This window comes from Candoia aspera, chromosome 6 (assembly GCF_035149785.1).
Source record: "Candoia aspera isolate rCanAsp1 chromosome 6, rCanAsp1.hap2, whole genome shotgun sequence".
Lineage (NCBI taxonomy): Eukaryota > Metazoa > Chordata > Lepidosauria > Squamata > Boidae > Candoia > Candoia aspera.
Genome location: NC_086158.1, coordinates 73721031 through 73793119, shown reverse-complemented (window position 1 = coordinate 73793119; position 72089 = coordinate 73721031). Strand labels below are relative to the sequence as shown.

Sequence of the window (72089 nt, the reverse complement as noted above, 5' to 3'; positions counted from 1 at the left end):
TGCTACAGATATATTTCTTTTTCTCCTCTCAGGATAATTCCCATTACAGGAATTAAAAGTACTTGGGAAAAATTACTTACAAGCCATCACTGAGGAAGGGGATTGGAATAAGATTTGGATTTCCATGCCTGCATTCTCATCCTCTGTCCAAATTCTCATCCTCTGTCCAAAATAATTTATAGGTGGTACATGAGTTTAGTGAAACTGGGATAAAAAACTAAAAATAAATCTATACTTCGTTGGAATAACTGAAATGAGAAAGGCATATATTTCCATTTACAGTAGATATGTCCAAGGATTAAAATTTTCTGGAGTTTAGTATTTGCAGAGATGGGTAAAATAATCAGGAAATCAATATGGAATCACAATTAGACTTTTTGAGAATATTCGCTTGAAGATAACAAGAAAATAAAATCTAAAGGGATGGTGATTTACATGCTGATAGCAGAAAGAAACGTGGTAGCAAAAAAAAAATGGGGGGTGGACAGGGAATTTATCCTCAGACATAGCACTTAAATGAGCTTGGTATATCTCAATGGCAGAAAAATTAACACATTTGTTACACCTTTGGACAGGACAATCCAAACTGTATTTTTTTTTTTTTTGAGATATGGCAAAATTTGGTACTTTTCATCAGTCAAAAAACTGTGAAAAAGTACTGCCTTCTAGTTATACTCAGATATTGCAAGATTTGTGCTATTTATAAAAAGTTCTGAAGTTGGTAGATCAGAGATATTTTAAGTTAGACACTAAAATTGATGAAGTCATAATGTAGTAACATCTTTATATGCAGCGAAACCATTTCATATTACCTTAGCTTTTAGAGGGTTTTTTGTTTGTTTTTAAAGAAGTTTGAATCCTCTTCACTGAAGGTGAATTTCTCTCCATCTTTGTAAGAAAAGATCTGACTCCTGACCAGATCAGTATTCCTCCTGGGCTGCATCTTATAGAATCAGGTTGAACAGACTGATATGATCGGAACCAACAGCTAGATATGACATACAGACCCTAAAAAAATACTCGAGTTAAATCTGCAGATGACCGTATCTTCCTTTTAGCTAAATAAATTCTGAATCTGTTTTTTATGCTCTTTCTTTTTCAATGAGTAGAAAGTACAGATTGTTGTTTATTCGTTTAGTCGCTTCCGACTCTTCGTGACTTCATGGACCAGCCCACGCCAGAGCTTCCTGTCGGTTGTCAACACCCCCAGCTCCCCCAGGGACGAGTCCGTCACCTCTAGAATATCATCCATCCATCTTGCCCTTGGTCGGCCCCTCTTCCTTTTGCCTTCCACTCTCCCTAGCATCAGCATCTTCTCCAGGGTGTCCTGTCTTCTCATTATGTGGCCAAAGTATTTCAGTTTTGCCTTTAATATCATTCCCTCAAGTGAGCAGTCTGGCTTTATTTCCTGGAGGATGGACTGGTTTGATCTTCTTGCAGTCCAAGGCACTCTCAGAACTTTCCTCCAACACCACAGTTCAAAAGCATCGATCTTCCTTCGCTCAGCCTTCCTTATGGTCCAGCTCTCGCAGCCATATGTTACTACGGGGAACACCATTGCTTTAACTATGCGGACCTTTGTTGTCAGTGTGATGTCTCTGCTCTTAACTATTTTATCGAGATTTGTCATTGCTCTTCTTCCAAGGATTAAGTACAGAAAGTACAGATAGTAACACTATAAAAAGGAGCTGTAGGTTTGAACAATGGATAGGGAATAGCTTGACATAGTAGCTATTAATAAATTCTGGAAACAGAGAGATTCTGAGTTTGCAGCATTAACAGTCTGGTTACCAATAATTTGCCTGTTTTGGTATGTCCTTTAATTTTAAAATCTGGACAAAGATCCTGAACAGTCCCAAAACATGAATCTTCTTGCTTCAATCAAGTTCCCCTCAATATTATAGCACCTAATGCAACAGGGTTATTGATAATGAATGGCAGAATTCCTGATAGGACTATCTTTGTTCTTGAATATGTTTGCAGGTCTATGAAAATAAGCCATCCTTTTCCTTTCCAAAGGCCACCTGTTTTTTCAGGGCCTCTTCCTTTGAGCTATGTCAACTGTGGAACAACTTATGGGCATGGAGCCCAGAATCAAAAGTGGATAAGCCCCCCCCCTCTTTTTCCCTCTCTCATTCATTTCCTTTTCCTGATTATCTCTTCCCCTTTTGTCTCCCAGCACAGGCTGCCTGGGAAGTGATAGGTAGCTTTTATCAGGTCTAAATTAATCACGTGTAGAAGGCTTTTGAAATTAAGTCAAGGGCCTTTGGCTACTCATTCTGCTGTAAAAGGCAATAAGAGAAGGCAGTGAATAATTAATGTCTAGATTAATATTATATTGGTATGTCTTTTTGTACATGGCAGCCCATGATGAGAAAGACTGGGGTCCTATCTGTATGTATCAATTTTTGGCATGCTTTTAAACAACAGATATACCGAGTTTCTATATGCAGGGGAAAATGGGTCTCTCACAAGGTCGCTCTTGTTTTGTGTATCACAGACAAGAAGTCTTTGCTCAGATATTAGCAGAGCTAAAATTCTTTTTCCAAGTTTTTCTTGGACTCCCTAGACAAGGAAGGTCCTCTGTAAAATAGACCCAAGATGAATGAAAGCTTTCTCCTCCAAATTCAGTCTGGATTTTGACTTGCAGAAACCTTAAAACAGGGATTTATTAGGGACCTAATCTATTTACTCCAGCTTAGTTCTGTGTGTTTTCTTTCTGCCTCTTCAATTTCTCTAGGGTCGTGGCTGGTACAGCATATAACTTAGCTTGAGTTTAGCTCAGATAAATGACACTTCTCTTAAGCCTGAGAGTGACAAAAAAGCCATTCTTGTTTGACAAGTTGACAAGGGTCCTGGAATGCTTATTGGCTTGCAAAGGAGCCATGACTCAGACCATATTTTATACAACCTGTCTGCGGTGTTTCAGCTTCTTGGTTATTTGTGGTTACAATTGCCATAATTTTGAATGTCATAATTTTAAGAGAACAGCTAGGGACAATTTTTACTCCCTGTTAAGCACTGCATTTCCTTTTGTTTCCTTTTTGTTACCCAACCCCAACCCTCTTCAAAACAATAAGCTTATATGTTAAATGACAACTCGGACGTTCTGATTTAGATTAAAATTTGCCCAGTGAATAGCAGAGTAGGATCTGGATAGCATTCAGGGCCGAGATGCTGAATCCATACCCTTGATTTATAACACAAAAAGGGATCTACTTCTGAGTATACAAGTACAGAACTGTGCTGGAGAATCCTACTGCATGTTGCCTATGGCTTTCAGCCGTATATAGCTGATCAAATAAGACGGTCCAATAATTTGATTGGTTTTTATTTATTTAGACATAGATTTATATGCCATCTCCTAAAATTTGGGAGTAACTTCTAAAGCATGGTTTTAAACCTCAGGTTTTAAATTGTATATATTTAGTACAGTTACAATTACAACCTAAAAGAGATGTAATTTAAAATCAATTTCTGTGGAATGTTCAAAAGGTCTTACGCTGACTCCTTGTAAATATACCAGATCTGCTTTTTAAACATGGATTTAGTCCTATGCTACAGAGAAAGCCAATTTAAACTGGGAAAAAGAGCTGACTTCTGCCAGCTATGTGTTGCTAGTTCTGGTACTGCTAGGTACATTACAGGTTTTCTCCTGCTCCTTCTAACAAGGGGTTTCATAGGGCCATACTGTTTATTACTTTGAGTGAAGGAATGCCATTTTGCCTGCTCCATTCCGGTTCTGGTGGCACCAGGTGCTGCTGGCCATAAGGTCGCAACTGGATGCCTTGGTCACTTGCTGCCAGCACTAGCATTCCACGCAGATCTGGCTGAGAAGAGAGTTTACTTATTATCTCCTGCTTCACCCTGCGCCCCTCCGCTGTACCTGTTACTTGTCAGCTAGGCTATTTTTGAAAATGGGTTTAGCGCTTTTTGGAAGAGTGCTAGACCCATGTTCAGAAATAGCCTAGCTGACAGGTGATAGGCACTGAGGAGAGATTGTAATAAACTAGAGTATCAAGGGTGCTATCACCCACTTTACCCGGTGTATCCCTTAACCCCTTGCAATCTGTTAGGAAAGTTGACATGTAACAAAACCTGCCATTCTAATTCCCCAATCACACCCCATCTCATGTTAGGAAGAGTATTGGCGAACGTGAAAGAGCAAACGTGAAAGTTTGCTCTTAATTTTTTGACATTCGAGTTGACCTAGAACAAATTTGGATATTTTTTTCTTAAGGAGTACAGTTCCTTTTTGCTTTTTGTGTTACTAAATTAGCTTCTTCCCATCCTGTCCCTGGGAGACAGCTGTCCTCTTCTACATTTATTAACTCTTCAATCATGCCTGCATGAACAACACTCCCAAGATGACAAAAATATAAAGCTCACTGGGGTCTAAGCAGAAAATGTGACTTAATAACACCCAGCAGCGTTATTCTATGCATATGTTTAGAACACTCTGTTGGATAGTTTTAACAATAATCTGTTACAGAGTTCAAGTTTTCAAGCATTAATACTGAGTATTATTATTCTAACTTTCTGAAAAAGAACATAATACAAAGCAAGCAGCATGGAGCATGTTAGAGTAACATTTTAGCTACTGCCATATGGGATCAGCTGTTATACACATAGGCATGGGGTCGCTTTTGAGGTTCTTGCAGTTTTAAGTTATTGGTCTTTATACTATTGAGGACCAATTGGATTTGTGTAGCCTTCTCTTTAATTAGCATCCCTCCCACAGCCACCATTTGTGGGCAGAAGGAACTGGCACAGATTATTTTGTGACAAATATACTGAGTTCCTGGCACTAAGAAAAAAAGGAACAGTTTGCCAGGACTTATGGACCCCATGTTCCTAGATTCTGAACAGAATGCTGTTTCCCCCCAAATGTAGATGTTGAATCATTATAAAAATTCTTGCGGAATCTGAGAGAAATGACATTATCCAAGTCTTTGCATTAGAATATACCAAGGTCAACCAAATCAAGAAAGATGGCTAAGAGAAGTCATTGCTTCTAAAAAATCAAATTAAATTGACCATTTTATATAAACTTCTAGTGTTTAATATGCTCAGTTAAATGTATGAAATAGATGAGGACTGTATAAATAAACGATTAAACTGTATTTACTTTTTTTAAATCTCAAGTCTAATTCAGTTTCACTTAGAATCAAATTCATGTTTGTCCTGGCCCTACCCAATTTTTGAACTATAGTGCAAGTCCTGTTTTGAAGGATATAGACATTCTTTTTTGGGGGGGGGAGCTATTTCTGTTGGTCAATTCCATTCCAGAGGTGTAGCCAGAGACGTCAAATGAGAAGGATTTTTTATGATTAAAAAGGAAAATTAAAAACTTCATTTACCTCCTATTTAATGCAAGATGCAATTACAGAAATTTGCCCACCTTCTAAAGCTTATGTTGATTTCCATAAAGCATTTCTACATAAATCCCAATATTGCACAAATTAGAAGGTTATGTTTACAATGCAATTTTTCTACGTGCAAGACAGAAGTTTATACTGAGAAGCTGATAATTATAGGGTTCTTTGCCTTCCCACTCTGGTGTACTAATTCAATAAGCACTAATCCATGGAGATAAAAACTAAGAGCAAAATCAGTATTTATGAGCCAACCATAATCTGTTCTAATCATATACCTATGTAAGATGAAATAATAGTCATTAATACAGAGTATCAGTTGATACTAGCTTATTTGTCAAAAGGCTGATCCATGAGAAATATGTAGCATAATGCCCAATAGATAGTTACTTTGTAGATGGCATTATAAGACACCATTCAAAAATATTTGCGTAATCTCAAAGCCCAGTAACAATTTTTGGTTTGAAAAGTTTATAGTTTATAAACCAGCACTATCTCCCTCCCATTGACCTAAGGAACAGAATTTTTTTTATTCTAACTGGGCTCTTAATAGAGGCTCCCCAGATAGGACAGATTGGATGTGCTGCTTTGTACATGAATTCATGACTTGGACTGAAAGTTGAGCACGGCGGAGAGTAAATTCAGTGCTGCAAGACGCTGAGGCAGAAAGATCAGAAAAGCTTCAGCACAGCATGGCTAGCTTACTACAGTCTGGAAGAAGTGAAATAATCATATAAACATCTAAAGATTCCATTGCCCCTACATTGCAGAAAGTAAGTCTACACTTAAATAACTTAGATTCTAAAGTACTAACTATAACTATAAGCCAAGCCACTTATGAGCTATGGTGAAATGATGGAGTCAAAGAGTGGACTGGGAGAGACAGGCTTTCTGTGCTGGAATAACACCAAACCTGAGAAAGAACCTTGTTTGAAGCATAATTTTTTTCTTTGAAGTATAGCATTGGAGCATGAATTGGTCTTGGAGACTGGTTTTACAACTTATTTCTTCAAGAACTTTATATATAATTTCCTGGTGGCCTACATCTCACTGTAATTCTTAGCTGCAACAGCTCCATTTCACCATGTAATTTGGGTTGTAAGTAAATGAGAAAAAGGAAAGAAAGAGAAAGAAAGAAAGAAAGAAAGAAAGAAAGAAAGAAAGAAAGAAAGAAAGGGAGGGAGGGAGGGAGGGAGGGAGGGAGGGAGGGAGGGAGGCCCATCAGAAAAACAATAGTTTTGAGGCTTAAGGATTATCATAATTATTCTAGCATCTCTGTAAGCCTTCAACCCAACTAATCAATTCCAAATGAGCCCAGATAAGGTGACTGGTCAAATGTGTTGATTTTAATGGCCATCATACCTGTTATTATTGACATTAGCTACAGTCCTGTGGTAAAAAGATCATATCAATGATCTTGAAAATGCTGAGTTGTCTCAGTTGTAGTTGGTTCACCTTGATACATGTGAAGGAAAGGAAGGGCCCCACCACACATACCCCTTATTAAGGGTTTTTTCCCCCCTTTGGAAAATGGCATTACAACCAAACCTATCCAGGGAAGGCCAGTAGTAAATTCCATGTGTCTTTGTGGAGCAATTTACTCAACGCTTATAATACTAACTTTTAATTATTTAAAACTGAAGGCAGCTTTTCAAACGTCATTCCAAGTTTCTTTTCCTTGGAAGAGGTTTTGTGAATTCAAAAAAAAAAACGAGGAAATTCCAGAATATATCTTTAAAGTACGTTGCCTGCAATAACTTCCTTGAAATTGACATTTTAGTGGGTAGAGAGTGCCATATCAGATAAATATACCTTCTAGGGGTATGTGTGTGTTACCGGGGCCATTATTATGGGGAAAATATAGAAATTGAAGTACTGTTACATGAAAAAAATGATTTGAGGTTTGGATGGATAGGTTGAAAATTACATTGTTAAAAAAAAATCAAATTTCTTGTCTGCTAAATAAGTAGAGCCCTTTAGAAAACTGCCATGAATTTCCTGAGATAGAGATGGGGATAACCAACAGTTTTCATTGCAATGTTTTAATTCTGCATGAATATATAGCTAGCTTGTGCCAGCTTTTATGAACTGATCATACAGGTTGAAAATTACAAGACAGATGGGTAGAATAAGCTCCAAACAGGAAAAAAATGGTGGCAAGAAAAAGTTGAGCAGACCCTTCCCTGATGCTTTCATGTACGAGTCTGTTCCATTCATTAAAAAAATCTTGTTAGGCAATGAGAGTGATGGTGATGGTGCTGATGGTGATGGTGATGACTCTCTTGCCTATTTTATTTAAAGTCTAATGGAAGCACTGGGTGAAGTATTGATGATACCTAGCTGTACATCCTTCAGCAAAGGATCGTTACCTTGTCATGGTGCTGGAGCTTGAGCACCTCAATGATGCCATGAGCTAAACCATGAAGGGCCACCCAAGACGGGAAGGTCATGACAGAGAGGTCAGACTAAATGCGATCCCTGGGGAAGATAAGGCAACCCACCCCAGTATTCTTGCCGTGAAAACTAAATGGATCAGTACAACCAGAGATATGTCGGTATACCATCGGAAGATGAGACCCCCAGGTCGGAAGATGGTCAAAATGCTACTGGGGAGGAACAGAGGATGAGTTCAACTAGCCCCAGAAATGATGACGCAGCTAGCTCAAAGCCGAAAGGACGGCTAGCGGCCGACGGTGCTGGTGGTGAATGGCGAATCCGAAGTTCTAAGGATCAACACACCATTGGAACCTGGAATGTAAGATCTATGAGCCAGGGCAAATTGGATGTGGTTATTGGTGAGATGTCAAGATTAAAGATAGACATTTTGGGCGTCAGTGAACTGAAATGGACTGGAATGGGCCACTTCACATCAAATGACCACCAGATCTACTACTGTGGACAAGAGGACCACAGAAGAAATGGAGTAGCCTTCATAATTAATAGTCAAGTGGCTAAAGCAGTGCTTGGATACAATCCAAAAAACGATCGAATGATCTCAATTCGAATTCAGGGCAAGCCATCTAACATCACAGTGATCCAAATATACGCCCCAACCACAAATGCTGAAGAAGCTGAAGTAGAGCGGTTCTACGAGGATCTGCAGCACCTACTGGACAACACGCCTAAAAGAGATGTTATTTTCATCACGGGAGACTGGAATGCTAAGGTGGGCAGTCAAATGACCCCTGGAATTACAGGTAAGCATGGCCTGGGAGAACAAAACGAAGCAGGACATAGGCTGATAGAATTTTGCCAAGACAACTCACTCTGCATAACAAACACTCTCTTCCAACAACCTAAGAGAGCGCTTTATACATGGACTTCCCCAGATGGACAACACCGAAATCAGATTGACTACATCCTTTGCAGCCAAAGGTGGCGGACATCTGTACAGTCGGTAAAAACAAGACCTGGAGCTGACTGTAGTTCAGATCACGAACTTCTTCTTGCACAATTTAGGATCAGACTAAAGAGATTAGGGAAGACCCACAGATCAGCTAGATATGAGCTCACTAATATTCCTAAGGAATATGCAGTGGAGGTGAAGAATCGATTTAAGGGACTGGACTTAGTAGATAGGGTCCCAGAAGAACTCTGGACAGAAGTCCGCAACATTGTCCAAGAGGCGGCAACAAAATACATCCCAAAGAAAGAGAAAACCAAGAAGGCAAAATGGCTGTCTGCTGAGACACTAGAAGTAGCTCAAGAAAGAAGGAAAGCAAAAGGCAACAGTGATAGGGGGAGATATGCCCAATTAAATGCAAAATTCCAGAGGTTAGCCAGAAGAGATAAGGAATTATTTTTAAACAAGCAATGGGCGGAAGTGGAAGAAGACAATAGAATAGGAAGGACAAGAGACCTCTTCCAGAAAATTAGAAACATTGGAGGTAAATTCCAGGCCAAAATGGGTATGATCAAAAACAAAGATGGCAAGGACCTAACAGAAGAAGAAGAGATCAAGAAAAGGTGGCAAGAATATACAGAAGACCTGTATAGGAAGGATAAGAATATTGGGGATAGCTTTGACGGTGTGGTCAGTGAGCTAGAGCCAGACATCCTGAAGAGTGAGGTTGAATGGGCCTTAAGAAGCATTGCTAATAACAAGGCAGTAGGAGACGACGGCATCCCAGCTGAACTGTTCAAAATCTTGCAAGATGATGCTGTCAAGGTAATGCATGCTATATGCCAACAAATTTGGAAAACACAAGAATGGCCATCAGATTGGAAAAAATCAACTTATATCCCCATACCAAAAAAGGGAAACACTAAAGAATGTTCAAACTATCAAACAGTGGCACTCATTTCACATGCCAGTAAGGTAATGCTCGAGATCCTGCAAGGTAGACTTCAGCAACTCATGGAGCGAGAATTGCCAGATATACAAGCTGGGTTTAGAAAAGGCAGAGGAACTAGGGACCAAATTGCCAATATCCGCTGGATAATGGAAAAAGCCAGGGAGTTTCAGAAAAACATCTATTTTTGTTTTATTGACTATTCTAAAGCCTTTGACTGTGTGGACCATAACAAATTGTGGCAAGTTCTTAGTGGTATGGGGATACCAAGTCATCATGTATGCCTCCTGAAGAATCTGTATAACGACCAAGTTGCAACAGTAAGAACAGATCATGGAACAACGGACTGGTTTAAGATTGGGAAAGGAGTATGGCAGGGCTGTATACTCTCACCCTACCTATTCAACTTGTACGCAGAACACATCATGCGACACGCTGGGCTTGAGGAATCCAAGGCTGGAGTTAAAATCGCTGGAAGAAACATTAACAATCTCAGATATGCAGATGATACCACTTTAATGGCTGAAAGCGAAGAGGAACTGAGGAGCCTTATGATGAAGGTGAAAGAAGGAAGTGCAAAATCTGGCTTGCAGCTAAACCTCAAAAAAAACAAGATTATGGCAACCAGCTTGATTGATAACTGGCAAATTGAGGGAGAAAATGTAGAAGCAGTGAAAGACTTTGTATTTCTAGGTGCAAAGATTACTGCAGATGCTGACTGCAGTCAGGAAATCAGAAGACGCTTAATCCTTGGGAGAAGAACAATGAGAAATCTCGATAAAATAGTCAAGAGCAGAGCTCACAATGACAACAAATGTCCGCATAGTTAAAGCAATGGTGTTCCCCGTAGTAACATATGGCTGCGAGAGCTGGACCATAAGGAAGGCTGAGAGAAGGAAGATCGATGCTTTTGAACTGTGGTGTTGGAGGAAAATTCTGAGAGTGCCTTGGACTGCAAGAAGATCAAACCAGTCCATCCTCCAGGAAATCAAGCCAGACTGCTCACTTGAGGGAATGATATTAAAGGCAAAACCGAAATTCTTTGGCCACATAATGAGAAGACAGGACACCCTGGAGAAGATGCTGATGCTAGGGAGAGTGGAGGGCAAAAGGAAGAGGGGCCGACCGAGGGCAAGATGGATGGATGATATTCTAGAGGTGACGGATTCGTCCCTGGGGGAGCTGGGGGTGTTGACGACCGACAGGAAGCTCTGGCGTGGGCTGGTCCATGAAGTCACAAAGATTTGGAAGCGACTAAACGAATAAACAACAACAGCTGTACATCAAGCCCACGCCATCCAGGAAATGCCATGGAAGTCCTGATCTGGTGTCTGAAGGCTGTGAAGATCTGGATGGAGAGAAACAGGCTGAGACTTAATCCCACAGAGTGGTTGTGGGTCTAGAGACCAATTGAATCTGGGACAATACCAAATTTAGTTCTGTATGGAGCTATGCTCCCTTAGAAAACCTGGTGCACATTCTAGTGCTCCTGGATGATCAGCTCCTGCTGGAGCAGCAGGTGGAAGCCAAACTAGAAGGGTCCTTGCCCAGCTCTGCAGCCATTCCTGGAACAGAAGGCCCTAGCAACAGTCATTCATGCCCTCAACACATCTAGGAAGTGGCAACTAATGCAAAATGCAACAGCCCACATATTAATGGGAACCACCTGGTCTTGCCATGTAACACCAGTACGTCAGGAGATGCATTGGTTGCTGGTATATGTTTCTGGGTGCAATTCAAGGTGCTGACTGTAATCTTTGAAGTCCTTTGTGGTTTGGTTACTTATGAGGCCGCTTACTCCAAATGGAATCTGCCCACCCAAGGAATGCCTGAAGAAAGAGCTTGCTGAGAGTCCCCACTACCCACGAGATGCAGCAAGAGGGAACTCAATGGTGTGAGCGTTCTTTGCAGGAGCCCCTGCCAGACGGAAGATGCTTTCACTTCTGACATGTAAAAAGCTCTTGAAAACTTGCGTAATAACAAGAGTTCCCTAGGACATGTAAGGTTATGATGCTTTATGAAACAAAGTTTGATGATGAATGGATATGGCTTAAAGTATTATGATATGATATGGTGATAGTATTTATATTTAAATATCATGATTATATTGTGATGATGTTGCCAGCTGCTTAGAATCAAAATTGATTGAAGCAGCCAACAAGCATGGAAAGCAAGCAAGCCAAGATGTTATGTTGTCTTAGGCAAAGCAACCAATGAAATCACACCCTCTAAGTCACAGTAAGTAATACCGAAAGCTGATTAAGTCTGCATCTGAGGCACAGGATTCCACAAGCACTTTCATTACTTTCACTCTGCCTAAGGGTAAGACCTCATTCAATGAATGAATAGGTAAAAGAAATGGCAGAAATTGTCCCAAAGTCTCAGCAGGAAGAATGTGTCACTGCCTGCCCTTCCCTCTGTTTATGCTTCTGCATAACAAATGAAAGTGTGTGCAGTTATGCCTTTTAATGCTTCATTCTCTGAAGAATCATGGGCCAGGTAGTCATGGATTCTACTTGTACCACTGAAGTATAGGAAGTCTTTAGGGTCACCTGGGAAAGGAGCCTTCAGAGCAAGGCATTCAGATCTGATGGGTCTTCTGATGGGTGATTTGATGTTTGCCACAGCAAGACCCAGCACCCAGTTGGCAGGTGCTAATATCCCTGTGCATGCAGGGTATGGTCAAAAAGCTCATGATGGCAGCCACAATGGTGCAATCAAAGCTCCACCCAAATTCCACAGTGCAATGTACTTAAAACAGGTGAAGTTTCAATAGCTCTATGAGGTCCCATCTTGACTTCTTTGACCACACACTGTGGACACCTCTGCCCTTTGTTGCCTTCACATGTAGCCTTTTAGAAGAGGAGGTCTGAGTATCTTATCAATTACTTATGACAGCAAACTAATGAATGAGGTTCACTATAACTGTGACATCAGGAGATCAGTTAATATCTATTGGTCATGATGGCCATATGGAACATCCAGATTTAGTAGCAGTAGGCCATTTCTGAAGAACAAAAGACATGTTTATTTCATGCCCCAGTTGTGGGCTTCCTGGAAACACCTGACAGGAAACAAAAGTTGAACCAAGATGGGCCTCTGACCTGAACTAGCAGATTTTTTTTAAAAAAACTGGAAGTATAAAACAGTATGAGATAAAACTTAATTGCCTTGGATTAAAATTGTGAAGCCAGACACTTCTCTTTCTGCCTTTGGATTTGAATTTTTTTTTTAATCTGTTCAATCATGTCCAATTCTTGGAGATTGCCTGGACAAGTCCCTGCAGTTTTCTTGGCAAGGTTTTTCATAAGTGGCTTGCCACTGCCTCCTTCCTAGGGCTGAAAGAGAGAGGGACTGGCCCAAGGTCACCCAGCTGGCTTCGTACCTAAGATGGGACTAGAACTCATGGTCTCCCCGTTTCTAGCCTGATGCCTTAACCACTACACCAAACTGGCTCTCTTTGAATAGTTAGCACCTCACTTAAAATATGGTGCAGACATTTTTGCATATCTTCAGTTAATCGTGTTTCAAAGGTTCACTTGCTGGTTTGCTCTAGAAATATACTGAAATTCAATTAACCATAATGGCCTAACCTTTGTAATGATTGCCAGCTAAATGTATTTTTACCTTATGCTTTCCTGCCCTCTTGTGGCAAAGAATATTTTAAAAACTTTAAATCTTAAAAGAATGAACATGAAATATTCAGTATTGCATTTCACTTTATAAATGTACAACATAAGACTATAAGCATATAGTGGTTACATAGAAGGATAAAGCTCCCTTCTAAAGAATTATTATTTATTGGTAAGCATTACTTTAAGCATTAATGCTATAGCCCAATAAATACTCAGCTGTCATTGAACAGATTCATATTTCTTTCCTTATAGTTTTGCTTCAGTTGTAAAGATACTGCATAGGACTATATGTTATGTGTGTTGTGTAAAGGAAAATGCAGCCCTAATACTTAAATATTTATGTATCTGTATGTATTTATGTATATTATGTATTTATGTATATTTATGTATATTTATGTATTTATGTAGTCTTCTGTATTGCATTGAGAGTAAGAGTGTAAATCTAAAGCTAGTAAGATGTAAACATAAAGATATACAGTTTGAAAAAGCCATTTGGGCATCCAGATATACCTGCCCAGAGCAGGAAGCCACGATTCCAGAGGTGTCAAGAGGGCGGGATGGTCAAAAAAGTCAAGATGGTGGCCACAACCATGTGACTGAAGTCCCTCTCTTTACGTGCCTTTACATGCTTTGCACATCTAAAAAAGTTGGGGCTTAGACCAGCTAAGTATGGTCTTTACTTCTGGTAATTCCTTATTTCCAAGGTGCATACAGTTTGATCTGTTTATGATTTGCTTTAGAATCTTCTATTTTTTTTTTTACCTGTTAGTATCTTGGTTTCCTCACTGAACAGCCAATATTTGGCTGGTTGGTACTCATAACCCATCCCAGTCCCAGAGGACCCTAAGCAGCATACGACGTCAACCGAAAAAAAACCAAGACATAATAATAAATATGCAAACCAAAATTTTGTTTGCTTGTTTGTTTAAATTTATTGGCCACCCAACTCCAGTGGACTATGGGCAGTGTACAAAACTAGAGAAAACATAAAAACAGCTAAAATGAAAAAAAGCCAAGATAACAAGATAGGCATTCATAGTCAGTTGGGACTCAAAGTGTATTGAAATGACACAGTTTTAACCACAATTGCAGCAAGAGGGGAGCTGTCTGTACATCTGGGGGGAGAGGCTATTACAAAGAATATACCGGGGTTTTTTTCCTTTTATTTTGAATATATCCAACATATCTAGCCCTTTCTGTTATTCTTAGCCTACTTCACTTACCTTAGCCCATTCTTACCTTTCTTATCTCCTGACACCACCCTTACAGTGCTGGACTACCTGTCTATACTCTTTGTGATCTGGCTCTCTCCATATCCTGAAAATAATTTTAAAAAATAATTTTAAAAAAAACATACAAACAGTTGTCACATATATGGAGATGTTGTGGACAGCAAGTCCAGCCACTATACTACATGAAAAAGACACAACTGTTACTCATAGCCTGTGTGACATTAAATTATCTTATTTGCAATTCATATTAGGGCAATACCTTAATTAGGCAAATTTTAGGTCATAAACAATGATCTTTCAATTTCTCCATAACATCTAATCAGATAAGATGATAAAGAAAAAGATGACAGGATGTATAAAGTGAGTGGTATTCAAATAATAGAGCCTGCATAAATAAAAATTGTAGGTTGTTGTTGTTGTTATTATTATTATTGCAGCTTTCCTCCTGCCAAACCTCCTGAGTAATTCATGTAAGGATTTACATGAATTCCAAATAGCCACTGTACTTTTTATTTTCAACAGTGAAGGATGAACCACTGCTTGTTTCTTCATCTTATTAGCCTTGGGAGAATTTCAAGTGGAGCTGGTACCATCCTACCACCCAACAGAGCCCAATTTAAAAGTTTGTGGTCCTCCTGTCTCAAACTCCTGCCCTGATGCCACCGCTGCCGCCACCTAGCCTTGATCAGTTTCCTCTGTAGATGGGCTTATGCTTCTGTTTGTGACATTTGTTCTAGCAATGAGCATAACATTAGCTATGCTCATGGAGCCAGCATTACATACCTTATGCAAAAGGTTAAAGAAACAACAAACTCAAGGCTGAAAAAACATGGGGGAATTCCCTCCCCAAGGCAAAACAGTTCCGCAATATTCTACTTGAAAAATATCACTTTCAAACCCTTCCCCCTTCTCTCCAGATGGCCCACCCTTAAGGTTTAGGATTCTAAACTTATATGAGTGAATAGAACAAATAAATGAACAGAATGCCAACTGAGAGGGAAAAAACAAATATTTGGGAGGGATGAATAAAATGGAGAACAAACACATGCACAGACAGAGAAACAGAGAGAGTGCAGTGTATTAGAATTGTATTTTGGAGCAGAAACCCCACTTGGAATTAGCAGGGTGTCCAAATGCAGCAGACCAGCTCAGTAAGTGAAACAATATTCATTACCATCTCTAAGCCACCCTCTATGAAACCATTAAGATGACCCAATTGCACCACTTATGTGCACACATGTATGATAGGAAAATAAAATCTAATTCTGGATAAATTACATCCTGGTCTATGCTGACAAAATGTAGAAGTTTGAAAATTCATTGGAGCTGATATTGGAAGCAAGGGTGCATCCCAAAGCAGAAGAAAAAGGACCTGGGATCCTCACTGGGCTCATCATACAAACTGGGGGGGCTGGGGGCAAGGAAAAGAAAGCTGGAGATTGGGCAAATGCTGTGTCTGGAATGCTGTTAAAAGCAACGGCCACAATCCACTTTGGATCTTACATGTGTGCCAACAGCTGTCAAACAAGCAAAGATCCCTGCATATAGATAGGCCATCAGAGGTAGAGGACTTGGCAACAGTAACTCATGCCCTTATCACCATCCACCTAGACTACTGCAGTGCACTCTACTTGGGGCTGTTCTTAAAGAATATTCACTGCAAGTGGCCCAAAATGCACCAGCCTGCATACTTCGGGGTTCCCAACATTGGGAGCATAAAACCACATTCTATAGACCCTGTGTTGGTTGCCAACTGATTTCTGGGTCCAATTTAAGGTGCATTTGATCTGTAAAGTCCTTCATGCTTAGTACCTAGATACCTGAAGGGCTAATTTCTCCAGTCAGTTTCAGCCTGACTGATTAGATCTATCAGAGAGAAACTGCAATAAATCCCACACATTTGGGAGGTTCAGGCAGGCTGGGGCAAGGAGGCACTGCTCTTCTGTCACAGCGCTGATGCTGTGGAACAACCTCCTTGTGGCGATCAGACTAGCTCCCTCTTTCCTGGTCTTTCAAAAGCTCTTGAAGCCCAAACCGTTTCAGAGAGTCTTCTTCCAATTTGATTTGAAGTTGCCAGCTCTTTTTTATTCTTTTTGTTTGTATTGCTGTAGTATTTATTTATTTATTGGGTATGTTTTGTAATGTTTTGTATTGTATTTTTTTCTGTGTAAACTGCCAAGAGTTGTTTTGATTGTGGCAGCATAGAAATATGTTGAGAGACCACCTCTTCCCAATTACATCAGCCTGCCCCACCCGGTTGTGCAGAGAGGGAATGCTGCAGACCCCGTCTGTGAGAGAAGTCCATCTGGCAGGGTCCAGGAGGTGGGCCTTCTCTGCAGTAGCTCCCGCCCTTTGGAACATGCTGCCCCCGGAGGTGAGGCTGGCCCCATCACTCCTGGCCTTCAGGAGGAGTCTGAAGACCTGGCTCTGCTGCCTCGCTTGGGGCAGGGAGGGGAATAGATTTACGTGGGGATGGCTGCTATAGACCACTCCTCCCACACATGGACTGTTTTACATTCTCCTGCCACTTGGACTTTTTACTTTTTACTCTTATTTATATTTTATTTATTTATTGGAATAATTTTACATTTGTATATTCTATTTTATTGTGCGGTTGTTGTTTTAATTGATTATTGTAAACCGCCCAGAGTCCCCCAATGGGAGGAGATGGGCGGGGACAAATTAAATAAAGAAAGAAACAAAGAAACAAACATACATACAATTCCTGACTTGGTGCATGAACAGTAACAGAGAGGGAATGTGAGAAGGTTATTTGCAGTGGTATTCCATGGTGGTTAACATCTTTTCTGTGCCATTTTAAAGGAATTTCCATGTCTTAAAAAATGTATCTTCAGTAGCCATATCCAGTTGTGGGTCATGGGAACATGTCTTTCAGACATGCAATCAAATACTCTTCAGAGACAAATGCCAACTCCACAGTAGAAGTGGGGGGAATCCATCTTTGGTGTAATACATGTATCAGACATTTCTAGCTTAAAAGAATCACTTTCACACCAGATTGCTCAACCCTAATATTAGGTTTAGAATTCTAAACTTAAATGAGTTCAAGAGGATTTAACTTAGCTCTCATTCACACAGCCACATATCCCTGCTTTCATCCCATGCTGGTGCTGGCAGTAAACCATGATGACTTTAATCAGGCTGCTCCCAAGGCTTGTCCTTGCTGCACCAGAGTCCAAGGCCTGTAATTGGCTATCAAATTCTGTGCCATTATTTGTAGTCAAGGAAATAGATTTTGAATATAGCTACTGCTTATATTCTGTAATTATTTGCCTGTTTTGAGAGACACCGGCAGTATCCGATGATTTCATCAGAATGATCAAATATGTACAGGGGTGTTGCAAGGAGAGCTCCCTTCCTTACAAACTTGCACGCTGCATCACAACACATGTACGGAAGGGGTGGAGCTTGCACGGTGGGGTTGCAAATCTTGACTTGTCATTTGCTCCCGCTGCAGAGGCCCGTGTGTTCAACCAGTCCTGCCTAGGCAACTAAGGCTTAGGTACATAATGTGTATAGTTGGGTGTGTCTTAACCCCAAATATGCAATGATGTCATAGGCACAGATGCGTTAATCTGTGGCAGTAAAAACAACAGACTATTGCCATATCCTCTAGACTAAAACGTTTTATTATTTAAAAGATATGTTGAGACAATAGTTATATCTTAGGCAAAGATTTGCATATAAAGTCTCAACATGAATTTGGGTTAGGTCAAGGGAAGATTTACATGTTCTGAACGTTTCCAACTGGCTTAAGTTTTCTCAGTATGAATCCGGTTGTTTTTCCTGATGATACCCGATACCAGCTGCCACTATTTTCTGTATGATACTTAGGATTTTCTTAGCTACAACTCTGTTTAGACCAATGACAACACCTTAATCTTTGTTCAGCAGAAACCTGGACTGGACGGGCTTACTCCCATTTACTTTTATAACCGCAGCCTTAAACTACAATTGTATCTTCTTGCAGTTTCCCAGGAAGAGTCCCGCTGTTGCTTTCTGCCCCCCGCCCCCACTTTGCTGGTACATACAATACAGAACGCATCAACCCTTAGGCGCCTAGCCCTCGGTATCTCACTGCGCAGGCGCGGTGCTCAATCAACACGCCCGCCCCCGGGGTGCGTGCGCAGCTTAGCTGTTCTGCCACCCCGCCTGTCGCTGTTTTGGCCGCCGCTGACGTAGCGCCTTCCTCCCCCCGCCGCCGCCGCTTCGACGGTCTCCGCCGCCTCACCGGGAGGCTCCGCCGCCGACCGTGGCAGGCGCTCGGCTGTGAGCAGGCGGGCCCCAGGAGGGCCTTCGGCATGGCCGGGCGGCGCGGCGCGGGTGGCGGCGGGGCGTTGGCGGTGGGTCCCTTGGGGGAAGCGCTGCAGCAGTCGCCGTCGTCGTGCTGCGGTGGGGGAGCCGCGTCCGAGCCCGCCCGCGAGCTCTTCGAGGCTTGCCGGAATGGCGACGTGGAGCGCGTGAAGCGGCTGGTGAGGCCCGAGAACGTCAACGGCAGGGACACGGCCGGCAGGAAGTCCAGCCCCCTCCATTTCGCCGCAGGTAGCGAGCCCTGTTGCCCTCGCGCGCGCCCCCTCCCTCTCCCCCTCGGGCTGCTGCCTTTTCGGGGCGCCTGGCTGACCCTTTGGTAATCCTCCCCAAAGCAGGTGTGGTGGTGGTACGTCTCCACCCCTGGCTTTCTGGGCTGAATGGGGCTGGTACAGGGAGGGCGCGGCGTGGCGACCCGGCGGAGCTGGAGAAGAGCCGCCCGGGGATGGCTGGCTGGGGGTTATCGATAAGAGAACGGGGGCCAGGGGCTGCCGTCGGAAAATAATGGGAGCGGAAACTGGCCATTAACGTGACTAATCTGCATTGAAATGGATGCGGAGGGTACCTGAGCTGCAAGGGAGGCGCAGAATGGATCTGGGAAGGGGAGGGCTGAAGAAACAAAAAAAAATGAAACAAAATGAAGGGCGGGGGGGGGCGGTTACCCTTGTAATAGGGGACTGGAATGACAAGGCCTTGAGGAAGAAAGCCTCCCTGAAATGAAGTCCTCCCGAAGTAAAAAGGTTCTAGAAGGAATAAGGAGAGAGAGAGAGAGACTGACTCTTGGAAGAGAAGGACAGTCATGGAATTGGAATGGTTGCCTTTGTGACTACAATGAGATCTTCCATACCCCCCCTCCCCCCTCCCTGCCATGCACCTGGAGTGGAAAGATAGGTGGAGGACTGCAATTATGAGGCCTCGTCCTCCCGCCCGAGGAAGGACATGCATGGAAAGATAATGATGCACACACACACACACCATAAGATAAAAATGGGCTTGTTTGGCTTCTTGCATGTCTCCCCACCCCCCCAAATATCTATTTGCATTTCACAGTCAGTGGAAAACCGAGGCAGAAATGCAGGTCATCTGGATATTGTTGATATCACAGATCAACGCTCTAAATAACGTTCTACAGTTGTTTCAAACAAATATTAAAAGCAAAGGAGAAAAAGATAGGGTTTGAAGGCTTCTCTGGAACCTAAATATTCTTACTACAATTTTTTCAGCTGCCTCTAGAGTGAGATATGAGATACTAGCAACCCGAAAGGGTACTGTGGTTGGTGGTATGATACCAAAAGCACATTTAGAAGGACTAATAAGGCTACAATCAAGGGCATCCAAAAGCTATTTCTGTTCTTAAAATGTAGCCTGAAGGTACAATTGCTACTGGCTGGTAATTGTCCTTGATGATAGAGTAAAATTTTTCTTCCTGTTCGTTCATTTCTAAAGGTAAATGTGGATTTTTCTCTCTGTAGTTTTGTTGGAAATGTTACAGTTCCTTGTTTGAAGAATTATGCCCATCATCGGCCTTTATTTTGTTTTGCGATTCCATACCAGGTCCAAGACTCCTTTTTTGTTTCAGGTTTTGGTCGACGGGATGTAGTAGAATACTTGCTTCAGAGTGGTGCTAATGTACATGCACGAGATGATGGGGGCCTCATTCCACTTCATAATGCTTGCTCGTTTGGGCATGCTGAAGTTGTCAATCTCCTCCTGCGCCATGGTGCAGATCCTAATGCAAGAGATAATTGGAACTATACTCCTCTTCATGAAGCTGCCATCAAGGGCAAAATTGATGTCTGCATAGGTAACCCTTCAAAAGTCTTTTTCCAGTGATTTTTACATAAAATTATTCAAAAATCTTAACAGAAAGCAGACTTTCAAACTATCCAAGTCAAACTGACATTCTTGATTTAAAGTACTTTTAGATATAATCAGGTATTTTTGAAAGTCTTCAGCTGTTAAAACTGTTGAGTTTTGTGGGTGTTACAAAAGAAGCCTGTCATTCTTTTGTAACTTCCTGTTTGTGGGAAGCTGGCTGAGGAATTAGTAATATGATCAGCATTAAGAATGGTTTAGGAGTTTATCCTTTAGTGTGTGCTGGAAATATCATTAACAGCCTAACATAACCGACCTTATTCCTTGATACATAAGTATTTTGCAGCAAACTAACCATTATATTGATTGGATTTTGTCCTGATATAATTTTGATTTTGCAGTCCTAGGCTCAGCAGGGAATTTACTTAGAGTCTGCATAAATTTCTTGCCAGAGGGAAAGGGCTGATAGGGATGCAAGATGAACATTTTCTATTCCAGCTAATATTTGGTGTTTAACAGTGGGGGATGGAGGGAGAGAGAGAGAGAAGCAAAGGAGAAGAAATGTTTCCATTAGGGATAATGTTGAAAATGTATAAGGTAGTTATTCTCTGGTGTTTTCCAGGCTTGTTCTGCTCCATTATTATATTTTTCCTTGGTTCCTCCTTAGTCCTGATACACAGAAATGTGAAAATATTCCTAGACAACTTTCAAAACAAACATTAACTTTTATCACTGAATTCTTAAAATGAATTACTTATAATTAGTTGCTGGACTGATGTGAGTGTTCACTTTTATCATTTTAGAATATTAAAGCCTTGAAATATTTTCATGTCACGGTTTTGAATCATCAAAATGTAATAAAAATATATAGGAATTTATACCTCCAGTTTTGTAAAGTAGGAGTTTCACATATTTCAAAGATACGCTATTACTGTTTATCTAATTAATAATTAATATTCTCAATCTGAACATAAAAGAATTAAGCTTATGATTTAATTAAGTGTGTAGAAGGAAAAATTACTTTGCTACAGCTTTTCTTTAATAGAATGTCTGGTTATCTGGTTCATGGGTAACCCCATATGCAAGCTAATCAAAAGAAATAAATCAATTTCAATTTCCAGTTCTGTGCACTTCTTTAAAAAATTAGCAGAGTGGCTTCAGAGTTGGTCAGTTGCTTTTTAAAACAAAGTGAAACATAGCTAACCAAACTGATCAGGAACCTGAATATTTAAGGAAATTTTACCAATGTGGTTTATATAGACTTTCTGAATTTCATCATAGTCCTTTTCTCTTTGAAAACAAAGTTAAGTTTCACTAGAGGCATCTCTGGATAGGTGAGAATATATTCTAAAGGTGATTGTTCAACTTGGCCAAACAATATTGTAGATGGTCTGAGTAAGAATCTTTGAGGAGAAGCTTTCAATATCTCTTTAGCATAAGAATGAATCAGTGAAGCAGCTGTTTGGGATATTCATGTACGTTTTAGTCTGGCTATATTTGATATGTCTTTGTTCAGATATGATATATCCCATTAGATGTATTACTCACAACAGGCCATTGAAGGAGTTTGGGCTGAGAGATTGTAACTGGCTCAGAGTCCCTCAGGGAGCATTGTGGGTGAAGGTAAATGTGAATCTGACTGCCCCTGTTCCTAGTCCACCACCTTAGCTACTACACTGCACTAGCTCCTGTAGATATGTCTCAAAAAAGTATGGGGAAGGATCATCATTGGTTTTGAGATATTACATGCCTGTTGGAAGGTTAGGCTTTCTACCACGGGATTTTAAATATATTCCTGCTCCTTTTAGTATTGTTGCAGCATGGTGCTGATCCAAGTATCCGTAATACTGACGGAAGAACAGCACTTGACTTAGCAGATCCATCAGCAAAAGCAGTGCTTACAGGTGGGTGGATCTTCCATAATCCATTTTGCCTGGCTATTATCTGTTTTCTTAGCTTCTGATAGAATTAGATAACCATGTTGTATAATTATTAATATTTATTAAATTTATGTGCTGCCTGCTTCCATTATGACTCTGAGCAAGTACCAGTGTACATTTCAAAAAATAAAATACAAACAATACAAATACCACATGTCTGGAAAAATAATATAGAATTTTCACAAACCAGTCTTCCCCACAAGGGGTCTGCCACCCACACTAGCCCAGAGCCTGAAGAAAGGAAAATTTTAGAAGTTTTTTTGAGTAAAGTCCAGAAAAAGGCATATGAATCTGTTGGGGAATACCATTCCACGGGGCAGGCCTGCTTCCTATGTCCTATCAGATGACACTAATTAATTGATGAGACCCAGAGCATGCTGACTGCCAGATCATATAGAACAGACAGAAACTACAGAGGACAGGCAACCCCTCAGATAGCGAGGCCCTATACCATGAAGGGCTTTATAGGTGATAACCAGCACTTTGAATTGCACCTGGAAGACTACTGATAACCATTGCAGCTGCCATCGCAAAGGTGTTACATGGGCATACCATGGTATGTTTATAATTGCCTGTGTCACTGCCTTTTGGACCAGCTTAGCTTCCGTGTAGTCTCCGAGGGCCCATGTAGAGTGCATTGCAGAGTCCAAACACAAGGTGACCAAAGGATAAGTGACTGTCTTAAGGGCCTCCCAGTCCAGGTACGGATGCAGTTGGCATATTAGATGAAATTGTGTGAGGGCCTTCATGGCACAGCTGCTACTTGCCCCTCATGCAGGAGCTGTGAGTCAAAGAAGAGCCCCAAATTGTGCACCAGTCCCAAGGGAGGAAGTGCAACCCCATTCCCAACTAAAGATGGTGCATCTCCAGAACCAAGTGATCCAGGTACCTATAGCCATTAGGTCTTGTCAGCGTTGAACTTGATATGTTCCTCCCCATCCAGACCCCACAGCCTCCAGACACAGACCAAGACAGCATTTGCATCACCTGGTTGGCCTAGGTCTAGATGTACAGCTGGATATCATCTATGTACTGATGATACCTGATCCCAAACTGATGGATGACTCACCCTCATGTAGATGTTAAACAGGAGGGGTGAGAGCCTTGAGCCCTGAAGCACTTGGACATTTATTTATTTTCAAATTTTATCACCGCCCATCTCCCCCGAAAAGGGGGACATCAGGGATTCTGGCTTGATCACTGCCCTTCTGCCAATACTGACTGGATCCAACCACAGAGAAAGGAGAACCACCAGAACATTGTACCTCCCACTTCTAAATCCCATAAGCAGTCCAGAACAATACCATGCTTGATGGTATCAAAAGCCACCAGGAGATGAAAAAGACTCAGGATGGTTTCATACTACCCCTATCCCAGGTCTGCTAGATATCACCAGCAAGTATGATCAGTGCCATCTCAGTAGTATGTTCCTGTCTGAAACCGCCCTGAAAGGGGTATGTATATATAATCCATATCCTCCGGGGCCCTATGAAGCTGTAGCCTGAGCAGTTTCTCAACAACCTTGCCCAAAGAGGGAAGATTGGAGACTGGACAGAAGTTGTTCAAAACTGTCAGGTCCAGTTAAGTCTTTTTGAGGAGGGACATACAGGTAGTCCTCACTTAACAATGGTTCAGAGATACAGTGGGACTGGAAAAGTTACTTGAAATCCATCCTCAGAGTTACAAATCATTGTACCATTCCCCACAGTCATGTGATCGTGATTTGGGTGCTTGGCAACCAGATTGCATTTATGACCAGTTGCACCATCCTGCAGTCACGTGATTGCAATTTGCCAGCTTCCAACAAGCCTAATCAGTAGGGAACCATTGATTCATTTAACAACCACAGTTCGCTTAACTGCAATAAAAATGGCCGTAAAATCAGGTCCAGTCATGTGATGCTTCGCTCAACGACTGCATCGCTTAGTGACCAAAATTCCTGTCCCAATTGCGGTTGTTAAGCGAGGACTGCCTGTACGATGATCTCCATCAAGGCAGGCAGTACTACCCCCTCTCTGAATGAATCAAATATACCATGTGGATACAACTGCATATCACCCACAAGCAGCCTTCATCTGCTAGGTGGGGCATGGATCTAATAAACAGGTAGCCAGGTTAACAGACTCAAGGACCCTGCCCACTTCCTCAGGAATTACTAGCTCAAACTTGCCCCAGGTAAAACATGCAAGATCTCGCCTCTGTTACCTCAAGAAGATTTGCTCAGTTACTCAGATCTGAGTATTCTTCACAGTGGCCGTACATATGGTTCTGTGGCTCACCCTCTCCAGGAAAGAATGAGTCACTTTAAAGAGGGCCGCTGGCTATCTGCAGATGCAATAAAAATGGAAAAATAATATGTTTTGCCATCATTTTTGCCACAATTAATCCCCATTGTGGGTTCTTAGTCAGACTCGGTCAGATTCAGTCCATCTTCCTCCAACAGCACTCAAGGCATCTTTTCTGGCATTTCAGAATTCTTAGACATTGACATCTCTTTCCTCATGACTTCTTATGTGTACCCAAGGTTGTGACCACAACATATACATAAAATTGCCAGTTAAGAGCACAGTGCAATTTTATTTATATTTCACAGTAGTACTCTTGTGAGATTAGGCTTATCTGGGTTACATTTTTTTCATTAACAAAACATTGTTTCCTAAGTACCAGGTCTGGTTAATGTAACAGTTCTAAAAATCTATTTTAGTTATATCAACGCCAAAGCAGCATGAAATCTAAAGAAAATCATATCTGGTTTTTGGAAGGGAGAAGGTTTACTATTTAAAAAATGAGAATTTCTGTAAATTCCAAATGAAAAATAAACAGTGAGGGTCTGTTTATCAGGGTAACAATAAGCAGTATTGGAAAAGCAGTTTTCTGCAAAGTCAGTAACTAACTTCAGATTTCAAGAACTGAAGAATATTTTCAGGCATAAATGGACATCAACTATATTTTGGTGCAGAGTGCTTAGCAGTTGTTGATAAACAGATTTCTGTTCTACCTTCTAATATGAAACAATGGGGGTCTACGTAAACAAGTCAGATGGTTTCATTGGACTGTTTCAGTTGTTCTGTGCTGAAGCTGAAATGAGACTCAGAATGCCCTCAGTGTTCCATATTTGAAATGGAAAAACCATAGAACATTTTGGAATTCTATCCTAGGGAACAGTTGGGAATTTGGAAAAAGCCCTTGTTCACCTTTTGGGGGGGGGCAGTTCCTAGTGATGAAAAATAAGTCAGATACTATTCTGAGTGTTAGCTAACACCCAGCCTGCAGAAAAATTAGCTGTGAGCATGCTTTTTAATTTTTCACACATTTTAAAGATTATAGTAAACAATCATAACAAAAGTTTTACACACACACAGCCTATATATACTAATAGCTACAAACTGTCTTCTGCAAAGTAAAATACTTAATAAAACAGTATCAAGCAGGCAGCAGTCTTTTCTTCAGTCCAGAATTACTTTGACCATGTGCTTAGTTGACTGTCCTTTGCCCCCTCCTTTCCTCAGTTAGCTCCAACCAGTGGCTGAGGGGTGAAAGCTGTGCTGGATGTTTTATTAGCTATGCACAGTCTGAGTCTCTATAGCAGGAGGTTTCAAAACAAAACAAAACAAAAACTACTTGCAGAATGTTAGACTATTCTAACAATGCACAGAGAGATTGAAGAGTTACTATGTTTACAACTAATCACTATTCCAACATGCATGGAATGAAGCACTCCTCTGGAACTGTTTTGAACTTGGAATATTGTGCCCATCCTGTAAGAAAGGAAAATAATTCTAAAAAAATACATGCATGAATTAGAAAATCTTAAAGTTGCTATGTTAATTTTCAGGCGAATACAAGAAAGATGAACTCTTGGAAAGTGCCAGGTAGGTGATGTTTAAAAAAAAATAAATTATTTACTATAATGATTTCCCCTCCCTTTCCAAAACTTAATATCTAAGCTAAACTGCATGACTTTGAGAGATTATATTGTATACAAAAGGAGATTAATCTTTCACGTACAGTTAAAGTTTGAAACTATTACTTGACTTTTGGACTTATATTGTGAACTTGTATAGGTTGGAATGGGAAAGAAAAACCAGAAACCTTAGAATATTGCCATGCTAGATTTATTATACTTATTTTTATTTAAGGCTAGTGCTAAAGTTTTGATTAAATGTTTCCTGAAATGTCAATATTCAAACATGTCATAAACACCGTTCAAGCATTCTGCATGGAGAATGGGTAGCAGTGATTGCAACTACATGTAGACCTCGCTTAACGACTGCCTTGTTTAGCAACTATTTGAAGTTACGATGGCACTGAAAAAGTAAAATTATTACCGTTCTTCACATTTATGACTGTCACAGTGTCCCTGCAGTCATGTAATCACCATTTGAGCACTTCACAACCAGCAGGCATTTATGACCATCACAGCATCCTGCGGTCACGTGATCACCATTTGCGGACTTCACAGCTGGCTTCCAACAAGCAGAGTCAATGGAGAAGGTGGCAGTAAAATTGCAAGTCATAGTCACATGATGTCTCACTTAATGACTGCGGGTGATTCAAAACCCGCAGCGGAAGTGAGGTTGTAAGCCTGTCAAAGTCATGTGATGTTTTGCCTTAGCAACAGAGTTGCTGGCCCCAATTGTGGTCATTAAGCAAAGACTACCTGTATACAGATATCTGGGCCATTGTTTGGGGAGTGGGTAGGTAAAGTTGCAGATTAAGAGAGTATTAATGCATATGTGATATCAAGGCAGGGTTAGCAGCACAATTCCCCTTCCTCTTCCCGCAAGAGAACGTCTGAGTAGGTCTGTAGATCCTTCAGGGTATTTCTTAAATTTCAATTTGTTTCAGATATAATGGTCTCTTGTAATGAAATCTGTCCTGAAACCTTAGCTTGATAAGATTTGAAGATCGTTTGTTTCATTTCTGTACATAGTTTATAAGGCTTGCGATATAACTGTAGTCTAAAAAAACCTTAGCTTGGTACTTTTTTAACTGGTTTAATATAAAGAAAAATAATTAAAGGTATGTCATCAAAAATAGAAGCAGGAAAGAAGATGCTTGCTCCTGATGTTACACATTTATAGTGCAATTATGTTTGTCTGTTTGGAAGTAATACCAATTCAGCTACATTTGTTTGCAGGTTAATATGCAGACAATAGTTCTTTTTTGTTTGTGCCTTTGAGTCAGTATTGACTCCTGGCAACTGCCTAGACAGGTACTTGCAGTTTTCCTACCAACTTTTTGGAAGTGGTTTGCCATTGCCTTCTTCCTAGGGCTGAGAGAGAATAACTGGCTCAAGGTCACCCAGCTGGCTTTGTGCCCAAGGCAGCACTAGAATTCTCAGTCTCCTGATTTCTAGCTTTAAGCACTACACCGAGCTTTATTTTTAAAAAAATCACTAAATCTTGGCAAATGGAGTTTAAGCATGATAAAACATACAAAGTATAATGAGTAGAAAGCTAGTCTAATTACAGACATAAAATCCAGTCTAAAGATTATTATTTAATAATTAGACAATATAGTAGTGGTTTGCCCTGCCTTGGAGAATTGAGTAAAATGAAGAAATCAGTTTGCAAGATATTCATGAATATTAATTTCCTTTTTAGGAGTGGAAATGAAGAAAAATTAATGGCTCTTCTAACACCATTAAATGTCAATTGCCATGCAAGTGACGGCAGAAAGGTACTTTGTAAGAAATGTACATTTTTAAAATAAATTAAGAAAATAACATTAAAGATGTTTGATAATGTTTCACTTGATGTAATCTTTAGCTTTGGGTTGCTTTACTTTTATAATATTTAAAAGAAATAAAAGTTTAATAGAATTTTTTGAAATTCAGATAGCAAAGTCATTAAAAAAGCTTTGAGTTTATTCAAGTAATCACCATATCATAAAACATTATCAGACTAAGTAGCATTAATTATATTCGTGCTTGCAGGAAGAATAAATCTAAATTGGTTACTTTTTCATTATGTAATTCTCTTTATGTTCATGTTGCTGGTGTGTTTGAGAGCTGAGGGATTTGGTTCTCTGATTTATCTAAGGGTAAAAGATAGTAAGCCCCTTCAAGAGTTCACTACACCATTAACAAGTTTATTATATCACTGATTTTAGAAACTCACAGTATTGTGAATTACATCCTGATTTCACTTTTGACAAAAGGAACTTCCCCTCTATTCTTAGAAAATAATTAATTAAAGAGACGGTTCCCTCTGTTCCTGAAAAATATGTAATCAAAAAACATCAACAAAAAAGCCTGGCAAAAATGGAAAAGTACATGATACAATCACTGCCTCTGTAGTGGTTTGTATGTACCTTTCAAAATATGATACAGAGGATCCTGTAGCTCTGCAGAGTATATTTCAGATACAAAGCAGAATTATGCAAAGTGAGAGGGGAGCTGCATCCTGAAAATTTGTAAGTTGACAGGGGACTTGGCAGTAATCTCTTTCCTCTCCCTTCTGCTAGCAGGAATATCTACTCAGCGGAAGTCATTCAGGTTGAGACCTGGGGGAAATTTATTTATGTATCTAATTTTTATCCCACCTTTATTATTTATCTATTGAAGTACAGTAAACATCATGAGAGGGGACAGCGAAGATAGTAGCATTCAAAGCTTTTTTTTTTTTTTTAAATCTAAGAGACTTCTTTGCCACAATACAAATAATGCAGATTGATTAATTATATGCCATTAAGTCAGTGTCAACTTAGCAACCATTCTGTAACTTGGTCCTTCAAGTCTCCAATAGTCCACCCATCAACACTGTCCCTGAGTCCATCCGCCTTGCTGCTGATTGTCTTTTTCTCTTTCCTTCCATTTTTCCTAGCATTAGGGTCTTCTCCAGAGAGCTAGGTCTTTGCATTATGCGTCCAAAGTAGAATAATTTGAATCTGGTCATTTGTGCCTTCAAGTGAGAGCAGTGGGTTGATTTGTTCAATTCATTTTTTTGTTTTTTGGGCTGTCCATGAGATTCTCAGGAGCCTTCTCCAACAACAAAGTTTAAAAGGGTCAGTACTCTTCCTATCCTGCTTCTTCAAGGTTCATATTTCCCTTCTATGGAGTGTCACAGGAAATACCATTGCTTGCACTATTTTGTTCTTCGTACATATAGACTGAATATCTTTTCCAAGGCCTTCATGCTGCTCTACCAAGTGCTAGTCTATGGCATATTTCATGACTGCTTGTTCCTTTACTATTGGTGGTTAACACTAAAAGGGAGAAGCTATCTATCACTTAAATATCTTCGTTGTCACTTCTTGTTGTCCCTGTTGTCATTAATTTGGTCATCTTTATATTTAATTTTAGTCCCATTTTTTCATTGTGCTCCTTGACTTTTATTACTGTAGCTTGCATATCCTTTGCATTTTTGGCTATCAGAGTAGTGTTATCAGTATGGTGCTAGTTATTGATATTCCTTTCTGCAATTTTAAAACCATGCTCCTCATCTTCCAATCCAGCTTCCCTTAATACATATTCAACTTATTGGCTGAATAAATAACGGGGGAGTATACAGCCTTGTGTCAATCCTTTGCCAACTTGGAGCCAATCTGTTTTGCCATGTTCTGTCCATACTGTGGCTCTCTGACCTATATATAGGTTTCACATGAGAACAATGAGATGTTCTGGGATTCCCATTTTTCTAAGCACATTTCACAGCCTGACATGATAATTGAAGGCCTTTCTATAATCAATGAAGCACATACTGACTTCTTTTTGATATTCTTTGGCTTTCTCAGTTATCCAGCATGGATCAGCAATATTATCTCATATTCCTCAGCCTTTTCAGCTTGACCATTTGGCATCTATTTTTCCATGTAGGGCTCTAATCTGTGCTGGATGATTCTAGGCATTATTTTGTTAGCATGTGAAGTTAAAGATATTGTATGATAGTTTGCACACACTGTTAAGTTTCCTCTTTTTATTGGATATTGGAATGTACACTGACCTCTTCAAATCTGTTGACTGCCAGGTCGTTCTCCAGATTTGCTGGCATAGCTTGGTTAGAAACTTTACTGATTCTTCTGTTGTTTGCCATATTTCTGTCATCATTCCATCAGTTTCTGTAGCCTTCTGACTTGATTACGACCAGAGCGCTAATGTAGTCAATTTGATTTCTATGTACTCAAATCTGGTGATGTCTGTATATACAGTCATTGTTTTGGTTGTTTGAAGACAGTGTTAGCTATGAGGAAATATCTGGGTGGCAGAAATTGATTTCTCCTGTTTCATTTTGGTTTCCTAAGCCATATAACCCAACTACATTGTCCTCAATATTTCCAACTTTAGCATTCAGGTCTACAGTCGCAAGCAGTACATCTTGCCAGCTTGCTCTGTTGATTTCAGATTGATCATAAACTCATGATGGTCATGATAAAAGGTTGTCCACAAAGTCTAATTGTATTGTAGCCAAGTACTGTTCTTGCTATACTTTTCCTAGCTATAAAAACAATGTCATTCCTTCTTTATTTTTCATGTCCTGAACAGTGTAATCTTCTGAACGAAAGTGTCGAATCCCAGTCCACCTCAATTCGCTGATGCCTACGATATCAATTTGCAGCCGTTTAATTTCATTTTTCATTGTGTTGAGTTTTCCCTTGTTAATGCTTCTATGTTCCATGTTCCCACTGTAATTCTGTCTTTGCAGCTTTGGATTTTCTTTTCCTGTATGGCAACATCAGCAGCTAGATGTCCTGATGGCTTTAATCTAGCCACATCATAAACACCATTAGTTCTCTGAGAGATCCTCAGCTCTTCCTCAGTGGCATGTTGAGTGCCATCCAACCTGGGGACCCATCATACAGCACTATATATCAATCATTTTATACTTTTCTGGGCATGTGGTTTCCTTGGTAAGAATACAGTAGTGGTTTACCATTGCCTTCTCCTGCCAGTATGAACTAGTGCCTTTGCCATTGTCACTAAAATGATCATCTGCCTCCAGCATCTTCCTATATCATTGTTGCCTGCTTGCTTTAGCTGGCAGCTGGGGTGACCTTGATGCCTTGGGTGATCCTGCTGGGAATATATACTCTTGGCATGCACTCCAGGTGTTCGCTCATCCCTCCCAGGAACATCCCCTTCCCCATGGGGCAGCCCAGCAGGACTTGAGGAGAGGAGGGGAATGTAAACTAGTTTAACAGATTTATTCTTTTTAAAAAAAAAAATTAAAAGTGGTTTTCTAAGTTTTGTATTTGTTATATCCAATCTTTTGTTCTAGTCAACTCCATTACACTTAGCCGCTGGCTATAACCGTGTTAAAATAGTGCAGCTATTATTACAACATGGAGCAGATGTTCATGCGAAGGATAAAGGGTGAGTGTGTAAGAAGATGATGCATTACAAATTTTTATTAATATACAGCTTATATTTTTCTATGTATTACCTGAAAAGAAGACAGTTCCAAATTTCAAACAAAAGAGGAAGGTCAGACCATAAAAAGGGCTCCTTGATTTATCAACTGCCTTATCAAATACATAAATCCTGTATGCTATCTAGTTTTCCTACCTAATTAACAATGATTGCCAAATGTTTCTGAAACCAATCCTGGAGCTTATATTCCCCAAGAAATGGGTATTTGTGACAAATGTGTATGTACACTTGTATGTATACATGGATATGCACTGGCCAGAGGTTGCATTCCAATTAATGTTAATAGGATTAATCGCTACTATTTAAAATTAATTTATATAAATCAATACTATTAACACTATGCATATACTTAGAGAAAGGGAGATTGTAAAAATCTGTGTTCGATAAACATAAACCTGTGCGTGTTTACACGATAGCAAGTCAACAATTGTAGAGAAGCATTCACAGGTTTCTCTGCTTGAGATCGATCTGTTTTGCCCATTTTAATTAGGATGGAACCTCAGTACTCCTTTGAGTACTAAGCTGTCTTTTCGTATGCCACAAGAAAACTGGTTGATAGAGGCGTTTGTGTTGGGCTGTAGCCACAAGGATATCTATGCATGATTGTTCTGTAGTAAGGCTTACTGAGTTCAGTGGTTATTTGCAGGTGAGTGTGTGTGTGTGAGAGAGAGAGAGAGAGAGAGACTAGTTTATTTAGGCAACAGGGCAGCCTTATTCTCCTTTGGTCCTCCTCTGTCCGTAGAGGATGAATTCTGCAATTTTCTAGAACCTCATTTCTGAAGTGCAACAACTTCTCCTTTTCTTCTGATACATTTCAACCACTTGCTTTTATTATTTCTTTAATTTAGGGGTCATGCAACTCCAAATACCTCTGGGTGGATTTCATTTTAAAAGCAAGAACAATAAAAATTAAGAAACCAATCATAAACATCCAGAAGAGAACAGAAACCAAACAAAAAAACAAGCCACTGAGCTCAGTAGCCACGTTACCCGTGGCTTTTGGAATATCATTAGGAAGGGAGCTGTACAAATTTCTGGGGGGATACTATTCCAGAAAGCAAGTGCCACGACAGAGAAGGTAGGCTTTCTAGGTCCCTATAGATGACATTGTTTAATTGAGGGGACCTGGAATGAACCCGTTCTGCCCAATCATACCGGATGGGCAGAAACAATGGAAGATGGTCCTCAAATAACCAGGCTCTATGTCATGAAGGGCTTTATAGGTGATAACCTGTGCCTTGTATTGCACCAGCAACCAGTGCAGCTTACGGAGCACCAGTGTTACATGGGCACTCTGCAGGATGCCCATCACTGTCCACGGCACTGCATTCTGGACCAGTTGCAGTGTCTGGGTGATCTTAAAGAATAATGCATAAGTGACTGTCTAAAGGGTCTCCCAGTCTAGGAATAGATGCAACTGTCATACAAGATGGATGTATACAAAGGCCCTGCAGACTATTAGCACCAAACAGCTATTGGCAATCACAATAAGAACATAGATTTTGTCACCCTTATCACCACAGTGTAATCCCACATATTGGCTCTTACTTGTGTTTGGTCAAACTTGCTCTTCATCCTCCTCTATCCAGTGTCTCTTCAGTCACTTCATTTCCTGGAGATCCTTGGTAAACCAAGGTACGTGCTGGGATCAGCACACAAGTAGAAGCCACATAGAGGCAATGTGGTCCAAAGTCTCCATTATCTACCCATTCAGGCTGTAACTAAGGTTTTGGCTGAACTACCCACCAGATCCTGAGGGAAAATCCCAAGTTCCCTCCGGAACCCCATCAGGTCTTTTGGGGCAGGGTGATCTAGCAGGCCTTATCTCCCTGCAAGGCAGGATGACATCTGAGCTGGAAAGCAACCAAAGCATGATTTGTCCACAACAGTGGGTTGATGGTGAAGTCCTCTAACGCCAAATCATATCACAACTGCCCTAAGATAATAACCAGATCCAAAGTGCAACCACTAGTATGTACTGGATACTTCCTTCCTGTTTGTTGTCTTTGGTTCAGTAGCATCTTCCTCAATTATCATTCCTTCAGTTAACCACTATGTCAGTAGCTTTTTGATCCTAAATATAATAACACATTGAATTTTTAATGCTCTGTGCCATTTAACCGACTATTGATACACTTTTCTAAATTGTATCTGGTTTTCTATTTTGTCTATCGGGCATTTGGTTTTTTTGGTTGTTACTGATGATAACTGATTTTTATCAATGGTCTGTCTTCACTTTCCAGAGATCTAGTGCCTCTTCACAATGCCTGTTCCTATGGGCACTATGAAGTAACAGAACTTCTGGTAAAGGTTAGTTACATAATAATGTGCAACTTCTGTAGACAGATTTTCTTATGATTATGCTTCACACCTCTGCAAATAATTTGATAAATGGAGAAGTGCTCTCAACATTTGTTCTTTTGTTCGTTAGACTGATACCCTGCCTTTTGTTGTGCTTATTGAAGGTGCAAAACAGATGCTGAGAGGCTCAGCATGGATGTTTCAGGGGCTTCTTCATAGAAGAAAGGATAGCTAGCAAAGCCTCTGCCTTTTCACTTCATCAGCTTTCCAGTGGAAGTGGTTTCTGGGCATGTTTATAAAAACACAAAAAGCATTGTGTTGTATCATCAAGAATATTTAAAGGAGTTCTTTGCTTGTCCAGTAATCTGCACAAGCCTATTTTACTTATTCTCATAATATATTTAAAAACATTCAGTTTAGCTAAATTTTGTCTTTCAGCATGGATCTCTAGGTACATGTATTATTTGATAGATAGTCCATCCTTAATATGATGCATGATGCAAAATAATTAATTGAAAAAAATATTGAACTTGAGCTGGTAAAAAAAAAATAGGTTTTCGTAAAACGTGCACTACATTTCTTGTTTATTGATTTCTGCCTTAGTTCAGCTAATGTTTCTTTGCTTTTTATAAAAATGGCTTGTAAGACTTGTTTGTAAAAACATCTTCAGGTATTTTTTGTAAAAAAAAAAAAAAAAAAAATTTCTGAGAGTCATAGCCGGGGGCAGGGAGCTAAGGAAGATGTCAGTGGACATACTGGTTCTCGGGTGACACATTCAGATTTACAGGGTGAAGATCCTCAACTTTCAGAACCTCTTTTAAAGCTTTTTTATTGTTAAATTAGGTGTACGGATTCCCTGCCTAGTATGTTAAAATATTGTTCCTAAAGTTAACCATAGAATTCCAGGTCAAAATTCCTAGTCTGTGATCTTGAGATTAAGTGACTGTCTCACATACGTAAACTATTCTGCCATTTTGAACTGCATTAGAAGGACAAAACATTAATACAAAGTATGATTCGTAATCCCTACCTCATTAAGCATTTCTCGACAATTGTTAGATGGAACATCTTTCCATATACATTAGAGCTCTACTTAACATTTTCCAGGAGAAAATGATACGTGATTCTCTTTCCTCTCCTAGCACGGAGCATGTGTAAATGCAATGGATCTGTGGCAATTCACTCCTCTTCATGAAGCAGCTTCTAAGAACAGAGTAGAAGTATGTTCCCTCTTGCTGAGTTATGGTGCTGACCCAACACTGTTAAACTGCCATAATAAAAGTACGATTGACTTGGCCCCAACACCTCAGTTAAAAGAGCGATTGGCATGTGAGTACAGAGAAAATGAACTGAATAGAGTTTATTACCTTTTTTCAGTTTTCAGTAGGAATCCATTCACCTGGCTGATGTTGGTAATCACCTGTTGTCTGTAACTGATTGCTATTTCTATAATCCGCAGGTAAGCGTAGCATCAGAAACGGGATATTGTCTCTCTGAAGTATAGAATCCAAGTGAGGGTTATCTCTGCACTATGGAAGCATTCCATTGCCACCACAGAGCAGAACTAATCAAACAGCGTCTTCTGCTTTGTGAAATTTCAGAATCTTTTGTAATAATCCTTCGAGGCTGGTTTTAAGATGTACAAGTATCCATCCTATAAAACTGTAACTTCTCACCTGTTGTGAATCAAGGTTCCTTTGTTATTTAATTATATAGTTTATGATCACACATAAAATAGATCAGGGATGCGGGGGGATGCATCTATCACCTCAATATGTAAGATCATGCTGCTAAAATTTAACTGCAAAATTGCTCATTTTTAGTGGCAAGATTTTTGGATTTTTTTTTTCCCTGAAAAATAAAAGTGGGAGCGGTGGGAGGATGCTTCTAGGAGTCATGTCACTCATGTTTCCACCCCTAAACCTCCAATTTCCAAAGAAGTCTGAAAACTCATCAAATTTGATCATTTTGCTGCCAAATTTCAGCAGTTTGATTTTGGTCAGGGGAACTGGGTTAAGGTGTCATAGAAGGATTTTATTTTATATGTATTTGTATCTGTGATATTTGAGGCTTAAATGCCATAATGCTTTATTTTTCCTCTAGATGAATTCAAAGGCCATTCATTACTACAGGCTGCAAGGGAATCAGATGTGAATCGTGTAAAAAAGCACCTCTCTCTTGAAATTGTTAATTTCAAACATCCTCAGACTCACGAAACTCCCTTGGTAATATGTTGAACATATATTTTCAATAGACGTTGTGTTATGGCCAAACGGAGCAGATGAACTGATAAAAATTCCTTAGAATCAAAACATTTTAAAATGCATTAATGTTGTGCATAATCTGATCTGCAATTAAAATAGAAAGAGGAAGCATTCATCTTTTACAAATAAGATGTTTTCTAATCAGAGGAAAAAATTCCTAGAATACTTAAATTTGCATAATGAGAAGAACAGATAAGGCAAGCTTAAATGTTTCTGTATTTGAGCTGGCAGGTGTTGCTGTTTGCAAAAGGTTTCTTTCTATACTGAAATGAATTAAGAGAATCTAATTTAACATCCTGGATATAGTGCATTGATTATACATAATTTTGTCTGATTAGAAATTTTTCTAATTTCTGCTTTATAGGGATTATTTTCATGTACTTTTTATTGTATTCACTAGTTTTCAACAATAATATTATGTAGAGTAGTTACCATTCAAAAATGATTAAGGCTTTGGACCACATGCAAGTGTGAGTGCAGTGCTCTCCCTTAAAGGGAGCTTGCAGGTTTTCAGACTTCCACACCAATTTGAAAAATGATGCAGCTTCTTAAAGAAGTTGATTCATTAAAGTTGTGTAACTCTTGAAGCAGCTGCAGTTGAAAAAAGGGGGCTGCTTTTATTAGTGAAGAGCTTCTGTGCTCACACATGTCTGAATCATTTTAGAAGCATGTACAGCCCTATTGTGAATTTACATTTCACTGATGTAAATATCAGCTAGCAAATAATGCCATAATCTCATTCTTTGATAGCACTGTGCTGCTGCATCTCCATATCCTAAGCGAAAGCAAGTCTGTGAATTACTTCTAAGAAAAGGAGCCAACATCAATGAAAAGACAAAAGAGTGAGCTGGTTTTTATTTTACCTTTTTATCCTATCCATCCATGGAAATGCTCAGAACAACATATACAGTTTTTTTCTTTCTCCCTTTCATTTTATCCTCACAACCACCATGTGAGATAAGATGTGAGAGTGAGTGACTTATTCAAGCCCACCTAAGATCAGTGGATTTGAAACCAGTTCTTCTGATCGGATGTTCTCTCAGGGGCTGTATAACTTTTTGGATTAATGGGTGCACTTGGATTTTGAGAAATATCACAACATGAGTGTTATGGGGAAGTTGTAAAATACAGGTTATAGGATGCAGGCAGCTGCTAATTTCTTACTGCAGTGAAATACTAATTTCTTGGAAAAATACACTTTGAATTCACAATTTGCTACACTATGAAACATTTATTTCACAGAAAAGCAAATAGATTTCTCTTTCTTGCCTGTAAATAACTTTTTAGAACTAATTTTAATTTTAGAATTTAGAATCCCTCCAAATTACTTACCCTCGTGCACACTTTGCCTTTCCCTCAGATTAAGGCCTATAAATGTTCTTCTCCCCTTTGGATTTCACAGAAACTTAGAAACATAGTTTCTTTGATTGTTATATTTATATTCTGCCTTTTCTCTAGGAATTCAAGGCAGTGGGATCTCCATTTTATTCTCACAGCAAGTTGGACTGAGAGTGAGTGATTGGCTTAAAATTACCCAGTGAGCTTTTGTGGCCAGCATCTTAATCACTACACCTGGTCACTCCTCACTTGCTCTCACCTTTCTGCTACCCCTTAGGTCTCTCGTTTGCCATCCAGGCTTACATCACAGCATCTTTTACTTGCTCCTTCCAATGCAGGGAGGGGTATCTGAAAACGGATAGCTTCCAACTGCCTAACCCTCTTCCTTGAAAGAAAGGTCCTTGCCTATAGTATAATTTCTGCTTTATAGAGATTATTTTCATGTACTTTTTATTGTATTCACTAGTTCTCAACAATAATATTATGTGGAGTCGTTACCATTCAAAAATGATTTGAAAATAAGGCTTTGTATGACATGCAAGTATGAGTGCAGCGCTCTTCCTTAAAGGCCATCTACCTTTTACTGGGATGCGGTGGCGCTGCGGGTTAAACCGCTGAGCTGCCGATCGGAAGGTCGGCGGTTCGAAACCACGTGGCGGGGTGAGCTCCCGTTGCTCGTCCCAGCTCCTGCTCACCTAGCAGTTCGAAAACATGCAAATGTGAGTAGATCAATAGGTACCGCTTCGGCGGGAAGGTAACGGCGTTCCGAGTCGTCATGCTGGCCACATGACCCGGAAGTGTCTATGACAACGCCGGCTCCATGGCTTAGAAACGGAGATGAGCACCGCCCCCTAGAGTCGGATTCGACTGGACTTTACGTCAAGGGAAACCTTTACCTTTCTTACCTTTTATTGTTTTTTTACTTTTAAAGTACAAGCCAACCAGAGTTGTTTGGAGTCAGGCAGCTTATAAATTTCATTAATTAAATAATTGAATAAATGAATCCTATATAACTCTGGACAGCTAACACACAATACAGTGTGTCTGGAGCGTATTAGGAGCATATTAGGAAGAGAGATGGTTTCAAGACTTCAAAACTTGAACTCAGCTTGCTATCCAGTTGCCAGACATTTTTTAAAAATGTTTAAACATTTTTTAAATAACATTATTTGGGGTGAGCAAGGAGGTATTTGTTGCCAAAGGGATGTCAAGGAGTGCTAATGTGCCAACAGCGCTGTGGTGTTTACTTTAGCTCCATCACATATGTACTAATTTCCAGCAGTCTAAAAAGAACAAAATGGAAATATATTATGACTTATTTTGTTTTTATAAAGCTTCCTGACACCTCTTCATGTGGCATCAGAAAAAGCTCATAATGATGTTGTTGAAGTAGTTGTAAAGCATGAAGCAAAGGTATGAATTATTTTTAGCATAAATCAATCATCTTTTTGTGTAATGAAAAAAATAATGTATAAATTTTATAAATGTTTATAACCTTTGAGAAAAGCATCATTTGTGATTTTTATCCTTTGTTTTCTTACAACTGTATAGAGACCAACACAAAGGTGCTTAATAGTATTTAAATGACAATTGGGGGATTTGACAGCCTGTCTTTTCTGTGGCAATGAGTAGATGATGGTAGGAACAGCGATTTTGGACATTAATATTTGATAATCAGTAAGGATGTGCAAAACATTTCATTGAAAACCTTCAGAATGTCTGTTCCAAACCAAAACTGTTTTGAGAATATTAGAAGTGGCCTGACTTTGAGACAGAAGTTGTAACAGACCATTTCAAGGTTGTAGTACTTCCAGTGCATGTGAAATGAACTGTTTTGAGGTCAGAGAAGATCTTGGAAGGGATATACAGCCTTGAAATACTTGCACCCTTTTTGTACTCTGTTTTCTCAAAGCAGACAGTTCTCTACTGTTCCATTATGGATTATTCTAAAGAACTAGATACCATACTCTATATTTCCTGTATATTTAAGATTCTCTGGTAATTTTTAGGTCAATGCTTTGGATAATCTTGGCCAGACATCTTTGCATAGAGCAGCACACTGTGGCCATCTGCAGACATGCCGGTTGTTGTTGAGCTTTGGCTGTGATCCATCAGTTGTGTCACTGCAGGGTTTCACAGCCTCTCAGATGGGAAATGAAAGCATTCAGCAGTTGTTACAAGGTAACAATGCAGAATTTTTGCATACGTAAGGCTTTGTTTGTTTGTTCGTTTGTTTGTATTTCGAATTTCTGTCATCGCCCATCTCCCCTGAGGGAGTGGTTTACAACACAATACAAATTAAAATCATAAAACATAAATTACAATATAAATATCATTATAGATAGATAAATATACGACCCTTGTGGCGAAAAGCTCTCATTCAATAGGGAGGGCACTACAGTGCCAACCACCCCCAGGAAGAGCTATTGCCCTTCCCATCCCAGGCAAGGCGGCAGAACCAGGTTTTTAAATTCTTCCGGAAGTCTGGGAGCGAAGGCCTCTGCCTCACCTCCGGGGGCAAGATATTCCAAAGGGCAGGCACCACTGCAGAGAAGGCCCGCCTCCTGGACCCTGCTAGATGAAATTCATTTGTTGATGGGGTCCGTAGCATGCCCTCTCTGCTTGACCGGGTGGGACAGGTCGATGTTGTGGGGATGAGACGGTCCCTCAGGTACCCTGGCCCCATGCCATGTAGGGCTTTAAAGGTTTATGTTTTGATTATGATCCTTGCTGAATCCCTTGAATCTGTAGTTTCCTGGAAAAGGGTCTGAAGAAGCTTCAGACAAACAAACAAAAATCCTGGTCAGTTCATGATGGTGTCACTTCTTGGAAAGACAGAGAACTGAATGACCACACTTGGTTTATGTACAGAGTTAATGCATGGAGAAAAGTTAATCACCTCCCTGTTCTTGTATCTGATGGAAGACCGAAATACCCTATTCAGTCATTTCAATTATTCCATCTTGTCATTTTATAGCTAACTTGGATTGATAAATGTGAACCTGTCTGATTTTGGCATTTATGATTTATTAAAAGTATGTAGTCTTTTCGAAAATACAGCCAATTGCCTCAGATAGCATTTAAATTGGCATTTCTCTATCCTAAATGATAATATTGATGGAAACGTTTTTCTGTATTGTACTTTGGTATATATAATATTTGATAAGCATTAAATTCTTCTTCTACAGAAGGTGTTCCTTTGGGCAATTCAGAAGCAGATCGACAGTTATTGGAAGCAGCAAAAGCAGGAGATGTAGACACAGTAAAAGTAAGACAATTTGGTTCTTGCATTTTTTTTCCTCAGAAAAAGGTAACATCTAACAATGTGCAGGCCAGTTTGGGTTATCCTTAAATCTTCAGAGACAGAAAAAAAAATGAAAACCAAATCCCTGTGCATTTTTACTGGTTTGAAACAATCTCAGATTTAAAAGAACTAATTTATAGGCAACTACGGATTTTTGTCTTCACTGCTCCCTCAGTAATGAAACAATTGGCCAATTCAGTTGCTGGACCACTCGTCTAGTAATCTAGCAAAATACCTTAGGAAAGATGCATAATTTAAAAAAAATACACAAAACAGCCTAGGAAATCATACTATAGAGAAGCTGAAACATTAGTGAGGAATTAGAATATAAAGATGAAAGATTATGAATGTGGATTTGAATTAATATAATTTGTGTACATTTATTTTATTTTGGTAATTTATATGGGCCATCCACCTTTTATTGTTCTTTACTTTTAAAATAAAAGCCAACCAGAGTTATTTGGAGTCGCCAACCAGAGTTGTTTGGAGTCAAGCAGCTTGTAAATTTAATTAATTGAATAATTGAATAAATGAATCCTATATAACTCTGGACAACTAACACACAATACAGAAAATACTATAAGAACAAAGAAAATTCAATTAAAATAATCCCAATACAATAACAATATTGTTTATTAACCAGTGACCATAGATAACTCACAACATCAAACCACATATATTGGTTCCACTAATATTCTGGCTCTAATGTGTGAAGAAAAAGCCAGGTCTTCACAGTCTTACAGAAGGCCAATAAGTTCAGGGCCATCTGGATCTCAAGGGAAAAGCTGTCCCACACAGCGGTGCTGCAGTGAAGAAGGCCTATCTCCTGGATCCTATTAGATGTCATTGTTTCAGAGAAGGGACCCAGAATGTGGGCATGGTTGTAACCCTAACCCAGCCAGTTCTGGTGGGAAGAGGCAAGACCATTGGAAACAAGCAGTCCTGCAAGTAACCTGGTCCCACGCTCTGCTTTTAAAGGTGATGACCAGAACCTTGAATTGCCCCCCGAAGCCTACTAGGAGCCAGTGTAGCTCATGCAGTAGTGGTCTCACATGGGTGAACCTTGATGCACCCAAGACTGTGTGCAGTTGAAGCTTCCAAATGCCTTTCAAGAACAGCCCCTGATATGGTGCCTTGCAGTCATCCAATCAGGAAGTGACTAAGGCATGAGTTATCATGAGTAAAACCTCCCAATTCGGGAATGGGTGCAGCTAGCACAGAAGATGGACTTGTGTGAAGGCCCTCCTAGCCACATCTGCCACTTGCTCCTTAAGCAAGAGACGAAGTCCAGGAGGGCCTCCATATTGTGCTCCAACGTTCTCTGTGGGGTGCTAAGATTGAAATAATTCGATGTTCCAGATTGGATTTTTAAGAAAATCAATTGATAGCATCAGAGAAAAATCAAGCAGGAGGATTGAAGATTTATTTACTGCAGTGATTTCTATGCTGCTTCAGGCTAACCAACTTAGTGTGGCTTACAAAAGTCAATTCAAGCAAAAGAATCAACCTTACACTTTTTAAACAAGGGACATATGATAGAGAATATATCTACAGTGTTTACATCTTACCCGAACATTATAAGCCTCGTTTGTCCCTTCAGTCCCCAGAGGATCAGGGAAGGAGCCAATCCTGCCTCTGAGGGCCAGTTATTCCACAAGAGGGGGGCCCCCACAGAGAATATCCATGTTGAAGTCCCCTACTGCTGGATTTCCTGATGGAAAGGGATTTTCAGTATGTACTTCCTGCTTGTGCATATTGGGTGGGGAGATTCTGCCAATAACGTTTGCCTCAATTGTTGCATTCCACAGAAGTTATGCACAACACACAGTGTGAATTGCCGGGATATTGAAGGGCGCCAGTCCACACCGCTTCACTTTGCAGCAGGATACAATAGAGTGTCTGTAGTTGAATATCTTTTGCAGCATGGGGCTGATGTCCATGCAAAAGACAAAGGGTAAATATTCCACTCTGGTGTTTGATTTGCAAATGCTTAACAGGAATAATTCTTTGTTTCCTTCTGGCTGTTTGCTTATTAGTTTTCAGGGGATGGCAAGCCTTGAAGGTCTGTATTCCTTATGCCTAAAGCTTTGTGCAGTTAATGCTTCATCTCTCTACATAGAACTTTTTTTATGTATGTATATGACAAAAATGTTATGAAGAGGTTAATCAGTTATGGCTCCTTGTGATGCTCATTGTTATTTATTCGTGTCAGAAGCATCACAATTAAAATAAGGCATACTGTAAAACATAGAATTTGAAATATAAGATATAAAAGTTAAAATATATAAAAGTTAAACAGATCTTGCCCAGAAACTGGCAACATGAATTGCGTTCTGTCGCGCTGTCAGGTCCTCAGATGTGCATTGATCAGGGCACAGAGGACAAGTGTACATATGTGTTGTTGTCTGCATGTCTCCACATTCACAAAGGGCAGAGGCCACCGGATAGCCCCATTTGTTCAGAGTATCTCTGGATATTGTTATGCCCATGTGCAGTCTGTTCAACGATTTCCATACTTCCCAACTTTCGCCAAACCCAGGTGCCAGCTCCTTTGCTGGTTCCATCCAGTGTTGGTTCTTCATAGCTTTCCATAGGTCCACTCTACTTTTAAATTCATTGAAATCTTCCGTCGACCCAAGGAAACTTTTCCTGGATTTTAATCTCCGAGGAGCTGGTTGTAGGTCATAAAGAGGGTGTTGTTTGGATATTGATGATTTAAGCTTCTCTATATATAATGCTGCTTCTCTATGGACAGCAGGCAGAGCAATGCCGGCTAGGTGGTAGATCTAGAGAGGTAGGTTTCAAACATCCGATAATACTTCTGCTAGTTTCATTCAAAGCAACATCTGCATTCCCAGCATGTGCTGATTTATACCAAACTGGGCAGGCGTATTCACCTGCCGAGTAGCAAAGGGCGAATGCTGCTGCTTTAAGGACCCTTGCTCATTGTTGAAGGAAAATTTGTAACATGACCCACATCCATTGTAATGCAGGTGTTGGGTATAGGCACAAAGAGGAATGGAGAATCACCTTCCTTACTCCACTCATTTGGGCTCTGTCATGCTACATGGTATCTGTTATATTGTCCTTTTGTCACAATAATGTTAGCTGGCTTTTCAAATTAATGTCCACTTCAGTAATTATATAAAACATTATATGATAACTGCATGATCAGTTGACACATATACTGTATCTCTAATATTACTGACAGTTGTAATAAGTAACTTCTGAATAATGAAAACACTTAGTGCGTTGATATGCCATTATTTAAATCTTCAGACTAATCATTTTTCCTTAAAGTTTCTGAGACTTTTTTTCCCACAACTACTATGCTGTACATTAACCATTAAAAAGTAAAAGTCCTTTTTGGAGTATTGAAAATATTAGCTTGAACTGAAATTTCCTGCTGATTCAAGCACCAACTATATGTTTCACTCAGGCTTATTTCCTTAAAAATTTCAGAGGCCTGGTTCCTTTGCATAATGCTTGTTCTTACGGACACTATGAAGTGGCAGAACTTCTTGTTAAACATGGTGCAGTTGTGAATGTGGCTGATTTATGGAAATTCACTCCTTTACATGAAGCTGCAGCAAAAGGAAAATACGAAATTTGTAAGCTACTATTACAGGTATGTCACTTGAAATATATACATTGTGTCAGTTTTATCCTATAACATCCAGAGGATATGTATGTGTGTCAAATGATGTTAGAATTAATTCATAATGTATGTGAAATATTTGTGAATAGAGGAAAAAACTTGCACAAATGCTAGAGGGAAGGGGGTGGATTGTTGTACAGTATAATGGAAATTAATATGTATTTTTTTTCCAATTTCTTACCAAATTAGCATGGTGCTGACCCCACAAAGAAAAACAGAGATGGGAATACCCCATTAGACCTTGTTAAAGATGGTGATACAGATATTCAAGATCTCCTTAGAGGAGATGCAGCTTTGCTTGATGCTGCAAAGAAGGGCTGTTTGGCTCGGGTGAAGAAATTGTGTTCCCCTGATAATGTCAACTGTCGTGATACACAAGGCCGGCATTCTACTCCACTCCATTTAGCGGGTGCGTTTTCTTTAAAAATATAGTATTGTTGCTGTATCATAACCTTCATAGGGAAAAGCACTTATTCATTAGCTGTCCTGGAGTAGAACATCCAGTGTATTTGTTAAATCATTATAAAGCGGTGAGCAAAATAAGTGTGTTAATAGCAATAATTATTGTTATTAATGATTGTCCAAGCCCTATTTCAGATATATTTGGGGTTTATACAATTGTGAAAAATGCCCCTGGAGACATATGACTTATCTTACAGTGTCATATGTTTGGATAAGATATTCCAGCATCTGTCTCTTCTGAAAAGCTGCATGTCTCCAGGGTCTTAGGTCTTGGTTTTTCCTAGCTCTTTTTATTGGTGAGGTAAAGGGTTGAACCTGGAATTCTGTGAGCACAAAGCATGTATCCTGCCATTGTGCTTTGCGTCCCAATCATTTCACAAAACTGCTGTTTGCATACGGCTGCCTGCGTTTAAAAAAAACTGCCTCTGGTTTAATGTTCAGAAAAGAGGAAAAGAAGTTGGTGATGCTTTTTATAGTAACTGTTTATTCTGATTCTGAATAATTTATTTAAAATATTTGTTCTTATTGCCCACTAGCTGGTTACAACAGTTTGGACGTTGCTGAATACTTATTACAGCACGGGGCTGATGTAAATGCACAAGACAAAGGAGGCTTAATTCCTCTGCATAATGCAGCATCCTATGGGGTAAGTAGCCTGATCTTTTACTGTAAACGTTTTAAGATTATACATTAGTTTGATAGAAACCAGTGTAGGCCCTTAAAACCTTTTTGGCACAGCTGCTTCAAGTCTTTTTCCTGAATTTTTGCATTTGCATATATGGATAGAAATCACTTCCATCATGGTTGCTAGAAAAACAAAGCAATATAACGATGTGTCCAATCAGTAAGTTTCTGAAAGATGCCAAATAGATTAAGGACTTCATGTCTTTATTTTCTTTCCTCTTTTCTTCCCTCAGTTTAGAATAGCTTGTACCATGGTGGGTCTGTATTTAAGCTAATGATTTAGGGTGGCATATCATAGAATAGCTGTTTTGTTAGTCAATTTTGTGGCTCTGGGAATCAAACTATATGAGTCTGCTAATAGGATGAAGGAAATATGTGGGTGAAAGCTCCCCTATGAGCACAAATTTGGTCTGGTTATTTGCTTCCAGTGAGATGATCCATAGTTGAACTGCAGTAATTAACTTCTCTTTGCGTAGTATTAATTCACTGATACATTGAGATTTTATGTACAGTATAAACCTCTATGGTTGTTTCAATATAGAGAGTAGAACATATCTATGGACATTACTAGTGTAATGTTGTGGTCCAAGTGGTGAACTAAGACTGACGAAACCCAAGTACAAAGTCCCATTCAAAGATGATGGTCATTGGATGAGCTTCGGCAAGTCAGTATTTGTTAGCTTCACCTCCTTATAGGATTATATTGAATGTAAAAATGGGCAATATGATCACATAAACAGCTTGGCCTCATTAAAGAAATAGCAGAATTGGGCCTTTCTACCAGAAGGAATACTGTTAAATGTCCCAGTGAAATCATACTCAGTCATTTCCATACATCACTCATAGTAATGTAAAACAAACGTGTTATGTATAGTTTATTTGTTTGTACGTTTATTTATTCAATTTATATTGCCGCCCATCTCAAACTAGTGACTCTGGGTGGCTAACTACAATAAAAACAGTCATAATATAAAAATAGTATGTTTTAAATCTTCTGATATACATATGGGCAAAAGAGTTAGATTGTAAGAGCAGACAGTGTGAGCTGAGAGTCTAAAATACTAGGTCTGGGGTTATTTGGTGGCTTTGGGTTAGAAGCTGTCTCTCTCAGTTCTCCTCTTCTCCCTCTACCCATCCACCCAAAATTCTGAGATTAAAGTGATCTAGGCTATAGAGGACTTGAAGATGACCAGTTGAAAAAGAAAGGCATTGCTAGCGGTATGTCACACACATGGTCTTTATGAGTACATGTTTAGATGTGGTCCCATTTCTTCTGATGGAAAAAGGCGGTTTTCAGGGCTGTAGGCCTCATGTCTTATGAGGATGATGTCTCATGAGGGACACGGTGGCGCTGCGGATTAAACTGCTGAGCTGCTGAGCTTGCCAATCAGAAGGTTGGCAGTTTGAATCCGTGTGACGGGGTGAGTCCCATTGCTAGTCCCAGCTCCTGCCAACCTAACAGTTCGAAAACATGCAAATGTGAGTAGATTAATAGGTACCGCTTCAGCGGGCAGGTAACGGCGTTCCGTTTAGTCATGCTGGCCACATGACCACGGAAGTGTCTACAGACAAACGCCAGCTCTTCGGCTTTGAAACAGAAATGAGCACCACCCCCTAGAGTCGGACACAACTGGACTTAATGTCAAGGGAAACCTTTACCTTTACTAAGTCTCATATATCAAGACATTGTTGAAGTTTTGATGTAGTTAGGATATCTAGAACTATCCTCGGTTCCTAAATGTTGAGAGCTTGGAATACTGCTGAAAGATAATTTTGCTGCGCACTCCGGTTTGCTATAATCAATGAGATCTAAATTTGTAATGACTAATTTGGTCTGTTTCCATTTCAAGTACTTGAATTTAGTCCTTGAAAGAAAGGTCTAAAGCACGTCTTACTTAATTAAATCTACAGTTCAGTTTTTCTTTGCCTCTTCTGAGAACACTGCAAGGGTCTACTGATGCCAAGAGTTTGCTTTTGCGTTAGCTCTCCTCTGTGGGTTTCCTTTGTTACCAGCAGTTTTCAGCCAGATTGTATTCATTTGCATATTTACATTTTGGGGTTATGACTTCAGCAGTCAAGCGCACACATTACGTGTTATATGTTAAAAAGGTCCATTTGCCATTGATATGGTTGCTTTAGAAAATTTAAGTTGGCCTAAACTTACCTTTAAGGACAACTCTTTCACCAACAGTTTGCATTTTTTACTTTGGGGGGAGGTTATAAAAATACTGGACCATTTTTTATTTTATTTAATTTCCATGAGACCAGGGGAATAATTCTAGTAAGCAAGGGAGGGTGTAAGAATATGTAGAAAGAACAACTCCACCACTTTTTTGAGGGGCTGCAATTTCATTTGAGAAGGGGTACTTCTTCCCACCGAAGGAGTATTTGAAACTTCACCTTCTCAAAGATCCACTTGCCAGCCAAGGTCATTTGCAGTGAAAGACAGCACTAATTAAAGATTTGTATATTGCACATTAATGTCCTGAACCAGGTTACAGGAAGGGGTTTTTTTTCCCTGAAAGTTGCACTATATAAATGTATTTTATTTTCCAGCATGTAGATGTAGCAGCTTTACTTATAAAGTATAATGCGTGTGTAAATGCTACGGACAAATGGGCTTTCACACCTTTGCATGAAGCAGCCCAGAAAGGAAGGACACAGCTTTGTGCCTTATTATTGGCACATGGGGCTGATCCTACTCTGAAAAACCAGGAAGGACAAACGCCATTAGACCTAGTCACCGTAAGTGCTGGGAATTTTTTGAGAAGTTTGTATTAAGCTTCAGTTACTGGCTGCTGACCAGGGCATCAGATTTGAGGATTTGAAAACATGTAGCTACTGTTGTGGGCTACAAACTCAAGCAAGGACAGCAGCTCCACAAATCTTACTGAAGATGGGCACAAGGAATATAAGTGTAGCTTTTGCAAGTACAGCGAGGGACTAAAGAAGCAATTATGAGTTTTAAAATTTAAAACTAACGTTTGACCCCAAAAGCCACGTGCAAAATACCAGCCACGTTTGGTTTGTTGGAGTTTGAGCAGTCTGTATGTGCTCTTTGGCCAGGATTCATGCTTACTGGGCTACATATGACTTGGGAATGATTAAGGATGTGTGAAATTCATTGATCCATGAACTGTATTTTGAAGAGAACTCCAGAATATTTGATCCCCTGTGGACTATGCTGTTCCTGGGGCATTTAGCAGTTCCCAGAAGTAAATCCTCTAAAACCAAAACCAGTTTCAGGTATTCCAGCCATGGTGTTCCAGTTCGACACCATGCTTCGAACACCATAATCATAGGTATGAATAATCTAGTTTTGTATTTTAAATTGTTTTGCATTAAATTTCAGGAATTAAGAATCTCAAGGCCCATAAGATAAGTGCAGCAGGTGATTTTGTAAGCAGTATTTTAGCCAAGTGAAACTAATTTTTGTTTCAAGATACGTTTACATCTGTAAACTGTATATACCATGATTAATGTAAATACATTCAAGTAGGTCCAAAATCACCAATTCAGTTATGCTTAAAGTGGCACCATTGTGCATTTAGTTGTATCCTATGAGCATTTAGTGATTTTTAAATCATGATCCTACACTTGTGTACTCAGAAATACGTTCTGAATTCAACAGGGCTATCTCCCAGGTAAGTGAGTGTAGGATTGTAGGTTACAAGAACAGCAAGCCTGTGAGAGGTAGGTTAGAAAGCAAGAGTGATTCTGTTCACGTTTGTAGCAGGCTGTGGATTTTAATCTGACCCTTTAACAATCAGAACTAAAATTTAAGTATGCCTCGTTCTTGGGATTGGAGTTACCATACTCAAGGGACCTCTGGGCCAGAATATCTGAAATGACATTGTAAGTAACAAAAAATAAAATTAGAGTAATTCAGGTAATGCACTGTTTACCTAACCTTGCAACTTACCTGCCTGTATTTGTGACTATTTTAACAATATATTAATGTTTCTTTTAATTTCCAGGCAGATGATGTTAGCGCACTATTGGCAGCTGCCATGCCACTTTCTGCCTTACCATCTTGTTATAAGCCTCAGGTTATAAATGTGTCTCAAAATACAGGAACTTCAGCCGATTCACTTTCTTCCATTCCGTCCAGCCCATCCAGTTTGTCAGCTGCCAGTAGCCTGGACAGCTTGTCTAGTAGCTTTTCTGAACTCTCAGCTGTTAGTACAAATGGTGCTGAAGGGGCCTCTGGTTTGGAAAAGAAGGAAGGTGAGTGGCATTTTCTATTGAGTCAGCTTAAGCAGCTAAGTGAAGGCCAGTTTACTCATGCACTAAGATTCTAGCATCTAATGATAATCTCACTAAAACTATGTTTCTCCATCACAGATTCAGTATTCATTTGATATAGCTTTAACACAGAATCATAGAATTGGAAGGAGCCATTTAAGCCATTGAGTCCACCCACTTGCTGAGTACAGGAGTCCAATTTAAAGCATATATAAGTGATCCTTTAGGTAGTCATCTGTGAGTTAAATATATGTGTTTGACTTGAAACGTACATAAATGGGCAACCATAAAAGTGATCTATTTGGTTTCTAATATCTTAAGATTTCAGGACTGCTGTGTATTTTTTTTTTCCTGGAAAAAATTGACATCATGAGAGTAAGTTAACTTGTGGACTTAGACATGTTACATTTACTGTTGCATTTCCCATAGAATCCTGCATTCTACCCCCCAAAAATATGTGTCTTAATCTTGTTCAATGTATGAATAGTGAATATAAAATAAGAGTTAAGAAGATTCCCTTAGCTAAAATGTTTAATTTAGTTAAATAGAATTTTAAGAATACAGACTAACCTTACCTGGAATGTAAGGTCAATTTATATTTAAAAATATATTTGAATATGGCTGTTATATGAAAATAGTGCATTGGATTCTTGTAGACAATCATGTGAACACATGCCTGTAGTAAGATAGAATAACTTCAGTTCAGTTTATATGTACCTAATAATAACTTTCATATTTAGTTCCCAGTGTAGATTTTAGCATCAACCAATTTGTGAGAAATCTTGGACTTGAACATTTGATTGACATACTTGAAAGAGAGCAGGTAAGTCACTGTCTTGATTTGGAAACTAAGTAAACAATGAATGTTGTTTTAAGGGAAACAGTTGTATAGTCATCAGTTTAAAGCTTAGTTTGGGAGAATGCTAATAACCTGGATTTGTAGAGGTTGATTATATCTTGAGTTTTAAACAGCCAAGCTAAGATACTGATGAACACATGCCAGCATGATTCACTCTTTCATTCCCTACAGTTCTCTAAAATATTCCTTACACTAATGTAAGGAATATTTAGAGAACTGACTTTATCTGTAAATTATATTTGCTAGTCTTCAGGAAATATAATGATATTAACACTGATTTACTTATATTAATTAATAATGATACCAATAATTCAGAGTTTCAACTTTGGTGCTAAACGTGAAAGCATTTGTTAACAAAATGTTATTTCATATTGCAACAATGTTTTACCGATAGAGTAAATTTAATCTATTGATCCAATTAAAAAGGATTATGCAAGAAACTTCCACGTATTCAGCATTCTCTAAGGACATCATTTTTGCCTCCTTTCATTAGTCATTATGCTTGAAAAATCTAGCATAATTCTCTCCCTCTTATTTCTGGTATGGCAAATCAGAGTTTGCAATTTACAATAAAACAGATTGAAATTATCCTTCAGATTTTTTTTTAATCATATGGCATAGCAGTTGGTGTTCATGCTGCTTTTTCTTGCTGGGAAATCCTTGTGAGATCCAGCAGCCAGATGTGTAGACTATTTAGCCATGACAAGTCATGTTGCCCGGGGTGCACCACGAGGAAGCTAGTCTACATTGCACCGAGTTGGGCTGAGAGAAGGTGACTGGCCCAAGGTCACCCAGCTGGCTTTCATGCCTAAGGCGGGACTAGAACTCACAGAGTCCTGGTTTCTAGCCCAGCACCTTAACTACTAGACCAAACTGGCTCTCGGCATCCTACAGATTATATGGTGTGTTAGTTTGGGTATAGCTGTGTTGTATATGAAGAGGAAGCATATACACCTGAGTTACAGTTGTATACCTACAAACCATGGCTTGTTGAAGCCTTAGCGTGCAAGATTTTAAATGTATAGTAACAATTCATTTCCTAGTATGCTCATACTATTTGATTTTAATTAAATTTACATGTTGTACCTTCTGTTTAAAAATCAGCGATAATGATAAACAATAAGAGAAGTATCTCTTACTCAAGTAGTAGGTTGTGATACGATTCTCTCAAATACATTTTAAACAAAAAAGTCTGAGATTAATTTTCAAATGCATCATATATTTCAATGATTAAGTACAATAAATTTGCAATAAAATAGATTGAGATTATCCTTCAGATCATATGGTTTATAAGAAAGACTTTAAGAGATTGTGATCTGACAATCCTTTTTGATAACCTAGGTTTTAAAAAGATGATGAACCTGAAGATTTTTGTTGTTGGCATAGCACAACCATTTCACTCTTGTTTCTAAGCATTCAATAGCAGTATGGCTTCCATAAAAACTTTTATCATTTTACCAATTGAAAGGTTTTGAAGAATTTAAAAACCTGATCATAATTTTGTGGCAGCCTAATGAATTCTTATGAAGAAAACAAAGAAATAATGCTTTTCTTTGCAGATAACATTGGATGTGCTTGTTGAAATGGGGCACAGAGAATTAAAGGAAATTGGAATTAATGCTTATGGTCATAGACACAAAATAATTAAAGGAGTTGAGAGGCTAATCTCTGGACAGCAAGGTATGTTATAACAAGTAAAATATTTAATTAAGCTACATTTTATGCATTCCTGTGATTCAGAATTGTAACATTGTAATTTTCCTTTATTTTAGTGTCCAGAAAGAAGTGAGTTAGCGCATTAAGTCTAAAAAGTACATAAGATGCAATGCTAATGTTGCCTTTTCTCTTAGGTCTTAACCCATATCTAACACTGAATACTTCGGGTAGTGGGACAATCCTTATAGATCTTTCTCCTGATGATAAAGAGTTTCAGTCGGTAGAGGATGAGGTATATTTTTTTAATGTATATTCTGAAATATTTAAACATTATGTGTAGTATTAGTTAAATCTATTGCTATGAAATATAATAAATGTAACTGGCGGATTCAGCAATCAACCCTGACTTCTTTGGAAATAATTAGTCATAATTTCATTGCCCTCTTCAAACCCAAGGGCGGCTTCCAATGCATTATAATCCCAATTATAGCAATATATATTGTTAAATTATCCACATCTTTTGAGATGGATTATAGCAAGCAGTACTTGTGACTCTCTCCAAATAATTAACTGAAATGAGAACTAATGTGCATTACATCCACTACCTACATGCTTTAAATGAGATTATATAAATATGTGTTTGAGATTCTACAAAATAAGCCAATGATGGTTTACATAACTACACTAGGGAAGTGTCATGGGGGGGGCGTCAGTTTCAGAGTAAGAAGACAAAGAAAGGGCAGCCAGTTCCTGAACTGGCCTTGCAGGACGAACAGCCGCCTGAGCAGGCAGAGCGGGCAGGGACAGCCAGCAATCAGTGGGGACAGCTGCCGCAGCTCTGGGAAGATGAGGAGTCAGAATAGTCACCCCCTCCCAATGCAAGAGCACAGAGAGCAGAACAGAGAACAAAACAGAGGAAATCAGTGAGGTTACTCTCAAGGAAGCAGCCTCGCCCTCCTAAATGAGCCCTACCGGGGCTGCTCTTATTTAAGAAGAGCTGTGAGCCCAAGACGGCTGTTGGAAACAACCATTCATTAACTCCGACTCTCTGTGCCTTGTGACTCTGAACCCGGACCGGCTGACAACCTCCCCAACACTTGGATTCCTGGACTGCCCAACCATTCTTGTGCCTGCTCCCTGGACTTTGAACTTTTTACTTAGGCAAGTTGCTGGACTTGTGAGAACTGGGTTGCCTTTATGTGCGTGTATTTGCACGTTACTTTTTGTTGCTGCTTGCTATAAGTAAAAGTTTGCAACTGCCTCTGTGTATTTGCGTGTGCCTGGCCTGAGATGGAACAGGAGTGCTGATCAATTATGAGAAAATTATTTCTGGACCAGAAAGGAAAGTTTTATTCAGCAGACTTAGATTTGGGTGTTTTGATTTAGATTTTATTTATATATTTATTTGTATCCATTTAAATCTTCAGATGCAGAGCACTGTACGAGAACACAGAGATGGTGGGCATGCTGGTGGAATTTTCAACAGATACAACATCTTAAAGGTAATGTGTAGGTAATTCTGATTTGGGTCTGCCACAGACACCTCCCACAGGCCAGAGACTTCCCCTGTCTTAAGGGAGCAGTTAATTTAAAAGTTGAAAGGGGTTAGGTAGTGGCTTCTAAATAATGCATTCGTTTTTTTAAAGAAGTTTGGGATTTGAAATCTTCAGTCTTCAGCTAATTGATAACAGTGGTTGACATTTTAGTTGAACTTACTCTGCTGTATGTATAATTTTGTTTTCTTTTTACCGTTATATATTAATGATTTAACCTGTTTTAACTTCATTTGAGTTTATGATTTTAAATTCCTGTATAACCTCATTCTGTCATTATTATACCTGAAAAATATGAATATGATAATTTCAAATGCAAAGAAATTAAATAGTTAACATTGTTTTAAGTTTTAAATCAGATTTTAGGAAAGTGTTATCAAGTGTTCTAGAAAAAGAAACCTTATTTTACCAATATGGGTTGGTTTTTTTTAGGAAGAATGGTTATCTGTTTGTTCCATCTCAGTTGTATAGTGCCATAGCTATCAGAAGACATGGAATAAAATTGACTGTGATTTTTTTTTCCCCTAGATACAAAAAGTATGTAACAAAAAGCTTTGGGAAAGATATACTCACAGGAGGAAAGAGGTTTCTGAAGAGAATCATAATCATGCTAATGAAAGGATGTTGTTCCATGGTATTTCATTTTGTCTAAAAGTTATATTGCATTTCTTCAGATGATTTCAATAGATTATTCATAATTAGGAATTCTGATCACTGTAAATACAAAATCTGTATTGGCTTTTAACTAATAATTGACTAATTGATATAGTAAAAGAGCTCCTTTGAAATTCAGTTCAAATCCTATTAGTGAATTTCCACAGTGTGTAGCCTGTAAATATATACTCACAATATATACATTGATTCAAACTTGAAAGATGTCATTATATATTTTATCTCAAGGCAGTTTGAGCATGATGGGCATTTCCAGTGTCTCCATCTGCCTTACATAAAACTGAATCTCTAATAGTTGGGTACACCCAATTTAGAGTCAGGTATTGGTTCTGTAGCACAGTCATTATGGATTTACAGACCTCAAGCAAGTCTTGCCTGTGACACACTATATCAGCTGGTTAAGAAATAGGTAGTTCAAGCTTCAGGTCAAAATTAGTTGTAACCAACAATTAGATGGCTTATTGTGTACCAGATTTCTTTATCAGACCCCCCCCCCCAAATATTTTAATTCAGTCACAGCTCTTTTCTGGGCTAGGTGTTCCAATAAAATTTTTACTGTGGTGTTTTTCTGCACGCGTGGTGGAACTTTATGTTTAACTATGGTAAAATACTTCCTGTTTGAAGAATATAAAAACCACTTTCTGTTTTAATATATTTTCAGGCTCTCCTTTTGTGAATGCAATTATTCATAAAGGCTTTGATGAGAGGCATGCTTACATAGGAGGAATGTTTGGAGCGGGAATTTATTTTGCTGAAAATTCTTCCAAAAGCAACCAGTATGTCTATGGTATTGGTGGTGGCACAGGTTGCCCTATTCACAAAGACAGGTCTTGTTACATCTGCCATAGGTAACTTGCAGCAATTTGTACAAATTCTACCAACATTTATTAAGATAATTTTTGTAATTTATTTTGATAGATAAATGCTCCTCTTCAGAGAATCTCCCACTTGGCACACAGATTGCAGTGGGTCTGAACAAATAAAAAGTGTAGGGGTGGCTCTAATTTGAATGAAACCAAGCCACTGTTCTATAAAATATAACAGCTTGAGGGTTTATTTCCTGCCCATGTCTTCTGTCTGTTTGAGCACAGTTGTAAAGGTGTATCATGTCTCACAACAGAGCAAAACATAAATTTCCAACATAAAATAAAATGTTCGGTATAAAATTATTTTATATATGCTGCCAATTTTTAAAATTTCTTAGTTTTAGATAATTGCAAGTCTTGACTACACAATGTTCCTTAATGATAATGGTGATAATAATGGTTTTCAACCCTCTCTTTTGTAGATTGCTCTGACACTGAATTCCCTAAGGAATTAAAAGCCCAGTTTAGCACCCTTCAGTTGAATGGAAGAGAGGGAGAAGCAACATATGGATCCTATCCCCATTCCAGCCTAATTATTTTTTCATTCTTTTCAGTTTATTTATTTCCAGTAAAATTAACCAGCTCCAGAACTGGCATAGATTAGTAAAAGATTCAGCGGCCTGTCTGGAGACCAACAGCTTCTCCCACTGTGTCCTTGGGAGCCCAGAATAAGTATCTGAGGCGTCCCTTCGATCTCAGAAGGAGACCTGAAACTCCTCCAATTCTTTAGGCATCATCTATTACACTGTAGGGCTGCATTGTTTATTAAGCTTTCTGCTATATGATTAGTTGAATGGAAGGAGAATGACAGTATTTTGATTGATTAAAATAATTTTTAGATTGTACTCAGGATCTTGAAGAGTATTTACTTTTTTCACTAGATTTGTTTTCTTTTACATATTTATTAATAATATGCTTCTTTTCTTTAATATAGGCAGTTGCTTTTTTGCCGAGTAACGTTGGGCAAATCTTTTCTACAGTTCAGTGCCATGAAAATGGCTCATTCTCCACCAGGACACCACTCCGTTACTGGACGACCTAGTGTCAATGGGCTAGCTTTGGCAGAATATGTCATCTACAGAGGAGAACAGGTAGTGTGTTTGGGGTTTTACTTTGTAAATACTGGAAATGTACAATATTCATTGATCTAGAAAGAGAATATTATAAAGAACTCCCTTTGGAACAGGTCAGATGTCTTCTCAGTCTGGATCCTGGATGTTGTATTCCTGGATCAACAAAATTTGCACATCTAGCAAACACGTTTTTCTTAAATTTATGAAGAGCTATTCATAACTCATTGTTTCAGATTTTGCTTTGCTCTTTGTTCAGCAAGAAAAAGAAAAATGAATAGCATAATAATTGGGTCCCCAGGATGTCGCCTGTTAGCAGTAACGTGCCTGCAAATACTGCTTTGGATTTCATTTTTTTAAAAAATGACATGGAGTATGGGCATGTTGTAAAACTAGGTGCAGGTGTTTTTTTTAGAAGGAAATCTCTTGACTCCCACAGTGGTTTTTAGAAAGTAAAAAGCTTCAACTGGTCCAGAACACAGCTGTGCGAGCAATTTTAGGTGCCCCAAGGGTGCCACATACAACACCAGACTGCACTGGCTCCCAGTTTGCTTCCAGGTCCAATTCAAGGTGTTGGTTATGACCTTTAAAGCCCTACATGTCATGGGACTAGACTACCTGAGAGACTGTCTCACCCCCATTGCATCGACCTGTCCCACCCACTCATGCAGAGAGGGCATGTTATGGACCCCGCCTGCAAGAGAATTCTACATGGTGGGGTCCAGGAGGCGGGCCTTCTCTGCAGTAGCTCCTGCCCTCTGGAACATTCTTCCCCCAGAGGTGAGACGAGCCCCCTCGCTCCTGGACTTCCGCAAAAAACTAAAAGCCTGGTTTTGCCATCATGCCTGGAGCAGGTAGAGGAATAGTCAGTCGTGGGGATGGCTAGTGCCTTAGAATGGCCCTTTATACTCACTAACTGAGATACAATCTTAGCCATCTGGATCCTATTATATTTTATATCTTTTATTTATATTTATACTTACAGTTATATTTATTGTTTTATAATGGTATTGAATTTTAAATTTGTTTTTGTAAACTGCCCAGAGTCCCTCCTTTGGGGGGGAGATGGGCGGTGATAAAATGTGATTGATTGATTGATAGATAGATAGATAGATAGATAGATAGATAAAGAAGGATGGCCAGTGGCAGTTCAGCTCATTTGAGAATGTTTCCACAAAAGATAAGCTGATATTTTTAATGCATTGTCTTTTTTTAAACCATTGAGAGCCAACCTGAAATAGAGCAGCATAGAAATCTTGGTAATAAATAAAATTAAATAAGATAGGGCAGGTGGAAAAAATTTTGCGAATTAGTTTAATTACTGGCAGATGTTCCCTATGATTAAGTCATTTTGACCATGGGCAACTCCTATGGCAGCCATTTTGTGAATATGCCCACAATATCCCTTCAAAATTCCAAATATCGCCACTGGACCAAAAATAATGGAGGCTTTTGGCACTCAGATGGCAATCTCTTGCTTTCAGTGGAGTTTATTCCAATTTTAAATCAGTATAGTTAATGCAACTTGATTTTATTTTTTCATTCAAAACGGGTACATTATGTATATATTTTAGCTGTATTCTCTTACTATATATATTTTTCACCACATGCATAAATCCAATAATATCTTTTTAAAATGTGAGGAAATAATAATCTCACTCTTATCTTTCAGGCCTATCCAGAATATTTGATTACCTACCAGATTGTGAAGCCTGAAATTGCCACAGAAGCTTGAAACTCCAGCTATTTTACAAAGATCAAAGTTAGCTGTACTCTGAATTGCTAATATATATACATAAATCCTTCCCTCCCTTCTTCCTGAACTTGGTGGTAGAAAATGTGAATAAAATCTAACATTTTTGACTGATGAAGCTTTAATAACTGTATAGTAAGTTTTCTAAAAATTCAGAAACTTTTTCAGCACTTTAACAGATTTCATTCCAGGTGACACTGGATTGTCTGTACTAAATTATAAAACAGATATTAACTTGAACTATGTTTTCTATATGCCATTTCAGTGAAACCTAGCAAATTGTTGCTATACAGGAACTCGTTTTATTAAAACTGTGTTCTTTAAAACACTACCTTTACAAAGATGACAATTGCATTTATAAAACTGTAAATAAGAGCTTTTCTACTAGCCTGATATTTATTTACATTGCATTTGTAAAATAAGTGTTTCAGAACTGCAACACATGCAAAACTTCATTTAAACATTGTGCACCCATCTGCATTTCATCACAAGCAGCTGTCAAAAGGATCTCTTGAGAGTCTTTCAAATCAATAAGCAGCATGGCTTTTATTAAGTTAGCTGAGTTTAGTAGAGGAAAATGTATTCCAGTAGATTGTTCCTAAATTGTACACATTCCTGAGGAATCTAGCAGACATTCCACTCGCTCAACACATTGATCATTGGTTAAAATATCTTTTGGAGGGGGATAAGTAAGCTGGTCATTGTCTAATGTAGGGAAACGTTTTGATTCACATTAAAACAAGATATTTAAGAGTGAACAAGCATATCTCTCTGATTTCTATTTAGACCTAAAGATGCTATGAAATCAAAATTGACCTTTTGCATGCAAGACAAAGATAGAAAAGGGGTACCCACGCCCTTCAAAACACTAAACCTTTTCACACAGTCTTCTAAAATGTAGTTTCCTTATTCATTCAGTTCAATCAAGATTCTTTTCACCTTACAGGTGCATATGTAAATATATATATGTATATATAATTCAAAATTTTTCATTAGTCCAATTTTAAATTATGCAATTAATTGCAGTTCTTCAACATTTAAGACTATGGCCCATGATGTATTTTAATTATGAATCGTTCTTACATTATGGTTTTATCAAAATTGCCAAGAGTGCTTAAATTGTCTGGTTCGTATGGTATCTTAAGAGATGAGTCTTAAATAATTGCATTGTACGTGAAGTCAGTGCATGGATAGTTATAAAATCATGTGGAAAATATAGTAAACATCACTTTATTGTGATTGCTGCTGAATAAATGACAATACAGTTGAATAAAAGAGGTCTTTGCACTGCATGTTTTCTATTCACTAGCTTAGCCAAATACTGGAACCAGTATTCATGCAAAATATGCTATGATTTAAGCATTGAGAATTTTGTTTCATTACTGAAAATATTTCATTCTTTGTGAATGATTATTTAATGTGATGTAAATTATTGTGGTATTGGTAGCATTTTAAATGGTGCCATAGGGTTGGTTAGAATGTTTTTAATTTTGCATGGCATACCTATTTTTCAGAAGGCAGAATGTGTAATGATTTTGATTGTGTTGAGTTGAGGTGAACTTAAAGCTTCCTGTGCAATTAGAGCTTTATTCATCTTGAAAGTGGCTTACCTGTATTGTATCACATTCCTCACCATTCAACCTAAATAAACTTCATTCACAAGCTTTTTGGTAGCATGTAGTATGATTGCAAATTATTATAAAAATTTGATACAACTTGGGAAAGATTTAAATGTAGTAATTATATTTGTTTCCCATTAAATGGATGTTTTCTTACTCTTAAGTTTAGTAAAGGTTTCCCTTGACATTAAGTCCAGTCATGTCTGACTCTAGGGGGCGGTGCTCACCTCCATTTCAAAGCCGAAGAGCCGGCATTTTTCCATAGACACTTCCATGGTCATGTGGCTGGCATGACTTAAACGGAATGCCATTACCTGCCCGCCGAAGCAGTACCTATTAATCTACTCACATTTGCATGTTTTTGAACTGCTAGGTTGGCAGGAGCTGGGACTAGCAACGCGAGCTCACTGTCATGAGCACTGATGGTGAGCAGGAGGGGGCCCCTATCCAGGGGGGAAAACGCATGTGTAGTAGTGAGGAGTTGAGCAGCCATTCAAAGAGACACAGAACAGACCCGCCTTGACTTTTGGGGTTTATCTGTCTGGGTTTTCCCATGCTTCTTCAGTTTGTTAGGATTTTCTGTCTAATGTAACAGTAATAAAACACTTGAGACCTATTCCTCGTCTCAGCGTGGTTCCTGACTGTTAGGACATCAAACTGTTAAGACATCAAACTCCTACTCCCATTGAAAGAGGAAGGAACAAAAAAAAAAACATTTGGAAAATGCCTTTGGAAAACCAGGAAATTCAGCAAGCCATCCAACAACTGGTAGCTGCCTTGCAACACCACCACCACCAAGTAGATCAACACGTTACAAGCAGCTATGCTACAGCAGTTACAACAACCAGCTCCAATTAACCCACAACGGGTGCCAGCAGCAGCAGCTCCGCCAGTAGTCTTGAGATCCCAGGGCAGTTTACCAGAGAAGTTTGGAGGAGAAGCAGGACAGTTGAGAACCTTTCTCACACAGTGCACAATGTTTTTCGACAGCAGACTGGCAGTTTCCAACAGACCGAGCCAGTCACCATTTTAAGTCTGCTAAAGGGCCCAGCAGCCAAATGGGCTATTCCCATGGTGGAGAACAACGACCCAATTCTCAACGACTACAAGAGTTTTCTGGCAGGGTTCCGAGCACACTTTGACGACCTGATCAGAGAGGTCACTGCAACCGGGAAATTCAGACGCTCAAGCAAGGCAACAAGAGGGTGGGAATTTACATTGCTGATTTCAAGCTGTTAGCAGGAGATCTGGACTGGAATGAGAGTGCCTTAAAAGACCAAACGGGCTGGATGAGGAAATTAAAAATGAATTAGTGCGCCAGGGAACATCAGCTACCTTAGAAGGTTTATATCAGCTGCCTGTTGCCATAGACGCCAGGCTAGAAGAGCTCAGACAGATGCAACCGGGGAGAGGCAGGGGCTTCAGAGCACTTCCAGAATTTCCAGCGCGCTCTGCAGCATCTCTCTACTCAGGACCAGAGGAGCCGATGCAGATCGGGGTGAGCAGGAGGCTTACTTCCGAGGCTGAGAGAGAAGGAGAGAGAGAGTCCTCTGTTTCTACTGCAGAGTCCCTGGGCATATGGTGAGAGCTTGCCCAGCAAGAAGCCAAGGAAATTCCGTAAGAGCCCCAGGGCAAGCAGTAGAACCAAGAGCCACCTCCACCTCTACTTCCAACCAGGGAAACTGTCGGTCTCCCTCCACCGAGCTCAGCAGGGAGACAATCAATTCAGAAGGGCTCATTCCGAGGATTCCTGGCAATCCTTTTACTACTTACCAGTAATAATGCATGTAAACCCAGGGCACCAGGTCAAGCTAGAGGCTCTCGTGGATTCCGGAGCTTCCACCAATTTTATTGATGTACAGACTGTACAAGACCTGAACATCCCGACCATGGAATTGCCACGTCCCATAGAAGTTGAGACTATTGACGACCAGCCCCTCAAGGCAGGACCGATTCAAAGTTTCACCGAACCTTTGCAACTAACAACGGGAGCCCACACTGAGTGGATCCAACTTTATGTTACTGCATCACTTAATGTGCCTATGGGCACACCTTGGCTGAAGATCCACAACCCATTGTTGGACTGGACTACAGGAGCAGTCTCCTTCCCAGCTACGGAACGCCAGCACCACAAGATTCAAGCCGCTCTTCTCTCTCCAGCAACCAACGCAGTCACTGAAGCAGGGGGGGTCCAGTTGCCAGCCAAGTATGCAGATTTCACAGACGTTTTCAGCGAACAAGAGGCCACAGCACTACCCCCCCCCCATAGGGACTGTGATTGCATTATTGAGTTGATACCAGGAGCCAAGATTCCAGCAAGGAAACAATATCCCATGTCCCCCAAGGAACTAGCCACCTTAAAAGATTACTTGGATTCTAATCTCCAAAAGGGTTTCATCTGACCATCTACTTCCCCAGCATCTGCTCCTACATTCTTCATACCAAAGAAGCCTGACCCATTGGCACGGCAGCTCAGGAGGCACACATGAGGGAGGTGCATGATTTCAGCTCCCTCAATAAGGTCACGGTCAAAGAAAATTACCCACTCCCCTTAATATCTGATGATCTGGATCGCTTATAGAAAGCATGCATTTTTACTAGGTTGGACCTCAGGAATGCGTACAATCTGATCCGGATGAAAGGGGCATGAATATCTGACTGCCTTCGATACCAGGTTTGGTAAATTTGAGTACCTTGTTTTGCCCTTTGGCTTGACTAATGCAGGAGCCATATTTTCCCAATTTATGAATCAAATTTTCTCTGATTTACTAGATAAGTATCTGGTCATTTATCTAGATGACATATTAATATTCTCTGAGGATGCTACAACTCATGTAACCCATGTACGTAATGTCTTACAAAGACAGAGAACAAGCTGTTTGCCAAGCTAGAGAAGTATGCCTTCAATTTAACTGAATTACATTTCCTGGGCTATAGAATATCAACAGAAGGCATATCCATGGATCCTTCAAAGATCCAGGCAATTCTCTCTTGGCAAACCCCCCCCCCCCGAAATGTGAAAGATGTACAAAAATTTCTAGGATTCTCCAATTTTTATAGAAAATTTATAAATTAGTGAAAGGGCCAAACCCCTCACACAGCTTTTGAAGAAAGGATCAAAATTCATTTGGGGGGAGAGGGAGCAAGCAGCCTTCCAAGAATTTAAGCAACTCTTTGCATCCCAGCCGCTTTTAAAGCATCCTGATCCCACGAAGTGATTCATAATGCATTCAGATGCTTCAGATTTTGCTATCGCTGCTGTTTTATTGCAATATACTGACAAAGAAGGGAAGACATTGCTTCCTTGTGCCTTTTTCTCACGGATGCTCTCACTGGCAGAGAGAAACTATGATGTTTTTAACAAGGAGTTGCAATTAAAGCAGCATTTCAAAAGTGGAGGCACTGGCTAGAAGGTGCAGCCTTTCCTGTGAAAGTTTGCACTGATCACAAGAATTTACAGCTTCTACAAAACACCAGATCCCTCGCCCCACGCCAAATCAGATGGAGCCAGTTTTTCTCCCGTTTCAATTTTGTTATTTCTTATGTTCCCAGGGTGCAGAACTGTTTGGCAGATGCCTTGTCTCGATCCATTCAGGCAACCCCCACTACTCACCAGGAGGTCCAGGCTACTATATTACAACCTCACAACTTTGATCAGTCTATGAGGGGGAACCAGACAGAGATTTTAGCAGCAGGCAGACAAGCAGAAGACCAATTTACAAGAGTCAAAGCTCAGCAACAACAGGACCCGTATGCCAGGGCCAGGATGGATGACCTCCAGAGGGGCCCGCAAGACACTGCCTCCCCATTTAATGTGGAAGCAGGAATCCTCTGGCATAGTGGGCAATTATACATTCCTCCCTCATTGAGGGAAGAAGTACTGAGACTTTGCCATGACCATCAAACAGCAGGCCACGGAGGTGTTTTCAAAACTCCATAGAGCTCTGAGAGACTACTGGTGGCCTAAGATGACTGCAGACATAAAGGGTTACGTTGCTTCTTGTCATACCTGTAGACGAGCCAAGCCTCTCTCAGGGAAGCCCACAGGACTCTTGCAACCCCTACCCTCCCCCAGTAGGCCTTGGGATACAATTTCCATGGATTTTATCACTGATTTACCCCCGGTCCAGGGGCTGACTTCCATACTAGTGGTGAACCTTTTCACTAAAATGGCACATTTTATTCCTTGCGAGGGCTTCCCATCTGCGCAAGCCACAGCGCAGTTGTTTATGGACCATGTTTTTAGGTATAGAGGCATGATAAATCACTTGGTGAGTGACAGAGGCCCTCAGTTCACTTCCAGGTTCTGGAGGGCCCTTTTCCAGTCATTAGGGGTCCAGATCCACCTATCATCATCGCATCATCCTGCTAGTAATGGGCAAGCTGAGAAAATTAACCAATGGATACAGCAGTATCTCAGGTGTTACACCACTTATCAGCAAGACAATTGGCCTGCCCTGCTCCCCATGGCAGAATTTACTTATAACAACTCTGTACAATCCTCTACCAAGATGTCTCCTTTCCAAGCACTCTATGGGGTTAACCCTCGGGTGTTGCCCACCTCCTTCCAGCAGGGAACTGTTCCAGCCGTGGCTGATTTTCTTAAAGAGCAACAAGCCGCACAGGAGTTGTTAAAGGAGCAGCTGAACAGGGCAAAGAGTGCTTACAAGAGAGCTGCAGATGCTCACAGACAAGAGGGGCCAGCGATTGCAGTAGGAGACAAAGTGTGGCTCTCTACCAAGTTTTTGACCTCTACCAGGCCTTCCAAGAAGTTGGACTCTAAGTTTGTGGGCCCTTTCACTGTGGTACAGCAGATAAATCCAGTGGCTTATTGTTTACTGCTACCAGCATCCATGAAAGTCCATTCAGTGTTTCACAGAGCCTTGCTAGCCAAAGACCCTCCCCCAAGTGCCTTACGATCGCAAATGCCCCCCCCACCTCCAGTAATTGTGGATGGGGAGGAGGAAATTCTGGACTCTAGGAGGAGGGGAAGGGGCATCCAATATTTAATACACTGGAAAGGGTACCCCGAGGAAGAGCGCACATGGGAAAATGTCAGAGATGTGCATGCACCAGCGCTGGTTCAGTGATTCCATCAGCTTTTCCCTCACAAATCCAAGCCTCGCACTCTACCAGAGATTCCTCACTTGACTGAGCAAGCAGAGGAATCCCAAGCAGAGGAGTTCGTAAGTTGGCAACCTCCACCCCACCAGGGGCTCTGAGGCCAGAGTGAGAGGAGGAGGGGGAGCCTCAGCCCTCCACCTCGGGCTTGCATTTCCCAAGGGGGAGGGGGGAAGAATCTTCCAATTATCTAGCTATTTTCCAGCAGCAGCCACCTGGGCCAGAAGCATTATCAGACCTGGAGAGCAGCACTGATTCGTCCTTGGAGGAGTTTTCCTTTGAAGAATTTCCATCGTTGCCCAGTTCCCATGGGAGCTTGGAGGGGGAGATGGACTATCATGAGACTTTGGAGGGAGGAAGGAACTCTAGAGAGGAGGGAGCTGAAATGGAATGTAAATCTGGAGGGGAGGGTGATGTCATGAGCACTGATGGTGAGCGGGAGGGGGCCCCCATCCAGGGGGGAAAACGCATGCATAGTAGTGAGGAGTTGAGCAGCCATTCAAAGAGACACAGAACAGACCCACCTTGACTTTTGGGGTTTATCTGTCTGGGTTTCCCCACGCTTTTTCAGTTTGTTAGGATTTTCTGTCTAATGTAACAGTAATTAAACACTAGAGACCTATTCCTCATCTCAGCATGGTTCCTGACTGTCAGGTCACTCACCCCATCACGCGGATTCGAACCGCTGACCTTCCGATCGGCAAGCTCAGCAGCTCAGTGGTTTAACCCACAGCGCCACCGCATCCCTTTTCTTACTCTTGCCATGCATCTAAAATCACCCTGATTTTTGAACAGTTTACACAAAGTTCAATCTAAACAAGAAAGTTGCCCATAACTAAAATCTATTTCTCTCATGCAGCACATGATGTACTCTCTGTCTTATGTCTTTGTATTATTTTTTCTTCTGAATTCTGGTATTTTTCAGAGGAGTAGTATTGTGATTTTTAAGTAGTAGTGATTTATGTATCGGAACAATGCAAATATGTCATAATCAACTTGGCCTGGCATTTTAAAATAAACTCTTTGGGTTATTTTTTTTTTTAATCTGTAGAGACCATACTTCAAGAATGTGTAGAGGCAGAGCAAAAATACCAGTTAATACAGTAATTAAATTAATATCTAGAGGTTAAAATAAATTGCCTATAAACCACAAATCACTCTCACATACATATTTGGAATGGAAATGAGATACGGGGAAGTAGCTGGACAGGGAAGAAAAGACTTGTGGGAAGTTCAACAGATATTTGGGCTAGCCTCAGCAAGCAAAAACCGTCCACGTGTAGACGGTGAATGCTGCAATGAGGCGGAAGAGGAGAGGAGCTTCCGCCCCAGTTTCTGTGGCGTCTGTGAGTGAAGGAAGCTTCTCATCTACAGATCTGTGCAGTTTTCTAGTATTCTCATTGTCAGATTCTAGTCCAATGGCAAACATTTGGGAGAAAAGTATTTGCTTTAAGGGAAACTTTGTTTTGTGGTGGTGGGAGATATTTCAGAGCAATTCTGAAATATTCTTCAACACCCTCTTGTTTAATCTTAGAAGTGATTTATTGGAAGAAAGTTGTGGCTATCTTTCATGTAAGGTTTTTAATAGTGTGTTGTATCTTGGTTGCAATGGAATTGGTAGGCCGTTGATTTTCAATCTTCATGTGCACAGCTGTAAAGAATTGTAAAACTTAGATTTAAAGCATTTTCTTGCACAGCTGTATGAGTACTAACTCTTGAACCTTTTGATATGGTCTGTGTGAGCTCTCATTTTTCCTGATCTTCAGCACTATAGCATGGCTTTGCTCAGAGCAATAAAGCATAAGTAAACTTGCAGGTTCTTGCTGTCCTTAAGCATGATGCATGTCATCTGATCCCATTATAAATACAGTCAAATGAACTTTTGTCATTAATGGGACCACAAACCACGTCTTGTCATAAGAATGCCCTCAAAATGAAATAGGCTCAAAAGAAGACTTCACTCGAGGCCTGACACTTCAAAATCATGAAGCCAAGCCACAGCCCGAATCATTTGGAATCATTTGCTGGAAGCAATAAAGTTTTTACTTTTTGTTTGTTTGTTTATTTGTTTCTGAACAGTCAATTCTTCGAACAGTTCATCATAGTCAAAACTAAAGAGATCTACATGAATTGGTATTCAAAAGAATCTAATATTTTTCCCATCTTCATCCTGGATACTGAACAGGATGTTGAAAGTTCCTAGGAAAGCACACCTGTTTAAGAAGTGTTAGTTTGCCTGGTGTGATTGGATTTTGTGATTATTTACACTTTTGCATTCTACTTGATGGCCCTGCTCTGCTTTGTACTCTTACTAAAAATGCCATACTTAGTTACAGATGTGTTTGGAACTACATTTCATGCCTAATATAATGGACATAATTTCAAAACTTTCTTTTTTGTCAGCAAGTTATTTGAAATGTGGCTTGAACAACTACCATTTGAAGCAATAAAATAACTCAATTTTGGAGAATTTTACTTTATCAGAAAGTTGCTCTCTGTGCTGATTACTTAAGGGAAAAGTCACAGTAATAAAATAACTCCAAAAAAGTAACTCTGGGTCCAATGCTTAAGAAAGGTAGCACCTCACTTGCACTAGAGGGCACCAAATGTCAAAATAATTAGTTGTATGGGTTGGTTGTTCCTAGAAAGTTGTATTCTTGGACATGACTTTCTCAACGTAAACAAGCTTCATTTTAAAAAGTGGAAATAAATCACAAAATAAATTTCAGGTTTTTAAAGTGATAAACTGCAAATTTGTCTGTCACTTTCTTATGTCCTGTTTTTTTCTGATTCCTTTTTTGCAGACCTAAAAGAGAAAGCTTGTTGGAGAATGAAATAAATACTTTTGTTTTAGATTTTTCTGCAGGAAATGCTGGAGAAAGCATCTCATTCGCTTTATTCTCTTGAAGATCTGTATCAAACAATGTTAAAGTATTGGATGTGAAAAACTATTACACCTCTTCATGCCTGAGGCCAATAAAAAGAGCATTTTTCAGACTTGATTGGCAGTTGCTAAAATTCTGTTACATGCTGTAAATGTAACAGCACAAAGAAAACTTTTCATGTTCCACTGAAAAAGCTAAATAGATCAATTTGTGGTGGAGACTAGAGGCCAAAGGAAATATTACATAGGGTTTTGCAAAGCTTTCTTGCATGTACCAAATAATTTAAAAAGAAAAATAAACACTAGGTTAGGAAAGCATTTAAGTACAATTTTTTTAAAAAAGAGACTCCTTAATGGCATGGTTTGCTTTGTTGTTGGAAAACTACCATTAAGGAGATGAAATATTAAGAAAATATGGTAAGCTTGCAAAGGGGTAGTGATGACTGGAATTGTGCACAAAATTCAGCAGATTGGCTGCATGATAAAATGTTTTCTAAAAATCTTTTGTCACTCCATAGAATGTATAAAGATCAGGGATAATGCCAGTTTTGGGAATTGTTACATAGACCTTTTCAGAAATGCTAGGGCAGTGGGGAATACACTGAACAAACATGCATACCATATTCACTCAAGGTCTCTTCCCATGTTTTAACTAACATGAATCTTCCACGTGCATATGCTTTCTTGTCCTATTCCATGACCGGGAATTAATTTGTAGGGATCCTATTCACAGAAACAGAACAGAACCTCTCACGCAAACACTTTCCTTGGTCATATCAACATTTTCTGAATACATAGAACCATTTATTAACAAGAAAATCTTCAACTGTCCTATTAGAGATGGCCGTTCACAGCAAACGTTACTACTCTCTGCAGCTGTGGCCTTTTCCTCCAGCTTCAGCATTTTCTTCCCAGTCACCTTGTCCCAGTACAGATTGCAACTTCCAGCAGCCATTGTTTTAAAAAAATAGAAAAAAGTTTAATGCATGTCTCAATATTATAGTGTGACCCTCAGTGTGCAGACAATGGTGACCATTTATCTTCTTTGAAATAATGTAAAACCAACTGTTTGGCAGCATGTAGTGTTTAAGACTTTTCCTTATCTTACTAAGCAAGTTGTGTATGTTAATATTTGTGTCAATTCACTCTCCACTAATGTTTCAAAATCCCTATTAAAGTGTACTTTGATTAAGCCAACTCAAGGTCACAATAGATTTCAAGTTTCCAAATTCTAGTTTTGTTAATAAGAATTATTTTTTATTTTCTACCCACTTCTTTTTCTCATGTATCAAAGAACCTCCACATTCTGCAAAAAGATGAAAAACAGCTTCAAGTTAACAGTTGGACTTCATGCTTTCAGAATGGAGAATCAACCATCGTTTGCTTGCAACTTAGTTGGGCCCAACCTGGATGTCTGTAGCCTACTGCTATTTAAACTCCACTCAGGTACTTGATAGAATGTGTAAAGGCTTGAAGCACAGAGCACAATGACGGCACACACCTTATTCCCCTGTCCAGTTGTCCTGCCCATCCTAATCTCAGCTCATCTTGACTTCATATTGAGCAAAGCATTCTCCATACAGTTTTAGATGTACTCAAACAGCACTTCAGATCATGCAGAGAAAATGGAACTGCTTCCCTTTGGATCTCTCAACCAAATATGTGAATATTGGAACAGTAAGGTCCAGAGCAGGCAGAAGGATATAATTATGAAAGGGAAGAAATCAATAAGCATGGGCTCTGTTCCCTATTAATTTCATTTCCATACCCTCACCCATCCAAACAGAGACACCAATAAAGTTAAATATAGAGAGCCAGTTAAGATGTTGGACCTGAGTTGGGGAGACCCAAGTGCAAATCCTCCATCAGTTCAACCTATCTTATGGACATATATAGAACTTTCATGAGTTTAAAATGGAGTCTGGAGTGCTATGTATACAATCTTGAGTTTTTGAAAGGTGGAATGCAAATCCAATGAAATAAATAACTAAATATGCATTACACACACACATTTTTCCTTCTCTCCCATCACTCACTGGATATCGGTCTGATAAAAACACATTAACATAGTTTTGGATGTGCACCTTTTCTTTCCTCCTGGCTAACACAGCTACTTCTGCTCATTATTGACTATAAAGTGAAAGTATGCATGAATTACATGCCTTCTATTCCAGAAGTAAAGGTACATTATATCTTAAAATCTCCATAGTTTTGAAAAATGCCACACCTGCTTGTTGCTTGCTTAAAAACAAAAGAATTGGACACATGACATTTTCAGGAACTATGCTACACTCACAAGTGGTCATGTGCGAACCCAATGGCCAAGGTCAACTTGTTTGGTCTTAACGGTTGAGAAGGCAAACAATGTTGATGGCAGAATTGAACAAGAAACCCATAGCTCAGAGTGTCAAAGCTAGCATAAGAGAGGCCACCAGTTCTGACAATCAGTCATTCACGTTTCCCACTGTTTTGTGCTATTGATGCTGAATGTGAGAAGCTACTTTCCAGCTCTTTATGAGTCTTTAGTCAGGCATGATCCAGGCAGTTCTGCTGAAGTTGCCAGCCTGAAAGCATCCTTCCTTAATGGAATTTGGCAGTTTGGCTTTGGGGTTGTGAAAGATGGGCAAATTAACATCCTGGCCATTCTTGATAGGATTAGACTTTTTAGGGCAGGCAACTATTTGCATATAGCCTTTGCTTACCACATTAGTTTCATTTCCATGGCTCATTTTAATTAGTTTCCCACCCTCACTCCCTGCCTCCTCACCCATTTACCCGCTCCCATCAACTCCTCTTAACAGCCTTTTGTTGTCTACTAAGGTGGTAAATAAATAGGAAGCTATTTTAAGAGGCCAACCAGAAGGCATTTGAGGCTAATGCTCTCTGATATTTTGAATTAAATATATACTGAATAAAAAGTATACATAGTCATAGAGGCAATCCACTTCCAAAGCCACATTCCATGTTATTAACAATCTTTTTCAGAAGGACTTCAATTCCATCCAAAACAGGCAGAATCTCAGAAGCTGCCTCCTTACTGCCCACAGCACCTCCACCTTATCTGGATTTAATGGTTCCCCTCATCCAGCCCATTATAAACCACACTCATGGAGTTTTCCATTCTCACCCAGGAGACCATCTCAATAGTTGTTAATTATTCCTGAAGGAGAGCATTCCTAGCTGAACTTTTCCATTTCTCCAGCAGGATTGTGGAGCATCAGCCTAGGACCTGAGGCAGTACAATGTCAGCTGCAGTTTCCTGCAGCTTTCCCTGTGATGTTACTTGGTAAGATAATATATTTAAATGTATGGAACAGCATAACAATTGTGTGGTGCAAGTTTTGTATGCAACATTTAATGATGATAAATGATGAGTCAATAATGAGTGATCCACAGGGCCTACCCAGACCCTTTTCTTGCAAACCTTAGAATCCCTAAAGGTGGCACCTCCAAAACTCAGAAACAGGTCTTTAAGTCACAGCAATGTAATTTTCCATTTAACAAAAAAACAGAAGAAATGTAAAAATGATTCTATTTTATTAAACACACCACACACACACACACAAGTAAAAATGAGGGCTGAAAATTCTAGCTCTGTATTCTCTGGTGACATCACTGCATCACCCTTCATCTCTTGTGTCCCTCAATAGAAAAACAACAGTGGTGTTGCCAGCCCTCAAATACAAAATATCTTAAAGCTCTTCCTCTTATTAAGCAACACGATCACCATTACTTTGGACCTTTGCCCAGAAAATGGATGGTATAAAAGAGATTCAGAGAGAAGTGGATATT

The 72089-nt window shown here is 39.6% G+C and overlaps 1 protein-coding gene across 2 annotated transcripts; it reads left to right on the top strand.

Annotated features, from left to right (window-relative positions):
• Positions 1-18706: 18706 nt before the first annotated feature.
• Positions 18707-60346, top strand: TNKS2 (tankyrase 2). 2 transcript variants are annotated; one of them, XM_063307413.1, is made up of 27 exons: positions 18707-19097; positions 20443-20667; positions 22487-22582; positions 26454-26490; positions 28225-28300; positions 31837-31931; positions 34232-34298; positions 35432-35618; positions 36393-36514; positions 37304-37395; positions 39226-39304; positions 39901-40072; positions 41080-41159; positions 43004-43149; positions 44658-44823; positions 45043-45262; positions 45852-45961; positions 48556-48744; positions 49977-50226; positions 50985-51067; positions 52663-52783; positions 52954-53051; positions 54187-54261; positions 54841-54946; positions 55646-55832; positions 56785-56941; positions 58593-60346. In XM_063307413.1, exons 1-27 carry the CDS (start codon positions 18857-18859, stop codon positions 58653-58655), a joined length of 3540 nt encoding a protein of 1179 aa, XP_063163483.1. In that variant the 5' UTR covers positions 18707-18856; the 3' UTR covers positions 58656-60346. The 2 variants fall into 2 exon arrangements, with proteins under 2 accessions (XP_063163483.1, XP_063163484.1); XM_063307414.1 differs by lacking the exon at positions 48556-48744.
• Positions 60347-72089: the final 11743 nt, after the last annotated feature.

What these genes read in the sequence shown, in the direction of transcription:
- TNKS2 (XM_063307413.1), top strand. Translation starts at nt 18,857, where the DNA reads ATGGCCGGGCGGCGCGGCGCGGGTGGCGGCGGGGCGTTGGCGGTGGGT. An exon ending in CCCCCTCCATTTCGCCGCAG is followed by an intron (nt 19,098 to 20,442) that starts GTAGCGAGCCCT and finishes TTTTTGTTTCAG; the next exon opens with GTTTTGGTCGACGGGATGTA. An exon ending in CATTCAGCAGTTGTTACAAG is followed by an intron (nt 40,073 to 41,079) that starts GTAACAATGCAG and finishes CTTCTTCTACAG; the next exon opens with AAGGTGTTCCTTTGGGCAAT.